Source organism: Malus sylvestris, chromosome 12 (genome assembly GCF_916048215.2).
Source record: "Malus sylvestris chromosome 12, drMalSylv7.2, whole genome shotgun sequence".
NCBI lineage: Eukaryota > Viridiplantae > Streptophyta > Magnoliopsida > Rosales > Rosaceae > Malus > Malus sylvestris.
This window is the reverse complement of record NC_062271.1, coordinates 10,834,839-10,906,927: the sequence shown is the minus strand read 5'-3', so window position 1 is coordinate 10,906,927 and position 72,089 is coordinate 10,834,839. Positions and strand designations below refer to the sequence as shown.

Below are 72,089 nucleotides of genomic sequence, written 5' to 3'. Positions count from 1 at the left end.
GTACACCATTTCTTTCAAGTTCCCCTCTTAAACAAACGAAGCATCTCCCGAGGATTAGCAGCCGTTTCGGGGTAATAACGAGATAAGTCAGTGAACCTTCGATGATACTCAGTGGCTGACATCTTACCCTGTCTTAGATCTATGAACTCATTTTTCTTACTATCCAAGTACTCCGGAGGAACAAATCTAGTCTGAAATATCCGCTTGAAAACATCCCAATTTATAGCATCCTCATCAGATAATGATTTCCTCTCATGATCCCACCAAGATTCTGCTCCCAATCGAAAGAACCAGGTCGCTGTCTCGACCCATCTCTCTAGGGGAAGATTACCCTGCCTATGTATAACTCAAAAAGTCTTCTCCATATGATCAAACCATATCTCTGACTTCTCTGGTCCTTCATTACCAAAGAAATCATTAATCTTGAGGCGAGATACAATATCCAGAGTATTCCTTGGGGCAGGACAAAGTGAAGACCGAATAGCATTGGCAATAGCCTCGCCAAACTGTCTAAAGTCCAGAAAATCATTCTCAGCTGAAGAACGTGGCTTTCTACGAGGTGTCATGGTTATGATATAAGAAAACAAGAGTTAAAACACACTAGGAAATGCAGGACTGTCTAAACCTATGCTTTGATACCAAATTGTCACATCCCGACCTGGGCCCCCACCACATCCTGGGCTCGACTCCACCATAGCACGATATTGTTTGCTTTGGGCCCTGACCATGCCCTTACGGTTTTGTTTCCGGGAACTCACACGAGAACTTCCCAGTGGGTCAACCATCATAGGATTGCTTTCGCGCGAACTCGCTTAACTTCATAGTTCTGATGGAACCTGAAACCAGTGAGCTCCCAAAAGGCCTCGTGCTAGGTAGAGATGGGAATATACATATAAGGCTTACATGATCCACACCCTTAGGCGATGTGGGATGTTACAAGTTGAGTTTGCAAAAATCTACAGTGTTCTTCGGAATAACACACCAGAGAGATTAAAGAGTGAATTGACTTAGTCTCTTGGAATGCCTTCAGTGGAGGATCCAGGCTACTACCTTGGTATTCCTGCCATTTGGGGGAGATCGAAGTGCATAACCCTGACATATGTAAAGGACAGTGTGTTAGCTAAGGTCCAAGGTTGGAAACATCGGTTTCTTTATCTTAAGTAGGATTGGAGGTCTTTATCAAATCTTTTGCCCACGCTGTCCACTCATATCCCATGAACGTTTTCCTTTTTCTGGATACTTTGTGCAGGGATATTGATGCCACAATTGCTAGATTCTGGTGGGGCCAAAAGTCGAGTGAACGTTAGATTCAATGGGTAAGTTAGGAAGCTATAGGGGTTGTGAAAGAGAATAGGGGGCTGGGCTTTTGAAACTGGAATTTAACCTGGCCATTCTTACCAAACAGTGTTGGAGACTTCTACATAAGCCCAACTCCCTCTGGGCTAGAGTGTTCAAGGACTGGTACTTCATTTCGGTGTACCTGGTGATGGGGGTATGGCCTTTTGGGCCTGGTAAAGTATCCTGGTAGGTAAGGATATGCTGTTTCAAGGTTCTTACTGGAAAATCATGAATAGGGCTCAAACTCGAGTGTAGGTGGATTGATGGGTTCCCTCCATCCCCTCGGGGCATCCTATCCCGGTTTTGGGCTCCTCGCTGGATGACTTAACCATTGTGTTTTTTATTTTGGACCATAACAATGTTTCCTGGAATCTGGATCTTATTAGGGAGATGTTATCGACAGAAGACCAAGGTGCTATTATGGATACCTCTACCTGCTTGTCTATCTGGAAAGCTCGTTGCAAACCTTTGTCTATCTATGAGGACCTTGCGATCGTCTTCACATTGGAGCCCTCATCCTCCCTACTTGGTTAAGTTAAATGTTGATGCCAACTGGAAGAGGAGCCCCACTAGTGGTTCGATTGGTGGCTTCCTTAGTATTGTGGTGAGGAATTCGGATGATAGGTCTATTGCGATTAGGTGAAGACAGATTTAGGCAACCAATGTGTAGTCAACAATCCTAGAAGGGTGCCTTATGGCTTTTCAACAGGGGTTTTCAAATATTACCGTTGAATCTGATTCCTTGGAGGTTATCTTGTGCCTTAAGGGAAAGATTGATAATAGCGGCTAGGAGGTGTTTCCCATCATTTCCTACATCTTTGCATTGAAGAACTCCTTTCAAGCTTGCAACTAGTTTTGAGTCCAAGATCAGCTAACTCCGCGGCAGACTATGTGGCGTCTCATCAGGGCATGGAGATGTGCGACGTCTATGTCGAAAGACCCCCTTCTTTGCTTGTTGGTATCTTGAACAAGGATGGCCCACCTTGTCCCCTGAATTAGTGTTTTTGTTATGGGTTTGGGTTGATGAAAGGGGCTTGGGCACCTTAGTTGTATTCCCTCTCTCACTTTGTATTGTTTTTCTCAACTTGTTTGCCCCCGTTGACTTTCCACCCTTCGTGGCTCAACCCTAGTTTAATATATTAATCAGTTTCCAAAAAAAATAAAAAATAATAAAAAAGAACAGGAATTCTTTTGTTTTTTTTTATTCACCCCCAATCCACTGAACACAATTCATATATTGATCGTCTAATTACATCACAAACAAATGTATTTATGCCATGTTACCTAATTGTAATTGGAATGAAAATGTAGAACTAGATTCTAATTAATTACTGTAAACTTCAGTTTTTACTAAATACTGGAAAACAAAAAATGTGATTTGCTCACACGAATTTTGAAATCAATACCCTTCTTACTTCGATTCCAAAAATTTTTAGTAAACGACTTCAATGGGAATCCAATTGTGATTTCCCCCAATTTCAACTCCTCAATTAAAATCTCTCATTACGATTATAGATTTAACCGAACCATTAAAGTAAGCGCTACCTAATATTCTCAGTTATATTTTAGTCACTCCATATAAAAATGATTAATGTAAAAGCTAGGGTTGTGATTTTCACACACCCTTAATTACCTTTCCCACACCCCTTCTTATTTTTTAATACTTAATTGATATCTTACTATTTACTCTTCCATATATACCCTTTTTACTTTTTGACCATTGGAATTTTAGAATACTTTTGCTTTTTTATTTTAAACTTGTTTTTTTTTCTAACACTCAACCATATATGCCCATTTGTAACTCAAGCTCTACTGCCTAATCTGAGAGATCCCAAAACAAGTATAAAACACCTATTATAGAAATAAAAATAAAACGATTACCTAATGATATAGCATATATGCATAAGTTACATGAATTGTACAAAATACTAGTAAGCAATCCACATACACTTTAATCCCCATAATAGCAGCCTCATGCCCCAAAAAATACATCAGATATCATTACAAGCTTTCACATTCTGCCTACACTATGTTTGGCCTTTAATCTTGTGTTCAAAAGGAGATGTCAATATTAACAAAAAGATATGAAACCCATGCACTCCAACCTACAAGAAAATAAAAACATGTCAACAAAAGGAAAGAAAATTACAAACTTAATTAGTATTTTTATGGGGAAAAATCAACAAAAATATATGTACCTTAATGTGTTCTTTACCCATCTAAGCTATTATTAACAAAAAGTTTCTTTGGCAAATCATTATGCTCATCACACCTATAAACAATGAACATTAAGTTATACATATATATAAATAATCATGACCATAGTAGACAATATTAAAAGATAAATAAAAAAAATGACATACCCGTCGAGCACGTTTCTGAGCCTTCTCCTCTATTTCAAACTTTGAAGGACCACGCTTTGTAGAGCTTGATTCTTTTCTATTTTTAGAACCCATTGGACGACCTTTGTGAGGTTTAACATTAGGCTCAAGAGTTAATGGAAGAGAAGTATCAATAAATTCACAAAGTTGCCTTTTGGTATCCTCTTTTTGAGTAAGAGGCAACTTTTCATACTTTTTAAACTCCAATAGAAGGCCACTTATTTGATCATGTTCATTGTCCAAGCTTACATGACGATCATTGACAAACAATCTTCTATCAATCCTCCATTGTGGATGTATGTCATTTAGTTGCAAGACTTCAATATTCATCTCTCTAATCATGTGAGCACAAGGAAGACCCATTGTCTTGAGAAAATGACCCTTACATTGAGATGGAAGATCAGAAGAACTTGAGGCTTCATATTGATTATATAACTCATTCAATGCAAATCTAGATACATGAGTAACAACCTCTTTGAAGAAGGGAAGTCGAAACTTGTGTGAAACTCTAACTTTTTCACTTGAAAGTTGAGGAGTTTTGATTTCTTGAAATTGATTTTCAATAGCAAGGCATATTTTTTATTTTACCTCACGAAGACCTCCAGTTGAAACTTGAAGATAGTTTTTTAGCGTTGCATGTGCACCTTCGGCTCTTGAAGTAACACGGTTACCAAAGTGGGTAACTTTCTCTGACCATGAACTTACAAACTTTTCTTTATATGGAAGCCAAGTACCAAGAATATATTTCAAAACAAATTTCTTCTCCTCGTACTTAACTTCAAAAAGACTCCAAGCTTCATTGAATGATGTTTCATTAGGAGATTGGATTAAAATTGTCCAAGTAGAAATGAAATCAATCCAATCAACTTCTTCCTCAAAATGAGCTTTACAATTTGCAAGTATATTTTTCTTAATATGCCACACGCACAAAAGATTGGAAGTACTCGGAAAGACAATGCGTATAGCATTCATTAATGCCAACTCCCTATCCGTTATAATCACCATAGGATGATTATCAACTCCCAAAATCTTACTAAACATTTTTAGAGCCCACACATAATCCTCTTCTTTCTCATTTTGCATGAAAACAAAACAAGAATAAAAGGATGTGTTGAAACTTGAAACTCCTATGATATTCAATAATGGCATCTTATACTTGTTGGTCTTATATGTGCAATCCATCACAAAAACATATGGGTAGCTCTTGGTCAACTCTATAGACAAGGGATGAGCAAAGATCAAATGAGTCAAGTGGCCTTCATGATCATACTCAATGTTATAAGTGAAACCACCTTCACCAAGTTCTTCTAATAATGCTTGAATAACTGGACGCCCAGCCGGACTCTCCTTCACAATCTTAGCTCTTAGATTATAGATGTTTCGAGAAACTACTTGAAGATGAGGATTGCCTTGCCGAATCGAAGATAGAATTTGGTGTGGTGGTATACCAGCCTTACTCATTTCTTTAATTCGTAAGATTTCCTCTTGTGAAAATTGACGACAAGAAGGATGTCCACACATGTCATTTGAAAGTTCATGGTTATGCAATAAACTTTTTATCTCTAGCTTCCAAAATTCTTCATATTTCTTTTTACGCCCCCTGACTTCAAATGGACAATTTATGAGGCGAGATCCTGAGTTTTTTTTTTTTTTCTTTCATCTAGTGAAGTTTTAGAGGCTTGATAATCCCCACCTCTATCACAACCAATAGCAACATATGTATTTGTCTTAGATCTTCTAATAACGGTTGCAAACCCTTGCATTAATGCTATCTTACGAACTTCCCCGATGAGGTCTTCTTGACTTTCAAAACATTTTGCCAACAAAGAGAGCATTTTATTGGGCTCATCAATCGTTGGTTGACTTCCTATATATCACAAACCAACACATTTATATATGTAGAATATATACTTTTTATCAATGGGCTAGACATTAAAGTATCAAATTTATACCAAAGCATTGTATGCATTATATCAAGTTTACACCAGAACATGGAGCCTAGGTAAAACTACAACAATTAAATCTAATACCAATTTACTGTTGGAAATGTGCCCTAAATCCAATCATGTGATGATACTTTACGGACATTTCACATGTTAAACTAATCTAGTTTTACATATAAAGGGCATACATTATTGTTTGAGCCGTCTCATATAAATGTTATATGCTTAAACAATAAAGTCCAAGGAATTTGTGATTGGGAGAATGTAATCTAATGAAGTTAGATTCTTGAGACCATTCTTTCGTAGACACATCCTAAACGTTCCTGATCATAGGATTGCCAATTGGGCATTGACAGTCCGTCAAGATCGGTACGTACTATGTCTTCTCTCAGGGAGAGTGATTAGTCTCGAATCATTGGTGTGTGTGACATCAAGACAAGTGCGGTAGGTGCTCAATAGAGAATGAGTTCACTGAACGCGATCAACGAAGAGTTCTCATATTCCATGTCACATGAGAACTCATGGTTGGGATAATGCAAAGTAGTCCTTTGACCTGAGGCATCATAGTTGTCTTGTGGTTAAGACCTTGATCTTTGATTATGTCAAAGTCATCCCACCAGGAGGGTGTCCACGGCATCGTTGGGGTCAAGCCGCTTAGCTATGGAGACAAGTGAATGCGCAACAAGGGATCTCTAACCTTCAAACTGTTTGAGGGAGAATACTCTCTGATATGATTTGAATCTCTGGCCAGAGTATGAATGAGATTTGGGAATGTGTTCCTAATCACATTCAAGGTAATCATATAAGCACAAGACACACATTGGATAGTAGACATGAGAAAATAAACTATCAAACCAAACAATGTGGTCAAGAGTATTAGATTAGAGAAAGACCGTATTGCATTTGTAATCCCAGACTGAATAGGTTCTCCACCTCTTCTGATTAGCTTGGGTAACCATGACATACGGCTAGGTGTCACTCATGGTTTGTGGAAGCCCTAAACGTGTGTAATCACTAAAGGGAGAATTGAAAATAGTTTCAATTCACAATCGATGTAAAATGGTTTTAATCGCCCACTACCTCGCTAAAAGGAACCTAATGGATCGTACACCGTGTAAGGTAGAGATGGACGAAATAAATGAAATGAGTAAGATTAATTGAATGGTTTAATTATTTATGGCAAGGATTAATTAATATGTTAATTAATCAAACGAATAAGTTCGTTAAAGACCACGGGATAGTTTTGGACCTTAAGGCCCAATGGGCTTCGAACGTCAAGCCCATTAACTTAAGTTGTATGACAATTTAATGAATAAAGATTCATTAAAGCCCAAAAGCCCAAAAATCCCTAAATGGCCGGCCATAAGGAATGAATTAGGGTTTTGGTTATTTAGGTCACTTAAAGAAGTGACTATATAAATGACTTTATAGCCAAATATTCATTAAGTGAAATAAGGGTTTATTTTTGGGGAAAATGGGTGAGAATTGTCTCTCCATTTTCTCTCTAAATAGGCCAACACCTTGGAGGTGATTAGCTAGTCATCTAATCCTCCAAGGTCACTCATTCATCATCCAATCTCTCCTTGGTGTAGAGACTTAGAGGTTCTCAATTTTGGGAACTTGGAGAACCTATTCTTCCATCCAAATCCATGGATCTAAGAAGCAAGGAATGAAGGCCCTATCTCTTTGGGTGATTAGCCTTTGCTTATGCAAAGAGGAATCTACAAAGGTATTAATTTCAACTCACTTTGTTTTGAGTTGATTATTGGTTCACCAATCTACTAGGCTTTGAATTTCATGGTCATGTTTTGTTTTTGAGTACATACAAGCATGATTCCGCCTTTTAATTGTTAATTGCATGCTATATGATGTTGCTCAAATGAACATGTTTTTCAAAATAATTCCTTCAAGTGGTATCAGAGCCTAGGTCTAGTAGTTGGTGAATCCTTTTGTGTTTTGTAGTTCATAAGTTTGTGATCTAAAAGTTGTAATTGTTACAAGCTTTATTCTTGCTTCTTTGAAAGTAAATTTTGTTGGAAAATTTGCTATCTCAAATGTTGTAGATGTTGTTCATATGAGCATGAATATTGGAGCTAAAATTTGGTGCCATGCTTTTGGGAAAATTCGGCCAAAATCAAAGGGGGGATTTTTGGGTTCTTGTTTGACTTGTTAAAAGTGTTTTAATGTGTTCTTTGGAACCCCTAAGTACCCTAGTTTGGTTAGATGTTATTTCCCTTAAGTAAGAATGGTTTTGGAATGTTTTTGGGTGGAAAAAGTTCATGGAAAAATTTGGGTTTTTCATGGATGTTCTTCATTGTTCTTGATGTTCTTGCCAAGAACAAAAAGGTTTGGTGTATTGATTCAAAGTTTTGAATTATTTCATAAAGTATATGTGATATGTTTTTTAAATGATTTATTATGTATTTAAAGTGTTAGATATTTGTATAAATGATGATTGAAATAATTGTGTTTGAATTATTTCAAAAACATATCTTATCTTACATACACTTGCATGTTTTTGACAAAACTCACAAATCAACACACACACCAACCTTATCCCTCCCTAAAACCAGCCACTCCCTCAAAGGGAGTACTTTTGGGGCTTTTATGCAATTACATAAAGTTTTGATACTTTTGTGTATTTGCACTTTGGCCCAAAAGTTTACGTTTTTACGTTTAGGTCCAAAAACGCTAAAGGACAAATTGTTTTGTTCCTTTAATGATGTTTTTGCATTATTAAAAGTTTGGGTTCTAGTTGTATTTACATGAAGTTGTGACTTTTGTGTATTATACAAAGTGACCCCAAAAGTTTTTGTATTTGCAATATGGCCCAAAAGTTGAGGTTAATTGCAAGATGGCCCAAATAGGATGAGAACAAAATTGTTTTGTCTCTTTAAATGAGAATTGGATTTTCATTTTGTTTAGCTCCATTTAAATCAATTTTATGGATACAAAAACCAAATGAAAATGTTGCATTCAATTAATTAGTTAAAGTGTTAATTAATTAAAGGGTGATTATGAACCTAAGCCTAATATAATTGAGCTATGTGAAAGGCGTTTCAAATTTGTTTGAACCATGGGAATGTGTAGATTAAATTTTGGTTGTAATTTGATTTGATCAAATGTTGTAAAAGGGCTTAAGCTCTTCTTTACTTTAAAGTAATTTGTTATATGCAAATGTTGTAATGAGCATAAGCTCACCTTTACTTTGAAGTACTTCTTTCTTGCTTTATACGATATGCATGAAAATGAAGTAGTTGGGTCCAACGCCCATAAGACAACACGCCTTAATGTGATTAAACGCGTAACTAAAATCAATCTTCATTCCTAGACTGAGGTTCAACACAAGGCTCGTGTTGAATCTAAACAAAGGTTCATAATCATCCTTAGGCCCTAAGGCAACTATGTAGTCCATCAAATGAATGCAAAGTTTATGTTAGTAGTATCATATACTCTTGCTTTAAAAATCGTTTTAAAAGCATAGTGGGAGTATTATGTACAACTAAAACAATGAGATGGACCAATAGTTGTTATAGGACCAAAATAGTTTTAATAGAGATTAAAATGTATGTTTATATGTGATGAGACATAAAACCCTCAACCAAACCAATATTAAGTTGATAAGCGAGAGATGTTTAGAATATCTCTTCGTGGCCTTCCACCGTGGTGGGATCCAATCGTTTATGACTTGTACACCGGCTTCACCCTATCATGGGGGAGTACACAGTGCATGCTTATACTCAGGAGGAATCCATATACATATGATGAGGTGAGTGTAGGCAACGAGGATAGCTATATATCGTATCATCGTGAGGCTATTCTTGAACCCCTTCACACACTAAGCATGGTGGGAAGAACTTAACTAAGTGCAATGGAACCAATATCATATCATTGTGAGGTTACATTCTCTAGAGGCCAAATAAGATGGGTACTTGCATGAGTTGCAAATGAGTAAGCGTACTCTCTCATTATTATTGTTGCTAGCCATATATCGTATCATCGTGAGGTGGGCTTGGTAATAGTGAGCCTCCCATAACCTACTAGGAGTTTCATCCAAAACTCTCGAATTCCTATGAGGGATATGGAATTTGCCAAAAATAGTGGGTGGTGCTATTTTGATTTAAAGACCCGAATCAAATGGCTTAAAATCAATCAATCTATATTCGTTATGTATTTGATTACCAATATATTTGCAAACGCTATCCAACACTTGACAAAACCGAACGTTTAGTTTACGGACTTGGTACTACAAAACCATAGATTGTCTTTAAATGGCTTGTAAAAGTACCAAAGTAGTCTCATCCTCACAATCTTCCTATTGATAATGTATCATTAGAAGAATATGTTAGAAAAGGTCTATCATAAAGAGGACAACACTTTTAATGTCATAATTCTTCAATTACAAATTGTTGTATGAAGAAATAGGAGTTGCTTTGAACAACTCTTAGTCAATGCAAACACTTAGTGCTTGTTTCTTTGTTAAATGAACAAAGAACTTGAGAAGAAAGCACAAAGGCATGAACACTTAAATGTGCCATGATTCTTCATTTACAAATTGTTGTATGAAGAAATGAGAGTTGCCTTGTACAACTCTTGAAGGTTTGTAATTATGTTTAGAACATAATGGTTGGTTGACAAAAATAGTCCATTAACATGGACTTATGATGATTTTGAATCATTGAATGTTGAAGTGATAAACCACTTAAACGAGACGGAAACTAGGCAAGGACTTCACCTTTGTTTCCCTATCCTAATCGTTCACTAAGTTTATTGTAAACTATATAGTGAACAATAACCACATGCTCTCCAAAATGTTTGATGTGTATAACACAATTGAAAAAGGTTTCAAGAGAGATAGTGGGAGTTTAGGGACCATGACTAATGTAGTCAAAGGTGAAAGTCAAATAAAGAAGATAAATAACTCCAAGGGAACAAACTTTCTTTATGAAAGGATGGATATTGGAAGGGGTATTTGCAAGAAATGTCTTGCAAGTGTCAAGGACACACCTTTCGAAGGTGTTGTAAATTGTTCTTGAATAGTTCAAAACAGTTGGTTCTTCTACTTGAATGCATGATTCTGTATTAGTGACTATGTTTTACAATCGTTGTAAAAGTGTGGCTAATAAGAAGTAGAAGATAAATGAGAGAAGAGAAAGTACTTCACATTCGAAACGTGAATCAAATGTAGATCTCTGCGAAAGCAGATGGTACTTACTTCCTCATATGAACTACCAAAGAAATTGGAAAAACATAGATTGTCTTTGTATTCCAATTTTAAGGAACTAAATTCAGTCACTATGTGAAATGGATAAATGTTTTGTTTGACAAAACAATGTTCTTTATTAATCAATGATTGGATTATGGTAATCTAATTAATTATCTCTATAGTAGAGATAATATGGTGGTGTTAACTGTTTAGAAAATAATGATGCTTAAAACCCAAAAGGTTGCAAGGTAGTGACTAATCCCAACTAAAGTTGTGATACCTCTAAAAACATAAGTTATGAGTTGGTGAAAGATGGATGCTTTGGATCGTTAGATCCGGATCCAATACCTTCTTGTTAAAATTGTATAGAGGCAAAATGTTTGAATCTTTATTCTTTTGGAAAGAAGAAAGAATCACAAAGTTGTTGAGATTAATTCACTTAAATGTTAGTGGCACTTGTCCACAAACATAATATTACTCATGTTGAATTACATTCACCGAAGATCACTCTCGGTTGGACTATAGTTTATTTTGAATAAACACAAGTCCGAATACTTTGCAAAATGTTTCAAAGAATTCAAGTAATGTAAGTTGATGAGTAAGACGTCTAAAGTATTTACCTCCTTAGATTTGATCCAAGGAAAGGTAACACTTTAGATGAGTTTCCTTGAAAGATATCAAGGAAAATAGCATCATAAGATAATGTATTTCTCCATTAGGAGAAGAACGAACTTGAATAAGATTTAGTTCGTTAGATGTTATCTATTACCCATATATAGGATATATACTTCTAAAAACAATATGATTGTCAATGAGAAGATCTTCCAATATTTTCATGACTCCATAAGATGTAGTTGGAAAAGAAAGACAAATCTTAAGCATGTTAAAGATTTGGGATTGTGTGCTAACAAGCAATATTTGTTTGATAATAATCTTGTAGGATATCCTTAAAATAACTTTTGGATATCGCTTCTATAAACCAACTAACAAATGTTGTTTTGTTGGATAGTTCATTGTAATTCTACAATGTGATTTGCCTAAAAGCAAATGAACGAGAGATAGAACTCAAAGAATGGGTTCTTTGAGAGACAAGAAAGTAATCAACAAATATAACAACCTAGTTCCTATACCACAAGCTCCAAGGTAGTCGATAAGGATTTAAAAACCGTCTCAGTTGAATGGTTTTGAACTTTATGACTATGTCATAGAGTTGCACCTCTTAATTCGAAAGAAATAAGAATGAAAATCCTTATGACTACATTGAGTGCATATACGATATATACTCAAGGAAATGGTAAAGTACCATTTGACTCGAAATAATGAAACCTTCATAGCTAATTGGTAGCTTAAGGTGACTACAATCAAAGAGAATGGTTAACTTTAAAGGAACCATTTTTGACGTAGTCTTAGTTTCAATTAATTCGAAGATTGTTAGCTACAACTAAATGGTGATTCAATGTTTTGACATAATATGGGTTTCCGAAACCATTATTAAGATAGTCTTGATAATATATGTCTAAAACTATGAATCACAAAACATGAAAGTTGTAGAGATCCATCCATCATGGATCTTAGCAAGTTAGTGGGAGCTATTTGCATTTTATGAGAAAATGATCAAATCGTTTGATTTCTCATAAAGATGTAAATGAATCTTTTGTTTACTAGTTTTACAAAAGATTAGTGGGAGTTAATCATGTTCCTAAAAATTTAAATATATATGATATATTAATTTTGGAAATGAAAAGAATACTTCTTCGTTAAAGTTATGACTTTAATACATTATATGAAGATAGAATGTATATGGGAGATATAGTCTATATACATGGGATGGAAATCTATAATGATATATTTCATGATATAATTGGATTATATCAATCCCTAATAATAGACAATGGATGCTAGGAAGTTTCTCATATGATGATAAACTTCAATAAGAAGGACGATTCTAGTGAGACTAGCAAGTTGCCATTCTCAAAGGGAAAGTGCCCCTTTGACTCCCAAAGAAATAATGCGTAAATAGAATCCTTTATGCATACGCAGAAAGGTGATTTATGTATTTCATATTGTATGAAAAACATTGATATGAGTTGTACCTAGAACGGTACAAGATGATATCAGTGCAAGCCCAGGATCAGAACCATGGCAACTGTCAAGTGAGTCCTTAAGTATTTAAGAAATACTAAAGGATAAATTCCTCAAAGATCGAGGAAGAATCAAAGTAACGTAATGGAAGCGTAAATGTATTAGATTATGAATCTAATCCATCATTGGATGTTTCTTCATTATGAATGAAGAGATAAACAGATATCTCTTTATTATGACTAAAGAGATATTTGGATGGAAACATTAAAGTAATGACTTTAGTGTGTTCCATTATGAATGCAAGATATATTGCCATATAGAAGTTTACAACAATGTTGTTTGGATGGGAAAGTTCATTTATGAACTCTCTATTCGGTTCCAACCAGAAAGTGTATGACACTAATGGGGCGATAGCTCAAGCCTGGGAATCAAGGTCTCATCAAGATCCGAACACAAATGAGAGACTGAACCACATGATTGAGAATCATGTATAATGGTGACGTTGTTATTCTCAAGGTTGCTTCTGTGGATAACACATATAGATATCCACTGCCTAGGCCTACTATTCAGCCATTTATGAAATGACTACAGAAGAGATATCATCATTGATGATCAAGCTGATTGGCTCTAGTGCAAGTGGGAGATTGTTGGAAATGTGCCCTAAATCCAATCATGTGATGATACTTTACGGACATTTCACATGTTAAACTAATCTAGTTTTACATATAAAGGGCATACATTATTGTTTGAGCCGTCTCATATAAATGTTATATGCTTAAACAATAAAGTCCAAGGAATTTGTGATTGGGAGAATGTAATCTAATGAAGTTAGATTCTTGAGACCATTCTTTCGTAGACACATCCTAAACGTTCCTGATCATAGGATTGCCAATTGGGCATTGACAGTCCGTCAAGATCGGTACGTACTATGTCTTCTCTCAGGGAGAGTGATTAGTCTCGAATCATTGGTGTGTGTGACATCAAGACAAGTGCGGTAGGTGCTCAATAGAGAATGAGTTCACTGAACGCGATCAACGAAGAGTTCTCATATTCCATGTCACATGAGAACTCATGGTTGGGATAATGCAAAGTAGTCCTTTGACCTGAGGCATCATAGTTGTCTTGTGGTTAAGACCTTGATATTTGATTATGTCAAAGTCATCCCACCAGGAGGGTGTCCACGGCATCGTTGGGGTCAAGCCGCTTAGCTATGGAGACAAGTGAATGCGCAACAAGGGATCTCTAACCTTCAAACTGTTTGAGGGAGAATACTCTCTGATATGATTTGAATCTCTGGCCAGAGTATGAATGAGATTTGGGAATGTGTTCCTAATCACATTCAAGGTAATCATATAAGCACAAGACACACATTGGATAGTAGACATGAGAAAATAAACTATCAAACCAAACAATGTGGTCAAGAGTATTAGATTAGAGAAAGACCGTATTGCATTTGTAATCCCAGACTGAATAGGTTCTCCACCTCTTCTGATTAGCTTGGGTAACCATGACATACGGCTAGGTGTCACTCATGGTTTGTGGAAGCCCTAAACGTGTGTAATCACTAAAGGGAGAATTGAAAATAGTTTCAATTCACAATCGATGTAAAATGGTTTTAATCGCCCACTACCTCGCTAAAAGGAACCTAATGGATCGTACACCGTGTAAGGTAGAGATGGACGAAATAAATGAAATGAGTAAGATTAATTGAATGGTTTAATTATTTATGGCAAGGATTAATTAATATGTTAATTAATCAAACGAATAAGTTCGTTAAAGACCACGGGATAGTTTTGGACCTTAAGGCCCAATGGGCTTCGAACGTCAAGCCCATTAACTTAAGTTGTATGACAATTTAATGAATAAAGATTCATTAAAGCCCAAAAGCCCAAAAATCCCTAAATGGCCGGCCATAAGGAATGAATTAGGGTTTTGGTTATTTAGGTCACTTAAAGAAGTGACTATATAAATGACTTTATAGCCAAATATTCATTAAGTGAAATAAGGGTTTATTTTTGGGGAAAATGGGTGAGAATTGTCTCTCCATTTTCTCTCTAAATAGGCCAACACCTTGGAGGTGATTAGCTAGTCATCTAATCCTCCAAGGTCACTCATTCATCATCCAATCTCTCCTTGGTGTAGAGACTTAGAGGTTCTCAATTTTGGGAACTTGGAGAACCTATTCTTCCATCCAAATCCATGGATCTAAGAAGCAAGGAATGAAGGCCCTATCTCTTTGGGTGATTAGCCTTTGCTTATGCAAAGAGGAATCTACAAAGGTATTAATTTCAACTCACTTTGTTTTGAGTTGATTATTGGTTCACCAATCTACTAGGCTTTGAATTTCATGGTCATGTTTTGTTTTTGAGTACATACAAGCATGATTCCGCCTTTTAATTGTTAATTGCATGCTATATGATGTTGCTCAAATGAACATGTTTTTCAAAATAATTCCTTCATTTACCATTAAGTTAAAGTGTATTGGGGACCAATAGATTCCAATAGAAAATTAATTTCCCCAAAACCAACACAAATCAATATTCTCTATTATTTCCGTTTTTATGAGTACAGAGTTGACACCAGTTTTTGTTTTGGGCAAAAGTACATTTTTGCTCCAGTTTTATAAACCCCAACACAAACCAATAGTTAAAGTACATTTTTGCTCAAGTTTTTATGAGGAATAGGTAATTTTTGGCTCCATTTGAAGTTCAAGTGTTTGGATTACAGAATTGACACCAAGATTTTGTTTTGGGCAAAAGACACCAAGAATTTAAGTTAGAGATTTCAAACAAAAAAAATATATCAATCATACTTTTTATCTCGTCTGTTCATTTTCAATCTAACGGTTCTTATCTAGATGTGTAAATAGCATGTGTACCGTGTACATGAGAGAAAAATCTGTTATAGAGCATTGCCCGGTACATTCACGTAAGCATGGTAGTTTTTAATCTTTTGCTCCTTAGTCTCTGAGCATTGCCTAATTTTTCGTTATTCTTGTAAAAAAAATTCTGATGTCAAAAACATTTACAAACTTAGTTTCGTGATTTTCTGTTTACTTGACGCATTTTTCTAAATTTCTTCCCCTGGATTCAGTTACTTCTTTGTTACATGATACATTAATCTTAAACCACCAGTATTCAATCATTCAATTGATATTTGAACCACAAATTAGGGAAAGAAAAAACTAAACCTAAAAAACAAATTGAGGCAAGAAGAGAACAAAAACCCTAAATTCCAAAATCAATCTTAATAATTTTAGAAACTTACCATCAAAAGTGTTAAGAGGACGAATGCATTCTGAAATTTCTTCTATACCATCCTCCTTGCATGCCATATCCAATATCTTCTGCAACTCAATGTCCATCTGGAGCTCTTCATCTGTTATTATCAGGTCATCCATTGTGGTTTTTCACAAGAATTAATAAAGAGGACAGGGGAACGGAAAGAGAAGAAGCAATGGAAATTTCAGAATAGGTCTCGTTGGGCTCGGCGGAGGGAGTGGGAGGCTCCGAAGAAGCAGTGGAAATATTTGCGGCGGCGAGGGAATCGGGCCGCGAGAGGTGTCTGGGTTTGGGGAAAAAGCGGGAGGTGTCTGGGTTTGGGGAAGAAGCGGGAGAAGAATGGGGGAGTAGGGGAGATTCATTCCAAGTAAATCAAAAATAAAAAACAACTTTTAAAAGTCAAAAAGTAAAAAGGGTATGTATGGAAGAGTAAATAGTAAGATATCAATTAAGTATTAAAAAATAAGAAAGGGTGTGTGTAAGGTAATTAAGGGTGTGTGAAAATCACAACCCAAAAGCTATAGGAACATGGATAGCAGATTAGATTACAGATTGAACAGTGGGAATGGGTTAGTAAATGTTGGGCTAAACATAGAGAATCTAAGCTGGGTGCTCAACACTTAATTAATATGGGATTTTCAATTTAAATTGTGATGGTTCTAAGTTCCAAGCAACCGCAGCAGCGGTCAGCCGCTGCACACAATCCCCTCTCTTTCTCTCCCTTAAAGTTTATGCTAGAAAGAAAGGATTTCAGTAGAAGCATGTCCAGATACTTGACATACGATTATAGGAAAACCAATTGTATTATATGAGCATAATACACATATGTATTGCATTATACTCTACATAATTAAAGGACCAGTACATGACTATACTAACCCACGGATGGCCTGCATGAGCTAAAACTCTTATGCAATCCGGTAGGACGAAATTTTCGAACTATATATTCAGTTTTGTTGATATTCTCCAACTATATTATCTCATTTTAGTCTGTATGAAAAGACTATTTGATTTGACAAGGAGGGAAAAAAACTCTTTGCACGTGCACTAATAAATGAAGGAGGATTCTCTCCCATCCTAATCTCTTCCCCCTTCCTTCTCCTTCTATTTGAATGGTTACGGTTTAACCACATCAACATCTGTTGTAAACTGAAATAGAAAGGAACGAAGTTACCAAAAAAATGTAGAACCCTTGAGTGCTGAATGATTCTTGGGATGAGTCGCGGACTAAGTCGCTCTCTTTAAGATGTTTCGCGGCTCTACCCAAAGTGTGCAAGCAGTTCACAAACACCACGTCGTCTCCAGGATAAAACAGCCTAGAACCTTCTTCTTCTGATAGGTTCTTCCTTGCACAATGAAAGAACCTTCGAACTCACACATTTTCTATATGTTGCTTTCAGAACTTAATTTTCTATATGTTTCTTTTTCTCCTCTCCCTTTTCTTCGAAAGGGAACATGTATATATGCAAGGCAATTAAATATACGTTTCAATTTTTTATATTCAAGGGCTTGAAAATCTTTAATAATAAAAACTGAAGAAACCAAAACTATCAAATAAAAAACGTACATATTCAAAGGTCAAAAAACCGTACATATTCAAACCTAACAAAAAGAACGTACAGGACCTAATCTTCTCTATTCAGAGAAGGAATCCCACCATTTAACTTTCTTACGTTTCAAAAGTAGTGGATGAGATTACTCCTCATCAAAAGGTAGGATTAAATACAATTTAGGTTATATATATATATATATATATATATATATATATATATATATATTTAATGATTGTAATAAGTCCAAATATAAATACCACAACGGACAAAAACATAGCAATTAAAATATTTAAATAAAAACATATTTACTCCAACAATCCCCCACTTGTTTTTGTTTAAAAATCGTAAATCAAGCAACATATTATAAAGTTATGCATAAGTAAAGGTGTTTCTCAACTTGAACCTGTACATAGTGTTAGTGATCCAGATTGTACCAGAGTAACTTATAGTTTTAAACTCTATCTTTGACAACACCACACACACACAACTTTATTAAGGTGAAGTTCAAAAAGCCAGCACATTACGGCCATGTGCTTGTATCCCAGTATAGTGAATGCTCTAGAAACTTGCCCAAAATTTCATAGGAAGCAGCCTCACTTCCACATTCATATAGGTAAGACTATCAAAGATATTCCTGCAGCTAGATATCCCACTCAACATAGAGTATAGACCTTATTAAGAGAAAAAATCTCAAACTAAAAACGCTTCAGGATGCCATGCTTCTTAGGGATGGACTTGGAATAATATTCCAAATTAAAATTAGTAAGACTTCACTCATATCACTTGTGACTTGTTATTACCCTTTGAACCAATTTTTTGGGATCTTCAGTCTATAGGTTAGGTTGCTATCACAAATGACTCAATTTTCTAAGGGCTTTAGTCTCATCCCTTTCGAGGTTTTCCAAACCCTTTCTCGCGCTAGTCCTTTCGTCAAAGGATCAGCTAAGTTTTCTTCAGACCGTATATGATCCACTCTTACAGCTCCTTTAGAGAGGTAATCTCTTACAGTGTTGTGCTTACGACGTATTTGTCGCCTTTTCCCGTTATAATAACGGTTTTGTACTTTAGCTATTGGCGATGTGCTATCACAATGGATCAAAACTGCTGGAATCGGTTTCTCCCATAAAGGGGTATCTGACAGTAGGTTTCTCAACCATCCTGCTTCTTCGCTTGCCGTAGCTAACGCTATTAATTCTGACTTCATAGTAGACTGAGCCAAGATAGTCTGTTTCTTCGACTTCCATGACACAGCCCCGCCACTAATACTAAAAATATATCCACTAGTGGCTTTAGAGTCATCTAAAAAGGTATTCCAATCAGCGTCGTTGTAACCTTCTAGGACAACAGGAAACTTCTCATAGTGTAATCTGAAATTCATCGTCTTTTTAAGGTATCTCATAAGCCTCTCTATAGCATGCCAATGCTTCAAACTGGGTCTGCTAGTAAACCTACATAAAACTCATACAACATAAGATATGTTAGGCCTAGTGCAATCAGTAGCATAACGAAGACTACCAATAATGCTCGCATACTCAGATTGTTTAACATTGTCACCAGTGTTCTTGAACAATTTTACACTAGGATCATAAGGAGTACATGCTGGTTTACAATCAAAATAATTATACTTTCTTAAAAAAATTTCTATGTAGTGAGATTGGTTTAAAGAGAACCCATGTTCGGACCTAGTTATTTTCAAACCAAGTATTACACTAGCTTCACCCAAGTCTTTCATATTAAAATTAGCACATAACAAAGTTTTGACATTATTTACAACATAAATATTCGAACCAAAAATAAGCATATCACCCACATATAGGCATATTATAGTGCACATATTATTTTCAGACTTATAATAGATGCATTTATCACTTTCATTTATTTTAAAACCATTTGAAGTAACCAAACTATCAAATTTCGCATGCCATTGTTTAGGAGCCTGTTTCAATCCATAAAGTGACTTATCTAACTTGCAAACTTTATTTTCTTGTACTGGAATAATAAAACCCTCTAATTCACCATTTAAGAAAGTTGTTTTAACATCCATTTGGTGCACAACAAGATCATGAATAGAAGCTAAAGCAAACAATACATGAATAGAAGTTATTCTAGTCACAAGTGAATAGGTATCAAAGAAATCAATATTTTCTCTTTGTCTATAGTCTTTGGCAACAAGTCGGGCTTTAAATTTTTCAACTGAACCGTCAAGTTTTAATTTTCTTTTAAGAATCCATTTGCAACCTATTGTTTTGCAACCAGGTGGAAGATCCACCAAATGCCAAGTTTGATTTGACTCCAAGGAGTCCATTTCATCATTTATAGCTTCTTGCCACAAATCTGTATCTAAAGAAGGTAAAGCTTCTTGAATTGTATTAGGATCTTCTTGTAAGTTATATACATGAAAATCAGGCCCAAAATCTTTAGCTATTCGAGCTCTTTTACTTTTCCTAGGTTCTAATACAGATTGACTATGTTCTACAATAGTAGGTTCATAAGTTTTAGAAGAATTAGAACCCCCACTATTTCGAAGATTAAAAGGAAATTTATTCTCATAAAAATCAGCATCAAGTGACTCAATTATGACATGGTTTTTCAAATCATAAAATCTATATGCTTTGCTATTACATGCATAACCAATAAAAACACATTCATATGCTCTACTAGCCAATTTCGATTTTTTTGGATTAGGTTTACGAACATAAGCTAAACAACCCCAAGTTCTGAAATACAACACATTTGGTTTCTTATTTTTCCAAATTTCGTAAGGAGAAATATTTGTTTTTGAGTTAGGGATTCTATTTAACACATAACATACAGTCAACACAATTTCACCCCACCAATAAGAAGTAGTTCCAAAACTAAGCAAAGTAGCAACAGTCAATTCACAAAGAGTTTGATTTTTTCTTTCCGCTTTACCATTCATTTTAGGAGAATAAGGAGAAGTAGTTTCATGAATAATTCCATGAGACTTAAACAAATTAACAAATTCAGTAGATTCATATTCTTGTCCTCTATCACTACGAAATCTTTTAATCTTACGATTAAATTGATTTTCAACTTCAGTCAAGAAAGTTTTGAACATGTCAATAGCTTCACTTTTATTTTTCATCAAATAGACAAAACAGTAATTCGAAGAATCATCAATAAAGGTAATAAAATAACGTTTTCCATTTCTAGTTAGCACTCTATCAAATTCGCATATATCAGAATGAATTAAATCAAGTGGTTCAGATTCTCTATTGATAGATTTATGTGAAGTTCTAGTGATTTTAGCTTGACTACAATATTCACAGTTTTCAAAATCATTAAATGATAAGTTAGGTAAAAAACCTAAGTTACTCATGTTCTTAACCAAGCATTTGTTAACATGACAAAGTCTAGCATGCCAAGTATTAAAAGAAGACAACATGTAAGAAGAAGTAGACATTTCATCAACATTTAATTTAAACATCCCATTAGTAGCATATCCCTTTCCCACAAAAATCCCATTTTTAGTAAGAGTATACGTATCTGCTCCAATGGTTTGAGTGAATCCAGCCTTGTTGAGAAGAAAGCCTGAGACCAGATTCTTCCTTATCGCTGGAGCGTGCATCACATCTTTTAGTATCATGGTTTTTCCAGAGGTGAACTTCAACTCCACCTCTCAAGTACCAGTGACATCAGTTGAATGCGAATCACCCAACAACACATTTCTTCCCTCAGCCATAGAATAGGTAGTGAAAAGGGAACGATCATAGCAAACATGGCGAGAAGCACCAGTGTCCACCCACCACCCCTCGGATCCATCAACAAAGTTGATTTCTGATATCATTGCAATCAGTTGCTCTTCAACAAGATTTGCCTGAGAAGCAGAGTTTGCCTTATAATGCATGGCAGATTCAATTCGTCTTAAAATTGTTGTAAACTGAAATAGAAAGGAGCAAAGTTACCAAAAAAATGTAGAACCCTTGAGTGGTGAATGATTCTTGGGATGAGTTGCAGATTAAGTCGCTCTCTTTAAGACGTTTCGCGGCTCTGCCCAAAGTGTGCAAGCAGTTCACAAACACCACGTCGTCCCCAGGATAAAACAGCCCAGAACCTTCTTCTTCTGATAGGTTCTTCCTTGCACAATGAAAGAACCTTTGAACTCACACCTTTTCTATATGTTGTTTTCAGAACTTAATTTAAAAAAATAATAAGATGTTGTTTCTTTTTCTCCTCCTTTTTCTTCAAAACATGGAACATATATATTTGCAAGACAATTAAATATACGTTTCAAATTTTTGATATTCAAGGGCTTGAAAATCTTTAATAATAAAAACTGAAGAAACCAAAACTGTCAAATAAAAAACGTACATATTCAAAGGTCAAAAAACCGTACATCTTCAAACCTAACAAAAGGAACGTACAGGACCTAATCTTCTTCTCTATTCAGAGAAGGAATCCCACCATCTAACTTTCTTACGTTTCAAAAGTAGTGGATGAGATTACTCCTCATCAAAAGGTAGGATTAAATACAATTTATAGATATATATATATATATATATATTTAATGATTGTAATAAGTCCAAATATAAATACCACAACGGACAAAAACATATCAATTAAAATATTTAAATAAACTCCAACAACATCTTATATTGATTTTTTTTATAGAGACAATAAGATAAAAAACAATATATGAGAGGATAGGAGGGAAGGGAATGAGAATAGAAGGGGAGAGAATCCTCCTCCCAAAATAAATAGGCATAGCTTTAACTATGCTCCTTGTACTCTACACAAAACTTCACTACGTAGACTCTATTTTGTCTCAAGGGATGAGCTCTTTGGTCTTTAAACAATATATATATATATATATATATATAGGTGTTTGGACCCGATTTTACACTATCGGCCCGAGCAATTGAGACCGTTAAATAAATGGTTTCTAGACCGTTGGATTTCATATTTTTCTAGATATTACTATTGGATTTTCGTAGTAATTATCTTATGAAATATATTTGTAGAAGCAAAGGAGGTCAATTCCAGTTCAAATATGACTGGTTTGAAAGCTAACGTGGTGGGTTAAGAGACTATTTTCCATGCGTTTCATGCGTAAAGATAATTAGCAGTTGGAAATGGAGATAAAGATGGCAAAGGTGGATAAGGGTCGAATTTGCTCGGAACCAAACCATGCATGCAGGTTATCTCGGTAATGATGGTATCTGATGAATACCGAAAGATAAGGAATGGCGATGTGGTGTGATCATATGGGTTTTGAAGATGAAAGAATATTCCTTTTGTTTTTCTATCTGATCAAAACTAATGTTTGTCAGATAAGATAATAAGGAAAATAAAGATGAGAATGAATAGTCAAAAGATGAAGTTGCATGTTGAAATGTAGATCTAGGTCTAAGGTGATGCAATTTCATTGGTGCATGAGTCTCCAAGAAAGCTTTGAAGCTTTAATCACTTGGAAGGCCATACAGTTTTGAAGTTTTCAACATTATCTTTAAGAAATTGAGAGATATGACGCAGAACTTGAGATAAAGTTTGAATACAGGATGATGTTCCCTATTGTTGGATTATTAATTGGACTCTACAAACACAATCAGGCCGTGCCAAGCAGATATCCATCCCTATAAGTACAAGACTCGGTGCAACGGAAGAAGAACATCTAACTCAAACCCTCGCTCTACGCGAAACCTCTCAAACATCTTGAGATTTTTTATTTTCTTTTTCTCCAACACATCTTCAATTTGGATAAACAGCATTGTGAAGGCAACCGGCGAACATCTTCAGTTTGGATAAATAGCACTGTTGCCGTAGAATCAGCTGACCACGGAGCACCTTCAGTTTGGATAAACAACACTGCGTTGAGGTCGACTGGTTATCTATCCAAGTCTCGGTCGAGAAGGATTTTCAAATCCTTATTGGCAAAGGTCATCTGGTTAGCCTTTTTGGCGAAGTGAGGTGTTACAAGTTATTACATGCACATTGAAAGCCGAATTTGATATTGAACTTCACAGAACTAGCAGCCTTGTCTTCAGGCTTTAGAACCCGAAGGCCAAGAATGTTCCTTCCTCGGCCACAGTCACGAGATTCTGAAGTCAGCAGCGCACCCAACGCAACATCAACAAATTTTACTCTTCGGCCGAGCTCGGCCGACGAGTTGGCACGCCCGCATACAACTGAAGGACGTAGTTAGCTTACTAATTACTCAGCATGCGCGCCACGTAGGCTCGATAGTTTTTAGGGTCAACAATAGGTTAAAGAAATTAAGAGTTTTCATACAATAATCTGGGAAAATTAACCAGGGTTGCTAAGGTGGGAGTTTTGGTAATTTTTGGAGTTTTGATTTTCGTGCCACGGTGATTTTTGTGGTTTCAGATGTTCCAAAGTTGAAATTTAAAAATGAGTTGAAAAGACCAAAGAATCACTACCATGTCAATGAAACTAACGCTCCTTCAACCCATTTAATGAAATGTGGTAAAGTAGGACACAAAAACAAATTACATGAGGTAAAGTAAGACATAATTAATAGAATCTAGAAGGGTAAAGTGAGGTTTCGTGTAATGTACATGGGACATAGCTAAAAATAAGCCCATAAATTTATGATAGTGTTATTTACACACCCGTTTTTAGTTTCTACATCCTTGTTAAGTTTTGGCTATTGATCTTCTTCAATTCATTTGATCCGACCAGAAATTGAGAGAGGTGTGTGAGAAGTAAAAATGAACGTGTGAATAACACTATTTTAAATTTAATGTCATGGTTTTTTTCTTTCTTCTCTTGTCTTTGCTAATTAGGTAACTATGTTTTGTGTGCTAGCTAGGTTAATTAACTGGTAGATGATTACATTTTCATGTTCTGGGTTCTTTTTTCCTTCATAAAAACTAAAGAAAAAGTTACAATGATACTGATCATCCCGGGAAATCTTTTCAATACTGATCACTTATGGATGATGGTAATCAGTTGTAGAGAAGTGAGACAAGGTTTGGGGATTGCCAACTGCCGATGGTGCAACGATTTCGAAATACAGTATCAGTTGAGAGATCCGTACCATTTTCTTGGACAGATCAAGGAAACTATTAATATGCGCCTTATGTCTGCATCATACAAAATGTACTTCATTTAGATCCACATCTTAAAGAACTGAAATAAGCAAAGCAATATATATACCAAAATATATGCGAGTTTTCTTCATATAATATTTGAAAAGTTTTTGCAATATTGACACCGTTTTGACCACCGTATCTACGTCCAAAAAAATTAGTAACATTATGACTTCAACAAGAAACAAAGGGTTCGTTTGGTACGGCGGATTATATTGAAAAGAATCTCTCTAGGATAGGAGTGAACGATTTTTTTTCTATTTGGTGGAGATATAAGTTCTCCAGAGGATTGGAACATATAAGTTTTCTTCATGAGTAATCCATCTTCTACTCTCTAATTAGACATAATTACTTTTTCATTTCTCTCCTAAAAATGCGTTGAAATTACAGAGTTATCCATTTCAATCCAATCTTACATACCAAATAAGGCCAACAATCAATTCTTCAATACTGTTTTATCATGTTATTTGACCAAAAGAAAAGTTTTATGTTACATAGAATACCTCTCAGTTTCTTAGTTATCGCTTTGAATCCTAGTTAGAGTGAGTAGAAAGGGTGACACTTATAACAACAATTTAAAGAGATAAATAGAAACAAACAATATATTCACATATGCCTCAAGGCTCGGAAAATATAATCATAAAAATGTATATATGCATCTTGATGCCCGAAATCTTCAGCTCAAAATGACAATTAGTATATCAGTGTATGCACTTACTAGGTCGTAGTTTGTTTGGCATCCTTCTCGGATCCAATGTTTTGTTTTTAAAAATGCTGAATGTAGCTAAATTACTTAACACTAATTAGTTTAAAGAAAAACTAAAAATTTGATCCAAGAAGGATACCAAACAAGACCTAATTGATTGATACCAAGTCTTGAAGAAATATATCTATCAACCAATAAATAAAGACGTCAAGAATGTTTTGATCCAAACACTGCTTGCGCTTGAACAACTTGCAACCTCAACCCAAAGATGAATAGGTAAACTAAAACTAGATTAATGCATGTGTTTTCTCTTCCTTGTTCTACTTACCATATATATAATTAGATTGTGTAGTGTAGGCCAGTGTTCCCAAATCAATCGGCATATATTACTGAGTGCAGGAAACAATGTTTGTTCTTTCTACATCGTTTGTTTCTTTTAGTTCGAAGTTGAAGAAATACAGAAAATTATCCCAAAAAAAATCCAAAAAGAATAAAACAAAGAATCCTGTGCATGCTGAGGGGACTGCAGATAAATAATTAAGGGTTCTACGTATACATCTACAAATAGATCAGTCACCGCCATTTATACACTTTAGGTCTGGACAAATAGTACATTAGAAAAAAAAAAAAAAAAACAACTAGGGTTTCAGCTGTAAACTTTGTGAAAGCTATGTAATAACTCTGCATATATAAGAAAACCAGTAAGGTATTGGGAGACAAAAAAAGAGGATTAGAAAATTTAGGTTTTACAAAAGAGGCAATCGGGACAGATTTTGATGAAATCCAATATATATTATATTAATTTTTTTATCTAATTAAGTAGTCTCTAGTAGGGGTGCTGTCACACTCAATTGTTGCATTCATGCAAGACAACCGCTCAACTTATACACAGCCATGAGTTCTCATACGTCCTTTTTAAAAATAATTTAATTAGCCAAAATCACAGAACAAACAATACTTTCTTTGAAATGGAATGAGATGAGACGGCTCATTTCCCTATAATTCCCTGTGTCAAGTGACTCTTTATAAAGTGAAGATGAGTGTTGCATTTACATCACAATGTTGATTCATATTCCTGCAGTTTTTTAATCTAATTCTAACATGTAATTTAATAAATTTATCATTTGACAAAAATAAAAAATAAAAAAAAGTCGAGTAACTCATGTCCAAACAAAGCCTTATAAATTAATAATTTTTTAGAACATAAAAACTTGCAAGATAGATACCCCTACCATATGATACCCAATTCATATTATAAACGTAATTAAGTTAAAAAATAATATCTCAATCATTTAATCAGATACGAAACATTTTATATTAAAATAGCAATTGAAATATTTATTTTTTAGCTTATAATATATAATAATCCTAATATAATATGTATAGAGGGATGATATGAGGTGGGTGGGGGACAAGAAAATATAAGGAGTATAATAAATACGCGATGAATTAGATATCAATAAATTCAAAGGAGATGACAGGCCAAACCAAAGAGGTTGAAAAGAAAGATTGACCTGCGTCTCCAATCTCCTTCCCACCTCATGCATTGCATTAGCAAAAATCTCAGATTCTCCAATTGTCTCATCAACAATCACCCCAATGCCTCCAATTCTTATGAAGATCAACAAAAACCCTACAAAAAAACTGATAAACAGGTACAAAACAGAGAAAAAAGAAAGAAACAAAGAGAAGAAATCAAAATATGTAATTAACCCACTATTGATTAATTAATCTCCTTAGACTAAGTGAGATCAAATTTCATAAATTTTGACGACTCTTTCTCCTTCGCTATCCAAGAGGGGATGCATATAATTAAAAAGATAAATAATAATAATATTATAAGTGATGATCACGAGTCTCAATTAGCTAATAATATAGCTCGTAGTTCTAGTAGTCGTGAGAGTGGTGGTACATTGTTGATGGGTCACAGCCACTTTGCACCCTATTATGATGATCGTGACCCTCCATATTTCTAGACCCCATTTGATGAGTTACTTCAAGATTCAAATACACCAATCTAGAATCCAAGTTAAGATTCCCAATGTTGCTTCCACTGCTATGGTGATCATCGCTAATCGGCGGATAAATCACGGTGGAATTCGAAGAATTGGGATTGTTTGCATTGTTGTTGCCTTCCTCGCGCGAAAGAACGAGAGCGTCAGACTGGACCAGCTCAAGGCAGAGTCTGAGCTTGTTAGGTTCGATGTGGGTTAGTCCCGGGACAGCCCCTTTGAATAGAAATTCTGACGTAAGGGTTCGGAGTACGTCCAGAGTGTAAACCAAACTGTAATAACAGGAGAATATGCAGTACTCGAGAGAGAGAGAGATTGAGAGAGAGAGATTGAGAGAGAGAGAGATTTAGAGAGAGAAGTTGATACTTTCATATGTCATATTTCAGTTACTTCAATCTTACAATATCAAGACTATATACTATATGAAACTGCCTAAGTCACAATATAACTAACTCTAATAGTCTTCCTAATCTTTTGACAAGTGTCTTCATATTCTACCATTGGATTACTATCCTTAACATCCCCCCTCAAGCTTAGGAGAGGTGGAATCTAAACTGAGATTGTGAGAATGAGTCTTAAAAAGAGGAGCAGATAACCCCTTGGTCAGTATGTCTGCATATTGCTCATTGGAGGACACAAACTGAACATGCAACTGCTTCTTTGCAACTCGTTCGCGAACAAAATGAATATCAACTTCAATGTGCTTTATGCGTTGATGTAGAACCGGATTTGATGTTAATGTGATTGTTGACATACTGTCACAATACAAAACTGGTGAAGTAGGAATATCAAGATGCACAAAGGTCAGTAATTGCTTAATCTAATCCAGTTCAGCTGCAGTAGCAGCAAGTGCACGATACTCGGCCTCAGTTGACGACCTGGAGACTGTTTGTTGCTTCTTAGAGGACCACGAAATCGGATTGGAACCCAAAAAGACCACAAAACCAGTAGTAGACCGTCTATCATTAGGGTCTTCGGCCCAATCAGCATCAGAAAATGCTCTGACAGTGTCTGAATTAACTTCCAATCCTCCTCGAACATACCTAATACCCAAAGAGATAGTACCTTTGAGATATCTTAGTATCCTCTTAACTGCACTAAAATGAGATTCCATAGGAGTTTGCATGAATTGGCATACTAAGGCTATATCTGGCCGAGTAAATGTTAGATACTGCGAAACACCAACCACACTGCGATAAAGAGTTGGATTGTTATAAGGCTTCCCATCATCAAGAACTAATCGATTATAAGGCAGACAAGGGGTTGAACACGGCTTGGAATCAAGCATTTCAATTTTTATGAGGAGATCCTTAACATACTTAGCCTGTGATAGAACCAAACCATCTTTCTGGGAAATAACCTGAATTCCCAAAAAGAAATGCAGGGGTCCTAAATCTTTTATATCAAACTCCTTTGTCAAAGCAACAATCACATCATTGATCAAACTTGGATCATTACCAATGATGATGATGTCATCCACATAAAGAAGCAATAGCACAACAGTAGAACCAAAGTGTTACACAAATAAGGATGGATCTGCAAGAGTTGTTGTAAAACCAAGTGAGGGGAGAAAGTTTGTAAACCTGTCATTCCAGGCTCTAGGGGCCTGTTTTAAACCATATAAAGACTTATGCAGTTTGCAAACATAGTCAGAATGTTGAGGATCACCAAAACCTGGAGGTTGGGACATGTACACCTCTTTCTGCAATACTCCATGCAGAAATGCATTCTTAACATCAAGTTGTCTTAAATACCACGCAAAATGAGCTGCCATAGCCAACACAAGCCTCACAGTTGTTGGCTTAACAACCGAACTGAATGTTTCCCCATAATCAATGCCTTCCTCTTGATTGAATCCTTTAGCCACCAATCGAGCCTTATATCTCCCTATAGACCCATCAACATTCCTTTTAATTTTAAACACCCATTTACAACCAACAAGGTTTTTCTGTGCAGGAAGAGGGACTAAACTCCATGTAGACTGAGTATGAAGTGCATCTAATTCTTCTTTCATGGCATCAACCCAAACCTTACACTTCAATGTCGACTTGTATGTTACAGGTTCAATAATAGAGAGATCCGCATTCCCATTGTCCTGAACTGTAGTAAGAAATGCCTTCTTTTTGGAAATACCATTCTTGGATCTAGTTTGCATTGGATGCAAATTGAATGGAGGAACAGATAACACTGCTTGAATACTTTTAGGTTGAAACACAGAAACCATAGAATTCTCAATTGGAACCTCAGGAGCCACAGAGACATGTGGAGAGAAAGATTGGTCACTTGCATTGATGGATTGATGGATGGATGGGTGTAGAGTAGAATCACTGGACAATGGTGATGGTGTAATAGGAGGTGAGACAAGCACATTATGAAGATTAGGTACTGATGGATGTGTACTTGGTTGTAACACTTGCGATGTATGGAGACATGGTGCATGTGTTGATGCAAAAACTGAATAGGGAAATTCAGATTCATCAAACAAAACATGCCTGGAAATATAAACTTTCTTTTTATTAACTTCATAACAAATATAGCCCTTGTACTTTGATGCATAACCCTGAAAAATGCACTTAATTGTTCTAGGTTGTAACTTTGTGGTGGTTAAAGGTCTTAAGAGTGGATAACAAGAGCAACCAAAGACTTTAAGCTGACTGACATCAGGAACAGAACCATATAACATTTCAAATGGTGATTTTTGATTCAGTGTTTGAGATGGCATTAGATTAATAAGATAGACTGATGTTTGACTGGCAAAAGACCAAAATGGTGCAGGTAGGTGAGATGTTTGAAGTAAGGTAATTGTAGTTTCAATAATGTGGCGATGTTTCCTCTCGGCCAACCCATTTTGTTCTGGTGTGTATGGACAAGATAAATGGTGACTAATGCCTTTGGCAGCAAGAAAAGTTTGTAACTGGTGCCCTATATACTCACCCCCTCCATCACTCTGAAGTGTTTTAATAGACACTGAGAAATGATTAAGTACAAACTGATAGAAGGTAATAAATGTAGGACAAACATCAGCTTTATTGACAAGGGGGAAAATCCAACAAAATCGAGTACATTGATATATGAAGGTAACATAGTACTTAAAACCTTCTATAGACAGACATGGAGCAGGACCCCATACATCACTGTGTACAATATTAAAAGGTTGGACAGATTTGTATGTGACTGAATCAAAAGGTAGCTTACTAATTTTGCCCTTAATACAACTGGAACACATCACAGGCATGGAATCAGAAATGCTAGATACATTTGATTTCTTAAGCATGAGAGAAACAACTTTGTTGGAAGGGTGGCCAAACCTATGGTGCCATAGACTAGAGGTTACTGGTTTGCCAATATAAGCAGCAGCAGCAGAGAAGGCTTTTGGTGTATGAGATGCAGAGGATGTGAAAGGAATGGGATACAATCCATTATTGCAGAGACCTTTGAACAATATTCTTCCTGTGGTTTTGTCCTAAATCCAAAAACACCAAGCATCAAATATCAGCCAACAGTTATTGTCAAGACAGATTTTATGCACAGAGAGTAAATTCTGAGATATTCTGGGCACATATAAAACTGAATTTAATTTGAGATTATGAAATGGAGTCTGCAATATTGAAGATCCCTTATGAGAGACTTGCAAACCACTAGCAGTTTGAATCATCTCAGTGGAAGGAAAAGGGGTTGCCAATGACAAGTTCTTCAAATCTACAGTCATGTGGTTTGTTGCACCTGAATCTGTAAGCCAAACTTGCTGAGAAAAATTGGAATCCATCGGAGGGGCAGATGCACTGACATGCATAGCATTCATTGATCCAGAAGGAGAGTTAGTATTGGCATTCCTGAAATGACAAAATTGTGCACTGTGGTTCTTTCGGCCACATATTTGACACCCTTCAGTTATTGCACAGTCAGTGTTCCGAAATCGACATGTATCAGCAAGATGACCATACTTGCCACATATCTGACAAGAATGTCCAGAAGCAACTTGATTTGGTGAATTGCCAAGAATCCCATGAGCCGGATTTGGATAAAAAAGCTTGTTGTTCCCAAATTTGGAACCATACTGAAACTTCCCTTTCCCTTTATTCTTGTGTAGAATGGTTTATACTGGGAACAGGGGCGGATCCACAGTGGGGTCGTCGGGGTCGAACGACCCCTTGGAAACCATGGAAACAACCTTGAAGCTCCCATATGCGACCTCTTGGAGCTGGGATCGTCGGGGTCGTCAGGAAGAGGAAGAAGAAGACTCGGCAGGAAGAGGAAGAAGAAGCATCTCGCGCGACGTGCAGGTTCTGTGTAGAGTTTCTGACCTTTAATTCCCACTTCACAGAGACGAGAGAGAGAGAGAGAGGGAAGGAAAGTCCTCGGGGTGGTGGTGATGTAGACCTTCGTCGGGGTAGTGGTGTGGGTGTGCGTGGGTGTGGATTCGATCGGAGAGAGTGAGAGAGTTAAAGAGTGAAAAAGAGAGAGAGAGAGAGAGAGAGAGGAGAGTTCGGGGAGATGAGAAGGAGGACAATGGGGACTTGCCCCGTGGCAAGTTGTGATAGGTAGGAAATCCCAAAAAGGGATCCGGATAGGGTAAGTAAGTGGGGACCAAATTGTAAACTTCACTTAACTGTAGGGAAATTGTGAAATTACAAGGAAATCTTTGGGGAGGGGTTTTACAGAAACCCTTCTCAACACTTAAAAGCAAACTACGTGCTTTTAATCAGGTTTGGCTCTATAATTGAAGTTGTAACCATGCCTTTCCCTATGACGGAATTGTGATATGCTTTGCCAGATATTCACAAGGAATTCATTTTTCTTTTTCCAATTGCAAAATATTAGTGAACAAGTTGTTTCTTCTATGAGAGATCCAAGCATAATGGTTGGGTAGATGCAGATGAGGAAATCAGCAGTTGCTGTATTTGGCACAGTAAGATATTAACTCTTACATCTAAATTGAAAAACATGAAAATTTCCTAGTTCTCAAGGTCTCACGTGCATGCTCAGATACATTTGTGCTTCATATTTGTGTGTTTGATTTCGAGAAGGCCGACAAGTTGAAGCAATCTCTTCCTCCATGTTTGAACGTTCAGGACCTTTGAACAAGGATTTTGGAGTAGCTGGTTGCGCTATCCTACCAAGACCCGATGAAATGATGATATGCATGCCGTTTCTGTTAAAAAAAAATTCGCGCTGCGCGCGCTATCCTTATTGACCCCCCAAACATTATTTCCTGGATCCGCCACTGACTGGGAACCATATTGATTTCCATAGGATCCTTCAGCACTTTGATTATTGGAAGAAGAATGTTGCCCAAATTTCCCATTGAACCGTGTCTGAGAACTACTATTTTCAGCAGCCATTGCAGTAAGAAAAGGAGTTGCAAAAACACTCTCAATCATTGCTTCTTTAGCAAGCAATTGAGATCTCAAATCTTTAATAGAAATCACGTGTTCCCTTCCTCTAATGATTGATCGAATGGTATTATACTCCGCTGATAAGCCATTAAGCGTAAGAATTACTATATCATCATCATCAAATTTAACCCCAGTTGCAGAAAGATAGTCCCTAGCCTCCTTGATTCTTTGCAGATACAAAGAAATAGAATCATTACCCTTTTTGACATTCTACAATTCTGACTTCATTTGGAAGATACTTGTTCTTGTAACAATTGAGAATTGTTCCTTGAGTCTTGTCCAGATATCCTGAGCGCTAGTGCTACCGATCACACAAGAAATAGCAGATGGCGAAAGAGTGGCAGTGATCAACTGCATTAAGGCACGATCATGCATCTTCCAAATCTTATAGTCATCAGATTCTGTTTGAGAAATAGTTCCTTGAGAATCTTCCTCAGACCCATTAGAGATAGACCTTGTAAATCGAATAGGATAGGGGGTAGATCTATCCACAAAACCCAAAATACCATGCCCTTCGAGAAGAAGCTGCATCTGAAAATGCCAAACCAAGTAGTTTGTCTCATCAAGCTTTACTGTCACGGACGTTGAAACAGTGGAGATGAGAGAAGTAATTGGAGACTGGAGAATCTGTAATTGGGAAGCAGTAACCATTGGTGCAAGAACTCAGAAAACTTGTTCAAGAACGATGATTGAGGACTTGTATCGAACACTTGGTGTGCACAGAAGACAAACGCCAAGAACAGTGATATGTAGAAGATGATGAGCTCCAGAAAATTAAACAGAGCACACAAAGATCAGAAACATCAAAGAAATCAGAAATGGTGAGCGGAAGCAGTCCAAGATCGAAGAACTTCAACCGAGCGATTAGCTATTCCGGCAAAGATACCATGTAAACCAAATTGTAATAACAGGAGAATATGCAGTACTCAAGAGAGAGAGAGAGAAAGAGATTTAGAGAGAGAAGTTGATACTTTCATATGTCATATTTTAGTTACTTCAATCTTACAATATCAAGACTATATACTATATGAAACTGCCTAAGTCACAATATAACTAACTCTAACAGCCTTCCTAATCTTTTGACAAGTGTCTTCATATTCTACCATTGGATTACTATCCTTAACACCAGAGGAGTAACCCCATCGACTGTTCGGACATTTGGGTCGGCGTGGTGGTCGAGTAAGACTGCCACCATGTCTGGAGACACCATTTCGGAAGCAATGTGAAGCAGGATATTTTCTGGCTGGCCCTGCCAGGTAGTTCATATCACCTGCTCCAAGTTCTAGTAATGCTTTCACAACTTCCCTGCCCAATTTTCGACTGCATATATTGTGTAATGCCAATTCCATGTCGAGATTTAGGCCTTCCCCCATTACCATGAGCTTGACGAGTTCGACATCTGACGAGTCCAATGCCAGCTTCATTCGACGGATTTTCTGGTCCTCGAGATCCGCGGCTGCCCTGAGGTCATGGTTGTGATGGTGGTGGTGGTGATGGGGCATCATTGAACGGCAAGCGACGAAGGATTGGAGGCGAAGCTCTTCGATTTTGGCCACGACGTCAATGGAGAGGTGCTCGTTAATGGTACTACTAGTTGCTTTTGGGATTTTTTTTTTTTAACATTAACAAGTTTTGTTTCGATAAAGTGATGGGATGTTTCAGTCATTTTCTTGAATTTTGTAATCGTTTTTTCCAGTTAAACCAAATGAGGAAAGTGAATGTCCGGGATAGATTTGTAGTGTTTACTGTGGAAAGACGACTGGATATGAAGATTTAAATTTAGAAAGTCATGATGTACATTTAAAAGAAAGGAAAAAAAAACAATTCAAGAAAATTAGGTTAAATTTCAATTAAGAGAGAGAGAGAGACCGCCAACAATCATCTCCGCCGACCAACCCCGTTTCCTCCTCTGTCAAATCCCCGGCATGTTATCCACCATTGATCGAACCCCGTGTCTTCTCCAACTTCTCTCCTCCGTCGACCCACCGTCGTCTCCTTCTCCAACCCCTCTATTAACTACATTGTAAAAGATGAAGGATTGGTACAAAGGAAGAGGAAGATGATAGAGAGAACCAGAAAGATTGTATTGATTAAAATGGATAAAATGTATACAAAAGAACTTAATGAAATAATAGCTATACAATCCCTTATATAGCCATATATCCTAATTACAATAATACCCTTCTAACCATACTAACCAATCTTATCCTTATGACAACCTACCAACACATTTCAACTAACTATATTCTTCATTACTAAGTAACCATGTCATCACTAATGACTATGGTTAATACTCCCCCCTCAAACTGAACTTGGTGTAGCCAAGTGAAGGTTGAACGAGCTAGAACGCTGAAACTGATCTGGAACAGCAAGACCAAGATATCTGCAATGCTTCAAGAACACTACAGAAAACCCCAAACAAATGAATACTATCGGGTGCCAATTACCGGCTTTCCCTTTGAAAATTGCGCCGCAAGAAAACTCTTCTTCTCTCCACACCCAACTTCTTCTTTTTTGTCAATCACTTCTGCAACGGCTCTTGTATAATGCAAGAAACTATACTTCGATCCACCGATCTTCGAAGTCGAGTGATATAACAACTGTTGGGAATAACAATCTTATCATGGGATCTTGTCATATTGCCCACGATTGCAAGATCGGAAACAACATCATATAATACATTGTTGGCAGGCCATGTTGTGGTGGAAGATTATGCTCACACTGCAGGGGCTGTTGTCGTTCATCAATTCTGCCATGTTGGCTATTTCTCATATATTGGTGGTGGTTCTGTGATGGCACATGATGTTCTAAAGTACATGATGGTTGCAGGAGAAAGAGCTGTGCTTCGTGGTCTTGGTCTGAACATACCCAACAAATTTTCGACTGTGAACTGAGAAGCCATAGTTGACACTGCCAAGAAACTAAATCTACTAAGGAGAATGACACTCCCAAGAAACTAAACTACCACAGAGAATGACACTCCAAGAAACTAAATCTACCAAGGAGAATGACACTCCAAGAAGCCAAATCAGCCAAGGAGAATGACACTCCAAAGCACAACACAAATCTCACACTTCTACTAAAAATACCAAATAAGGAGACTGACACTCCATGAACACAAATCATACTGCAACTTAGGAGAATGAAACTCCAAATCATACGGCAACTTAGGAGAATGAAACTCCAAGATTCATAGAAAGAATGACACTTTCTTCTTTAAATTGATAAGAAAACAAATACTTGCAGAGATCAACACATCAAGATTCTACCAAAAAAGCTCCAAGTCTTCACTTCAATAAAATCTCAAAAGTACATCAAAGGCCACAGCTTCAAGAAATAAGCAACAAACAAAACCAGTAAACGAATTCACCTGATTTACCAAAATCGCACCACCAAATCTCCAAACAACCATACAGCGCCGTTTCAGATCACCAAACACCCAATCTTCAAGCAGCACCCAAACCAGCGGAAGTCTTCACCAGATCATCAGAATCGTAGAAACTCCCACACGTTGTTGATGCAGAAAGAATAACACTTTCTTGTACCCACACGTTCTTGATACAAAAAGAATGACATTTGCTGGAAAGATTGACACTTTCTTACCTACAAACTTCGTATTTCAACACATCAACATATCCAATACAATATATGCACATGAACACAAACACCCAAATCAACACATATATCCCAGATCAATCAGAAATATCCCACTTCAACATCTTGAGAATTTAGCAACCCAGAAATCAAAAATTAACTATAATAACAACACCTGAAACAATCACGGAGACACCAAGCAACCCAGAAGAATCCAACACTCTGATTTCGGAGACATCCAAAAGCAATTCACGAAGACTGCCACTCCGTCATTCCAACTGTGCACCTCTGCAACAACCCTTGAAGACGATAACAGCGGAAGAATCAAGATCGAAGAGGTAGTAAACCTAACAGAGTCTAAGATCCCACTTTCCAATCAGCAACGCAGAAGAGAAATTCCCAGACGAAAAGCAGAAATAATCACCACCGAATCGAGATTTGCATAGCAGAAAGAAGATGAATCTCGGCACCATAATCTTTTGACGATCCAGATTTTGACCGACACTCTGTTCATAGCCCAAATCTCTCACAAATCCCTAATTTCTTTTGAATTTCATATCCCCAATTTCTGAAACTATGTAGATCTTCATGAAAACCCAGGCGAATTAGTCACCATATACTGACAACCATAGCTTCTTTCTGGTAGAGATTACGCAGAATCATGGGTGAACTTCGATTTTGCTCCCCGCCAAAATTTCAGCTCTAAAGAACGGCGTGTTGAAGGGAGAAGACCAACGTCTTCCATGTGAAGGTCAAGTAGTGGTGCCGTGATGGTCTCGCCGGCTTCAACTTGAAACCCCGAGGAAAAACCCCAAAACTAAACACAACCCTCGGCGGAAAAAAAAAATCCAGATCCAAAGCTAAACACTCAACACTAATCAAATAAGCGAAAACAAAAGAAAATAATGAAGAAAGATAGAAAGTAATGAGAGAAGAGGAATCGACCACCAAGATCCATGGCGTGAGCCTTGGTGGCTCTGATACCATATTAACTACATTGTAAAAGATGAAGAATTGGTACAAAGGAAGAGGAAGATGATAGAGAGAACCAGAAAGATTGTATTGATTAAAATGGATAAAATGTATACAAAAGAACTTAATGAAATAATAGCTATACAATCCCTTATATAGCCATATATCATAATTACAATAATACCCTTCTAACCATACTAACCAATCTTATCCTTATGACAACCTACCAACACATTTCAACTAACTATATTCTTCATTACTAAGTAACCATGTCATCACTAATGACTATGGTTAATACTCTCCTCCGTCAGCACCACTTCTGTCTCCTCGTCCGACCCAGATTTCACATGGATCTGCCGTGCTCCCCACCGGTATTTGGTGGGTGGAAGGTTTGAGGGAGGTGTTTGGTTAGTGAGAACAAACAAAGGATATTGGTTCTTTGTTTTATTTAGGGTGTGGTGATGAAGAGCCATAGCAGATGGGAGGGAGAAGATGGTTTTGCCGGAGAAGATTGGGGTTGCGGTCACAGCGAAGAGTGGTTGGGATGAGGAAGAGGATGAGTGTTTGGTAACAAAGGTAGCAAGTGTTTTGGGAGATTTTAGATATGACAGGTGGACTACTTTTATTTGGCCACTTCACAGTTTAGTATAATGGGTACTTACTAGAGAGCAAGGTTTAAAATATCGATATTATCCCGATATTTTCATCAAAATTTCTGTGTTTTTGTACTACCGATATTTCCGATATCATCGATATTTTAGAACTTGATAGGAACTCTATGTGGTACTAAGTCACTCATGTATTTTACCATGCAATGTATAAAGTGTAAAATATTGTACTAATTCATTATATATAAATGATTATGGTGTGTTTAAATTTTTTTCATTAATTACTACATATTTTCTACACTCATAATGTTTGCCAGCTCGCTATATAATCAACTTAAATCCGTTAAATCCATCATGCAATGCATTTCCTTCCAATTGTTTGAGATAAACTAATAGATAATTGACTAAATAAACATCCTGCAAAGTTTCAATAAAAATTTCCAAGTTTTTCTTATAATTTCCGTGGTTTTTATTCAATTTTTATCGATATCAATAATATCCCGATATTTTCATCGAAATTTCCTTGTTTTTAGACTACCGATATTTCCAATATCATCGATATTTTAGACCTTGCTAGAGAGTACCCAAGTATTATCCGTTCTAGGCGGCTGGGGTATTTTAAAAAGAAATCTTTAATAGAATAAATTGTTGATTAGTTAAAAAAGTTGTTTTATTAACCCGTATTGTCCAATGCACCTCACATACTTAATACATTTCACTTTTGCAATTTTCAATTGAAATTTAACCTAATAGACTCCACATTATTTCTTATAATACTCTCACACCTACACTGTCAACATACACCTAACATATTCTATATACAGTATACATCCCATATTTGAATTTATTTTTTACATATGTGTACTCCCAACATAAACTCATGAATACGGTTTCATGAAAACATATTCTCGTGCTCCAATTTCCAAACATGGCGTAGTTTTAGAGAATATTCAAGGGGAGAAACTAGACTTGTTATTCGTGTTGTGTTTTTCGTGTTCGTGTCATTTTCGTATCATATCCGATATCTTAATGGGTCGTGTCGTGTAACACTCGTTAAAATAAACGGGTAAAATGACCCGACCCAAAATCGACTCGATAATATTAACAGGTAATATGACCCGACTCGTCCCGTTAAGGAAAATATATTTTAAACCAATAAATAATCAAATGAAAAACACAATACTAAATAAGTATATACATACTATATTGTCACATCTAAAACATAAAAACTTATTTTTCTTTTAAGTATATTTTCACTTACCTAAAGTCTTTAATAATTTTTTAATTAATGTAGAAGTATAAAAAAAATATAGAAAAAATATATAAACGCTCGTAATGACAAACTTTACAACTTTCATAAAGAGCTTAACTTCGAAATTCGCCACTATAATCATATAAATCATAGATCAAAATTTAACCGTTGATTGTTGTTTACTTTTACGCTTCATTGTTCTCGTCAAATTTTATTTTTTTTCAAATTTTCTTTTTTGAAAACTTGATCTATTAGATGATGCAGGAAGATGAACGGTTTGGATCGTTGATATTATAATTAGAGTTTTATGGTTAGTGAAAATATTGCTTGATGTTTATAAAGTTTCTACAAACTATATGACATCAACTCATATTTCAGTTAATCGTAACTCATATTTCAGTTAATCATAAATATCGAAACGTGATATCAAAGATTTGAACGTTCATCTTCTTACATCCGCCAAATGATCATGTTTTCAAAAAAGAAAATTTAAAAAAATGAAATTTAGTAAGAAGAATAAAGCGTAAATGGCTATCGACGGTTAAATATAAATTTAAGGTTTATGAATTATAGTGTTTGATTTCGAAGCTGACCCCTTCATGAAAGTTGTAAAGTTTGTCACTATGAGTGATTGCATTTTTTTTTTTTTTACATTTTTTACACTTCTACAATAATTATTATTAATTTTATTAATTTTGCCCTCAAATAAAAAACATTATTCATGAAGGTTTGGAGGATTTTAAAAATTTAAAGGATAATGTAAGTGTAACCATTATCTACTCGTGGAGGAATGATGACGAATCATGAGTGTTTATATATTCTTTCACATTTTTCATACTTGTATGTATGTATTCTTAGTTCTTACTTATACAAATACTATATTAGTTTATTTTAATTTTGAACAACAACATGTTAAGTAAAATTATTCTAGTAATGATAATAAGGAACTCTCATAATAAAAATAAATAATGACTAAAACTTTTTTTTTAACTTATATAGAATAATAATACAAAACTATATATTTAATATAGAATATATTGTATATATTAATATGGCTATTGTATTTTATAATAAATCTTTTAGTAATTAAACTTTAAAATTATCAAAATAATTTTTTTCATAACAGGTCGAAACGGGTTACCCACGTGTTACTCGCATGTATACCTGTTAAGAACCCGTTATTAACAGGTTCTTAACAGGTCACCCGATAATGACCCGATAAGTTATCATGTTGACCCGAAACCCGTTATTTTCGTGTCGTGTCAGAAACTGTCGGGTCTAGGAGAAACAAGGAGCGGATACATAGTTAAAAATATCATTAGAAGTGTCTTTCGAATATCGGAATTCGAGAAGGATGAGATTAATTAAGGAATATTATGATTTTACAAGGAGTTGTATGCATTGTGATAAGATTAAAAGCACACCACAAAGTAGCAAACAAATGTCCTATTGATTTTCCTTATTAAATCTAAGATTTGTCAATTGTGCATATGAAAATAAGAGACTTTCCTGCAGAAGATTGTTTTATCTAACTAGTTAAAATGTCACAAAAACTGGGTTGTTGTCCCTACTGACTAATCATCGAAAAATAATTATTAAACTGACTTACGCTTATCTAAAGTCTACGAAATGGGGTGTGATATCCACATACCCCATTTTACTTCTCACACACCTTTTTAATTTTCGATTGTCGGATCGGATGAATTGAAGAAGATCAACGGACATAAATTATCAAAGGGTGTGTGAGAAGTAAAATGGGGTGTGTGGATAGCACACCCCCTACGAAATTTTATATGAAAACACTAGACACAGAGCTACACTCACACAAATTTTTGGGATTTTTGGAGTTGATTTGCTATTTAAATTAAATTGAACAAAAACAGGACAGAAACATATTTTAAGGAGTTCACAACTTAAGAAAAACGAGTTAGGGGAATTGGTATCCACCACCAAATAATCATACAAACATGTTATGTTTCATTCAAATTCCTTTTATTTCTAGATGAAGATGCTCAAGTTGGCTCAATGTTAGAACTCAACCTATTACTCTTTCTTATGTAGTATGTTAAGAGAATGACGTTTTCAACTTAACTTAGTTCCTAGCATGCAATCTAGAATGGCGTGTTCATAGATTTAACAAGTAGAAATCATTAAGAACAAAAAGAGTTTGAGTCATCACAAGACATCGTAAGTACTAGCATTGTCTTACTTATCCTAGAAATTGATTCACATGTTAATCGCAATTAACAAGTACTACTCTAGAACATATGTAGGTCCTCATTCAACAAGGGCAAGCACACACATATTCATAGCGTTATAATCCTAGATATGCTTACTACGTATGCATCCGTAGAAAACACATAAAAAATTCATCAATGAGACAAGTAGTGAATCAATTTTCATCCATTCATAAAAGTAATTCAAACAAAATGTTATAACAAACTTGCAATCATATTCGGGGCTTCAAAACAGCCCCTAACTACTAAAAATTTAGTTACACATTATTATCAAATAAAACCAAAGGAAAGACATGAGTTTGAGAAGATAAAACCGAGAGAAGAGAATGCCAAGATTTCCTCCTTCCTTTCCTTCCTACCCCAACGCTGCTGCCTTGCTTTTTCTTTCTATTCTATTTTTTTCTCCCCTCCCCCTTGCAGCTGCAACCTGCACCTTTTTGTTCTTGCTTGATACCTTTTTTCTCCATAACTCACCCCACTAACAGTCATTTAGTGATGACCATAAGTGAGAGGAAATGGTAAAACAATTGTAACTCTTTGGATAGCCTTTATGCCAATTACTCCCACTTAATCCTCATCTTTATTTCCATTTCCTCTAATATTTGAATGGGTGTCAGCTGGCTTGTTCTTGGCTACATCAGTTTTGGCTGCTAGATTTATTGGGTTTATTGCTTTCATTGCAGTTACAAACTGTTCAGTCTCTTGTGAACCTTGCAGTGTTGAAATGGCCATAACTTCTTCTACAAAAATGATATTAACAATCCGAGAAATGCTCCAGCAAATAGACATCCGTAGCTTTCCATGCATATAAGGCTCATTCTCTAATGCATTTTGAGCTGTTCACAACTTGCTTCCAAAGTCAGCTGATCTGCACAGGCCGTTTTGATGAATTTGTTACTAAAAATCATACTTGTGCTATTTTTCTTTTCTTTGGTTGACAAATCCCATAAAACACAAAAACAACGTAAATAGCTCAAAAATATAAGGAACTAACGAAGAAAAGACAAGTGAATTTGATGTAAAATATATATAAATATGAGCTTATCAAATACCCACACACTTAGCTTTTACTAGTCCTTAAGCAAAACGAAGAAAATATGAAAAAGTAGCAACATGAAAAACAATAGCTTCCCCCTATGTGACCCTCATAGAATTTCATTCAAGAAAACAAATTATCAAGAACCTTAGCTAGCACCAAACAAGCTAATCCAAGCTCATCTTCCTTATTCAAATGTTAGTAGGAAACTTTTAATCATCCTTGAAGTGTAGTGTGTGTAATAGCCATGCTAATGCAATTTCAAGTTTTTTTTAAAACACCACACGCAAACTAGTGACCTTCTCATGGGACATACACTCAATCACACATATGTTTAGTTTAACATGTTTTGCTCAAAGAATCAAATGTGAAAGATCTACCATAAGCTTCCATCCACAATCATAATTGCAAAACTTAAATCAAGAGGACTTTTATTGGTTGTAATGAGGCTTAGGAAAAGGGTTATAGAAATGAAAGGATAGGTAAACACAAGTTCCAAGCTACATTGCAAGCAATTCTCTTGTTGAGATTTATAAGAACTCAAGCTCTCCAACCACTCTGCTAATACCTCCAACCACACACCCCTAAACTGAAACTTAAAAAAACTTTTTATTTGCTTTGTATACAATTTTTCTTTTCCTTTTCTTCTTCTTCTTTTTTTGGTTTTTTTTTTTTTTGAACGATTTTGCACATAACTAAATACAAACTTGAAATACCCCCACACTTATTCGTTTTCAAAACTCCTTCGAAGTACATCACAAATATTTCTCATAAAACAATCTCACATTGCTCACTAGCTAGCTTGGAAAGGGTAAGGAAAAATGTTTAAGGTATAAGGGTAGACATATCTGGTGATAAGAAATAAAAGGCTTAATATATACGGCTCAAATTGAAAATCTAATGATATCATTTTTCTTTAGGAAACATGCTCATTTGGACCATGGTGATAAACCTAATGCCTCTATACTTTTCAAGTTCATGCAATCAAATGACAAACATTTCGAAAGATCGTTATGCAAGTTCTAGAGATGTAAGCCACATAAGTTCATGATGCGAAAATTATCTTAACACACAAATTTAACCCTCTTTTGACAATTGTAGTACAAGTAAAAGTAGGGATCGTTCTAGACCGGGGATTAGGAGGGCTTGCTAATAACCTCTAAACTGACTCAAAAACATAAAACTAAATTTAAAAACACTTAACAAGATTCACAAGACTCAAAGCAAACTTAAAATACTCAAAACAGCTTAAAACAACTAAATAAACTTAAACTAGACACTAGAAATGACTTTGGACGAAAATTGACTTTTACTTGAATCAAAACATTTAAAAACACAAATTAAAACAGATTCTAACTAATTAGACAAGTAAAGGGGATTGAGTTTTGGACGAAGTTGAAACAAACAAACAAGTATAAAAAACTAGACAGATTGTAAAACAAATTTGAAAAATAAGATGATGGATGGGATAGCTAGAGGCTTTTTCTCCACCCATGATATGTATGCAAACAACTCGATTTCCAGTTACTACTTCATTGAATTATGAATGACAATGTTCCAAATTAACCATGACATCACTAGTTAACTCTCAGATTTTCCTTGTTTTATTAAATTGGATGACATCATTTGACAACCCAAAACATTCTTCTAATGTTCCCTACATGACATCATAATAGAGATAAAATCAAAGATCATTACATTTAATGAAAATCATAAGCATTGACAAAGCACTTGCAACTATGACATCATGTCACTCATGCTAGGAATTGAACTTAATGCGATCGTTTATAAGCGACCTTCACTACATGTGAATATAAGTTTGTAATGATTATGTGAAACTTCTATATATTCTAGCAACGGATTTATGCATGACAATTAAGTGTCAACCCTTAATTAACAAATACAAATAAGTTATCAATCAAATAGTTAAGCCAATTGCATTCACGATTCAAGAGTTCATAACTGGAATTTATCAAATTATATTGCACACATAATCATGGCTTTGAAATCACCCCTAGCCAAGAGGGGTTTAGCCACTCATATTTACAACAAAACGAAAGGAAATGAATTTAAACATTAGAAACAAAAGAAAGAAAACACCTAAACGTGCCAACGATCCAAGTTGGACAGCAAGCACGTCCAAGCACTTTCCTTCCCTTCTTTTGCTACGGCACAAGATGTTCGTGAGTGTTTGAAGGTTTGTTTGTATGGAGGAATGGATGTGTTTGGATGAAGGTTGTGTTGAAAATGGGAGTGAATGATCTAACAAAGTACGATTCAATTTATGTTACACACACTTCCTTTTATAAAGGAAGTGCATGACAATGGAGGGGAACATGGAGTGGTGTAGCAATTGAGTACAATGATGCATGAAATCTAAAATGATGGAGGGAACAAGGAATGGTGTAGCAATTGAGTGCAATGATTCAATGTAATGATGCATGAATCTGAAATGATGGAGGGAACAAGGAATGGTGTAGCAATTGAGTGCAATGATTCAATGTAATGATGCATGAAATCTGAAATAATGAAGGGGACAAGGGTGATTATGCATGACATGGGTGGAAAGGTGAGTAAGTGGTGAATCAATGAGTGCAAGAAGGTGGAAGGATATTGTGCACATGGTAGACAAAGGAAAGGAAGTGGAATGATGCAACAAATGAGTCAATGGAGGGAACATGGATGATGATGCACGACATAGGAATCCAAAGGGAGTGCAATGGTGGTGCACGACAATGATGGAAAGGTGAATGGTGGAGTGACACCCCTTTGTGGCTGAGCTCTTTGTCCTTTTTACATTAATTCTTCTTTCTCTTTAACACATTCCTAGCCGCTTTAGTCTTCAATATCATCTATCCACCTTGCTCCATGCATGTGCTATTCATTCCAAGCCCAAAACTGCTCCAAAATGCACCAAAATGCATCTTATTGATTTATAAGGCCTATGGACCTACAAACACACGAAAATACTTAAAATACATAATTAACTAAGAAATAACAACATAAATGCATGAGAACAAGCTAACTCAGTCGCATAAATATGCTCCTATCAGTTCATCACACATGAAAGAATATGAGTGTATGAAAAATGCACACACTTTCAATAGGCTCAAAAACTCACATAGGCTGTATATGGTCACTATGTTCACATATGAAGCTTTAAGTCATGCTTTAGTCACATCAATAAGGTTATGTGCATTTGGTTTTTCAAAGATGATTAAACATATACAAGGCTAACAAGAGAATAAGGAATTTTACACAACACATGCTTACTAAGTTCTTGATCACCATGGTTCAAATTCAATCCAATTATATCATTGGGTCAGGAAACTAACAAAATCTAATTCAAAACAATAAATAAAACACGACAATATTTTTTGAATTTTCAAATCTTCCGAATTTTCTCTTTTTTGGGTTTTTTTGGTTTTTTTAGAGTAAACAAAACTAATTAAGAAAACAAAAAGAAACAACATGGAAACAAATCAAACCAGTTCTTAGTCGAAGGGAAGAAAAATTTCAATTTGATGCTTTTTTCAATCCTTACCCCCAAACCTAAATTGGACATTGTCCCCAATGTTAGAAAACATAATAATGCATAAAATAAAAATAAATAAAATAGTAAGAAACAAAATAAAGCATTTGGATTGAAAACTTCCCCAATTTGCAGTAAAATCAAGCGATGACCCCCAAACTCCACTTTTACAATCAACTTCAAGGGTGGACATAACCAAATTTTCCTACAAAGAAAAGAAATAATTCAGTTTAGCATGCAAGAAAATTCAGAAAACAAAAGCAAACAGAAAATTGAAAATGACATAAAAAGACAATGAATATAAATATTGGGTTGCCTCCCAATAAACGCTTACTTTTACGTCTGCAGCCGGACGGTACCAAGAGTAATCATCCAAGGGGAGATGGTTCTTGGAGGGGTACAACCTCCACATTATGATCCACAAAAGACTCGTAATATGGCTTAAGTCTATGTCCATTCACTTTGAACATGTTTCCGATCTTTGCACTTTGGATTTCCACTACACCATGAGGAAAAATATTAGTTATAACAAATGGACTAACCCATCGAGAACGAAGCTTACCTGGAAATAACCGAAGGCGAGAATTAAATAGAAGAACTTTTTGTCCAATGACAAAGCTCTTCCTTGATATCATCTTGTCATGAAATGCCTTTGATTTCTCGTTGTATATTCGACTAGACTCGTATGCATCATTCCAGATTTCATCTAACTCATTCAATTGAAGCTTTCTCTGTTATCCGGCAAGACTCATGTCCATGTTGCAGGCTTTGATCGCCCAATAAGCTTTGTGCTCCAACTCTACTGGAAGGCGGCATGTTTTCCCTTAAACTAACTGAAATGGGGACATTCCAATAGGAGTCTTATAAGCAGTCCTATATGCCCACAATGCATCGTTCAAGCGCATGCGCCAATCCTTCCTACTAGGATTCACAGTTTTCTCCAAAATTTGCTTCACCTCATGGTTTGATACTTCTGCTTGACCACTATTTTGCTGGTGATAGGGTATAGACACCTTATGTGTGACATTGTACTTCTTAAGCAACGCTTCAAATGTTCTATTGCAAAAGTGACTCCCTCCATCGCTGATGATTGCTCTAGGTATTCCAAATCTTGCAAAGATGTTACTCTTAATAAAATCTGAAACAACTTTTGAATCATTAGTTTTGGTGGCTTTTGCTTCCACCCATTTAGAAACATAATCCACAGTCAATAAAATGTAAAGAAAACCTTTAGAAGATGGAAAAGGTCCCATGAAATCAGTGCCCCACACATCAAAGATCTTAACAATCAAAATAGGGGTTTGTGGCATTTGATTTCTTGGGCCCAAGTTACCTGTTCGTTGACAATGATCACATGTTGTACAAACGTCGTATGCATCCTTAAACAAACTAGGCCAATAAAAATCACTCTCTAACACCTTAAGAGATGTCCTCTTTGCTCCAAAATGGCCGTCACATGCATAAGAATGACAAAAAGTTAGAATAGATTTAAACTCAGATTCAGGGACACACCTTCTAATCAATTGATCAAGGCAATATTTCCACAAATAAGGATCATCCCAATTGTAGTATTTGGCGATTTTGACAAGCTTATCTTTTTGAGCACGTGTAAAATCATCCGAAATCTTTTTGGTGGCCGTGTAATTGATAATATCTGCATACCAAGGGTCAGTAGCCTTTAATGAAAACAATTGCTCATCCGAAAAACTCTCACGTAAAGGGATGAGATCTTCCTCTGTGTTTGAATGCACAAGTCTGCTAAGATGATCTGCTACAACATTCTCACTCCCTTTCTTATCCTTGATCTACAAGTCAAACTCTTGAAGTAAAAGTATCCATCAAATGAGTCGCGGTTTTGCATCTTTTTTTTTATGAGTAGATACTTCAAAGCTGCATGGTCAGAAAACACAATAACTTTAGTCCCAATCAGATAATATCTAAATTTTTCTAAAGCAAATACAACAGCTAAAAGCTCATTCTCTGTTGTTGAATAATTTAACTGTGCATCATTGAGTGTTCAAGACGCATAATAGATGACATGTGGCACTTTATTTACACACTGCCTTAGAACTGCACCGACGACATAGTTTGAAGCATCGCACATCAACTCAAAAGGTAAACTTCAATCTGGTGGCATAATCACATGAGCCGTGGATAACAACTCTTTAAGCTTGTTGAATGCTAAAACACACTCTTCATTCATATCAAATGTTACATCTTTTTGAAGCAAACGGCACAAGGGTCTAGAAATCATTAAGAAGTCCTTCATAAACCTACGGTAGAAACCTGCATGTCCAAGAAAAGAACGAACCTCCCTGACAGTAGTAGGGAGGGGTAAAGAACTAACAAGTTCTACTTTAGATTTATCAACTTCAATTCCATTTTCAAATATGATATGCCATAGAACTAATCCATCTGAAACCATGAAATGACATTTTTCCCAATTTAAGACCAGATTAGTTTCTTGACAACGTTTTAAAACTAGGGACAAATTATGTAAACATGTATCAAAAGAATCACCATAAACTAAAAAATCATCCATGAACACTTTTCTCAATCATATCAGAAAAGATACTTATCATACACCTTTGAAATGTGGCGGGGGCGTTGCAAAGTCCAAACGGCATCCTCCGGTATGCAAATGTGCCAAATGGACATGTGAAAGTCGTCTTTTCTTGATCCTCTGGAGCAACTGCCATCTGATTATATCTAGAATAGCCATCAAGAAAGCAATAATGAGAATGACCAGTTAACCTTTCTAACATTTGATCAATGAATGGGACTGGAAAATGATCCTTGCGTGTGGTGTTATTTATCTTCCGATAGTCTGCACAGACTCTCCAACTATTTTTCACACATGTAGGCACTAGCTCATTAGCTTCATTCTTAACAATTGTGACTTCGGATCACTTCGGAACTACTTGAACAGGGCTCACCCACTTGCTGTCTGAGATAGGATATATGATGCCAACATCAAGAAGTTTGATAACCTCTTTCTTGACGACCTTCATCATGAGTGGGTTCAAACGGAGTTAAGCTTCCCTTGTTGTTTTGCACCTTTCTCCAACAGAATCCTATGCACACATGTAGCTGGATTTATACATTTGATATCTGCAATACTCCAAGCTATGGCAGTTTTATAATCCTTCAGTACCCGGATCGGTTTCTCCCTCTCTTTTGCTGTGAGTTATGATGATACGATAACCGGTAATGTTTCATCCTCTCCTAAAAATGCATACTTCAAATGTTCATGAATCGGTTTAAGCTTCAATTTGGGTGCCTAAATCATAGAAGGAAGAGTTTTTTTCGTTAGAAGTAAGAAGAGAAATAAAATAGGAAGAAGACTTACCATGAATTTGTGAAAAAGACTCAAGAGCAGCCATTGTTTGGATTAATTTTTCTTCAATGTGCTTAGAATAATTAAGCTTTCCATGTGTAATGCTATACACTAATGCCTTCTCTAAATTATCTTGTCCCACACCTTCATTAAAACAATCCTGCACAAAATAATCAAACACATCAATAGACAAACAAGATTCAAAATCCCTAGGGTACCTCATAGCATTGAAGATTCTGAACTTGACGCTTTCCCCATCAATTTCCATGGTTAAGGTACCATCATAGACATTAATCTTCGTACGTGTTGTTCTAAGAGGAATGGTCTTCCTAATATAAGAGGAAGTTCAATAGGCATAAGGTCATGTTCCATCTCAAGAACAAAAAAATCAGCGGGAAAAATGAGCTCATTCACTTGCACAAGTACATCCTCCAATAGGCCTTTGGGATATCTATTTGAACGATCTACCAACTGGATTACTATATTTGTTTCCTTCAAGTCTCCAAGGTTCAATGATTCATAAACTGAATAAGGTATCAGATTGATGGATGCCCCTAAATAACACAATGCTCTCCTAAACTCTTACCCTCCGATTACGCATGGAATGGTAAAGCTACCGACATCTTTCAACTTCGATGGCAACTTCCTCTACAAAACAGCTGATACTTCCTCGCTTAATGCCACAATTTCATGATCATTGAATCTCCTCTTGTTCGTACAAAGCTCTTTAAGGAACTTTGCATACTTGGGCACTTGTTTTATGGCATCTAAAAGAGGTAAGTTCACTTGGACTTTCCCATAAGTATCCAAGATTTCCTTATCAGTTTGCTCTTTCTTAGACTTCATAAACCTATGAGGAAAAGGAACAGGGACACATGAGTAAAATGAATTTTGAACTTCTTTACTTACCTTATCAGAATCTTTTGTGTTCAATTCTGTAGCTTCAAAACAGACCCTAACTACTAAAAATTTAGTTACACATTATTATCAAATAAAACCAAAAGAAAGACATGAGTTTGAGAAGATAAAACCGAGAGAAGAGAATGCCAAGATTTCCTCCTTCCTTTCCTTCCTTCCCCAACGCTGCTGCCTTGCCTTTTCTTTCTATTCTATTTTTTTCTCCCCTCCCCTTTGCAGCTACAACTGCACCTTTTTGTTCTTGCTTGATACCCCAGTTTTTTCTCCATAACTCACCCCACTAATAGTCATTTAGTGATGACCATAAGTGAGAGGAAATGATGACCATAAGTGAGAGGAAATGGTAAAACAATTGTAACTCTTTGGGTAGCCTTTATGTCAATTACTCCCAATTAATACTCATCTTTATTTCCATTTCCTCTGATATTCGAATAGGTGTCAGCTGGCTTGTTCTTGGCTCCATCAGTTTTGGCTGCTAGATTTATTGGGTTTATTGCTTTCATTGCAGTTACAAACTGCTCAGTCTCTTGTGAACTTTTCAGTATTAAAACAGCCATAACTTCTTCTACAAAAATGATATTAACAATCCGTGAAATGCTCCAGAAAATAGACATCCGTAGCTTTCCAAGCATATAAGGTTCATTCTCTAATTCATTTTGAGCTATTCACAACTTGCTTCCAAAGTCAGTTGATCTGCACAGGCAGTTTTGACGAATTTGTTACTAAAAATCCTACTTGTGCTATTTTTCTTTTCTTTGGTTGACAAATCCCACAAAACACAAAAACAACGTGAATAGCTCAAAAATATAAGGAACTAATTAAGAAAAGACAAGTGAATTTGATGTAAAATATATATAAATATGAGCTTATCACATTGCCTAAGTTTAGCTTGAAAATTCTCCACATGTAAGAGGGTGTGAGGATGTGAAGATAAAAAGTGTCTCACATCAGTGAAATGAGAAGCCTAGCAAGGGCTTATAAGGAGTTGAGATACTCTCCATATTGTCAATTGATTTTATGATGGAACCCCAACATTCTTTATAGTATCAAAGCAGTCGCCATACATGAGACGGCATGTGAGAATGTAAAAGTAAAAAGAGTCACATATCAGTGAAAAGAGAAATTAATCGAGCAATGACTTATAAAGAGTTTAACTACTCTCTCTATTGTCAATTGATTTTCTAGTGGAATCCCAATTTTTTTCAGTTCTTCATCTAATGAGGAGAAATAGAGTGTGTCTCGATAGGCTTATGAAGAGGAGGACGGTGTTGGTAGGGAGTAATGGAAATAAGGCCCTTGGATGAAGATGATTTGGTTCCAGTTATTCTACACCTCTCGTACCATTCTTTCTCTACTCTTCTACTTTCCAAATTTTTCTTATGTATATTTATTCAATTTTAACAAAAAAATAAAAATTAAAAACTAAAATCGCAACAGTTATCAATTACAACCCTTTGTGAGGTGAATAAACTCCAAAATAGACTTATGGAGGATTTTGCATAGAAAAATGCTAGCAACCTTCTCACTTACCTTCTTATTTGAATTTTCTCATTTTTCCTCATGTCACATGTATTTTATTCGCACGTAAAATTATAATTATAATTGTAAACACGAAAATTCTGTAACAAATGAAACGAGAACACGTGTACAAAGTAGATTTGTATTTATTTGAATTTGTAGGCTACAATTTCTGTTTACAACTTTTCCTCTAATTTAGTCTTCAAATTTGATGTAGATGGTTGATTGTTGATCCAAGGGTCGTGATGAATTGATCTTGGATGAACCGTTGAATGATTACTTCAAGTTTTGAGCTTGAAACAACGCGGGGATGGTCTTCACCTCAGGGTTATAGCAAAGAGATGTTGATGTAGAGATTTTGTTGATTCAAGGGTCTTGGCGACTTGATCTTGAATCCAACGTTGCTACAAGTTTATATTCTTGCAACAAAGTCTTGAAGGAATTGGCACGGGGGCTTGTTGATTCTTTAAGGGAACGCTTTAGCTTTGGTTGAATGTTCTTCGAAGAGAGTGTTGGTAGCGTACTAGTCTTCAAAGGTTTGACAAAGGTTCTTCTGTGTAGAGATTTTGCTACCCCTATGCTTATGGGAGGATCTTGTATTTATAGGCTCCTCAAGGCTTGCCTTTGGGTGGATTTGACCTAGATTTGTGTCTTAATTCGTCCATAGGAGAATTTAGGGATGTTTTTTTGTCTTAACTTCAGCCACTTTACTCCTTTGGCCGAAATTAAGAGGCCTTGTGGCCTATTTTGTGAACAATCTTCAATTTTTGCTTGTTTTATGAAGTTACCTTAACTTTCTTTCCAGTTTTAGGACCAATCTAGACCCTTTTGTTGTATTTAAGGGAGATTTCTCCCCTTTGCCGAATTTTGGGAATGTTTTATACTTCCCTTGCTTGATTTATGCCAGATGTCATTAATGACTTGTCCATTTGTGATGAGTCATATGCCACGTGAAGCTTTGTGATGCATTGTTTGTATGCAACGAAATTTACATGTCTACAAATGCCCCCACTTCAAGGCACGTTGTAGGCATATGCTTGTCACATGTAGGAAGCGTGTTTTGAAGTGCTGCAATGTGAATTTTCTAACTCAAGGGTCATCGAGACTTGATCATGAATTAGTTTGCTTCTTTAAGGGCTGTAGAGGCGTATTTCTTGAATTGACATGATGAATTTCACTAAGCGTCATTGAGGCGTATTTCTTGAATGAAACATTTCTTCAAGGGCTATTGAGGCTTGGTCTTGAATTGAAGTGATGAATTTCATCAAGGGCCATAGAGGTAGAGGTTTGATCTTGAATGAAAAGATGAAAGTTTTCTTCAAGGGTCGTAGAGGCTTGATCTTGAAAGAATTGAAATTTGTTTCTTCAAGGGCCGTAGAGGCTTTATCTTGAAAGAAATTTTGAAAATGGATAAATCGGCACATATTTCTTGTGCGTGTTGATTTTCCATACTTGTGACAAAATACATTTGGCGTATTTTGAATTTTTCCCTGTGGTTGTAGGAAAAAATGTTTCCCTTCCTTTGATATGAATCCCCTTCAATTTTGGTAACGAAGGTGACTTCCTTCAAAGTGTTGGAAAGCTTTTGTGATTTCCTTCAAGGTTTTGGAAATATGTAATGCTTATCCTTGGGTGAGTAGGATGTGCATTTTTCACTTTCCCCTTTTTCTTTTCTTCCCTTGGCAAGGAGGACAATTTTTTTCTTCCTTTCCCTTTTGATTCCCACGGCAAGGGAAGGAATTTTTTTTTTTTTCTTATTTTGATTTCCATGGCAAGTAAGGCTTTTTTTCCTTTCCCTTTTTGATTTCTTACATCAAAGAGGAGTATTTTTCTTACCCTTTTTGATTCCACACATCAAAGAGGTATTCTTCCTTTCCTGTTTTTTTTTTTTTTTTTTTTTTTTTTTTTGGGAAACATATCATTTGACTTGCACGCCAAGTTTGAGGTTGATTTCTCTTCTGGAAAATTCTATAAAATTTTGAAAACGTAGCTTTATCCCTTATCTTTCCAGGCATATATCGCATGGCACTAGGAAAAATTGGGAAGGCCTTCAACTTTGCATTTTCCTACAACTGTGCAATCTGGACGGGAAAGCAACTTCTGCAGGAATGATTTTGAAAACTGCAACATTTGGCTTTAGGGAAAATTATGAAATTTGGACACAATGATCCTCAGCCACTTATTTTCCTTCTCCAATTAGCCTTACATCAAAATCTTCGGGAAAGTTAAATTACTACCAAAGAACGTCATGCCTGCGCAGATTGGCTAAAACTTGCCATTTTTTGCTTAGAATTTGCATCCTTCTTTTGGTGGGAATGTTCTTCATTGTTTTGACTTTCCTTTTTCTATTTGGGTATGTATTTCCCTCATAGCATTAGGAAGCAATTGACCCCTATTTATAGGACAATTGGGTGTGCATTTTTTTCACACACACAATTGCTTGTCGTGGACTACTTTAAAGCTTTAGCCGTGGGTTTGCTACTGGCTACCATGCCCTATAGTTGCTGCTGCTTCCGTGCCCTTCTTGCCGCTTGGAGCTTGTTACAGTGATTCACGTTTACCGTGTGGGGTTGTGCAAAAGACTACAGCGAGTTTATGTTGTGTAATGCCTCTTGCCACTACTTAGAGCTTGTTGCAGTGCGTCACTTTTACCGTGTGGGGTTGTGCAAAAGACTGAAGTGTTTTTAACACTGTGTAGTGCCTTTTGGTCATAGTTTTCCTCAGTGGTGACATTGTCGTGCAGTGCAAGAAACTGCTTGTGTACTCGCTGCGGGATTGCGTAGTGCGATTATGTAGCATTTTAGTTTTCTTTGCTACTGTGGTGCACTTCGAAGGACCATCCTATCACTGCCCTCTTCGTCGTGCAGTACAAGGAACTACTTACGTCATAGTGCGATTGCGTAGCATTTTGGTTTTCTTTGCTACAGTAGCCCGCTTCGAAAGACCATCATGTAGCTGCCCTCTTTACGGTGCAGTGCAAAAAACTACTTGCGTAATCGTTGTGGGCTTGCATAGTGCGATTACGTGGCATTTTAGTTTTCTTTGCTACTGTAGCATGCCGTGAAGGAATGTCTTGCAGCTGCCGTCTTTGCCGTGCTTGATCAAGCTTGTGGATGATTTTATTTTGTCATCGTGACTTCGTCATCTTCATCCTTCAATGTTCATGAGGTTTGTCTTGCATGTCTTTTGTTTTAGCGAAGCAAAAAAACTTTTTCTTGTCATGCCCTTATGCTTATGTTGCCTTGTTTGTTTTTGTTGCAGCCATGATATTTTTCAAGTGCTTTAAGAACAATACCATCACCATTCTTGCAAAGGAAGGCGATCCGCAGGATAGGGGAGTGACGTTGAAGCTTTGCGTGCTATTGACTGGCTTGTTGGAAATGTGCCCTAAAACCAATCATATGATGATACTTTATGAACATTTCACATGTTAAACTAATCTAGTTTAATATAAAGGCTAAAGATTATTGTTTAAAGCCGTCTCATGTAAATGTTATATGCTTAAACGATGAGTCCAAGGAATATGTAATTGGGAGAATGTGATCTAAAGAAGTTAGAGTCATGAGACCATTCTCTTTCGTATACATATCCTAAACGTTCCTGATCATAGGATTGCCAATTGGGCATTGACAATCCGTTAAGATCAGTACCTGCTATATCTTCTCTTAGAGAGAGTGACTGGTCTCGAGTCATTGGTGTGACTAACACCAAGACAAGCATGTAAGTGCTCAATAGAGAATGAGCCCACTGAACGCGATCACCAAGGAGTTCTCATACTCATGTCACATGAAAACTCATGGTTAGGATAATAAAAAGTAGTCATTTGACCTGAGGCATCATAGTTGTCTTATGGTTAGATCCTTCATCTTTGACTATGTCAAAGTCACTTCGTCAAATGGTGTCCACGACATAGTTGGGGTTAAGCCACTTAGCCATAGGGGCAAGTGAATGCACAACAAGGGATCTTTAACCTTCAAACCGTTTGAGGGATGTTGATGCACAAAACCGGAGGGGTCTTGGAACAACGTAAATCCGACCGTGAATCTGCAAGAAAGTAAATAACACAATATGTATCGTGGTTCACCCCCAATGTTTGGGCTACATCCACACTGATATTGCATTTCTCTTAGAGGATGAGAGGGTGAGAGCTTCTGAGGGTGAGAGAGTTATTCCCATGGCCTAAGAATTGGCCTCCCTTAATAAGGAGAGTGATGGGTCCTTTTATAGAGTAAGGGCTCTTCACTTATTACATATTTGCCCCTTAATTTATTACATAATTACATTTGAGTCTCCCGAGTATTTATACGAGATCTAAATACGGAGACCCTAAGTATGGTATAAACAGTAGTCCCCCAAGTCTTCAGTCAAGAGAGTCTTTTGGCTAGAAACTTGAAAATTCAGTCCATGTGTGGGCCGAAGTAACTAGACGTCCTCTAGAACTGATATTTGATATGAGACGGTGCCCAATCTAAAATGATGCTCAACCAGAAGTAGCACATGTTACGAGGCTGCTCTACTTGTGGCTTATGTTGCCTTGGTTGGCTTGGCTTGTGGTGTTGAAGGTGAGGGAGTCCCTTTTATAGAATAAGGGCTCGCTCCTCAATACATAAATGGTGGGCTAGAGTTGATGCTCGTGGCGAGACGGTTGCTCAGTAGGCGGCGATGCTCTCTAATGATGGTGAAGGAGTCCCTTTTATAGAATAAGGGTTCGTTCCTCAATACATAAATGATGGGCTAGAGTTGATGCTCGCGGTGAGGCGGTTGCCCAGCAGGCGGTGATGCTTTTTAATGATGGTGAGGGAGTCCCTTTTATAGAATAAGGGCTCGCTTCTCAATACATAAATGATGGGCTATAGTTGATACTCGCGGCGAAGCGGTTGCTTAGCAGACAGCGATGCTCTCTAATGAAAGTGAGGGAGTCCCTTTTATAGAATAAAGGTTTGCTCCTCAATAGATAAATAATAGGCTAAAGTCCCCCAAGTATTTTTCATGAGGCCTAGTTGAGGCTCAATATATGGTACATAATGTAGTCCCCTAAGTCTTCAGTCAATAGGGTATATTGGCTGGAGACTTCAAATTGAATCCATGTATGGGCCAAAGTGGCGGTTGTTCGGATGCGGTATTTGTATACCCTACACTAAAACTTTGTAGGTGAAGCTTTGCAAGTTCAAGCTTTGAAGCTAGAGCTCTGTAAATGAAGCTTTCGAAGCTGGAGCTTTTGTAAATGAAGTTTTTGAAGCTAGAGCTCTGTAAATGAAGCTTTCGAAGCTGATTGACATGAGTGATGCTCATGAATGTTTATGTTGATTGCATGAGTGATGCTCATGGATGTTGACATGAGTGATGCTCATGAATGTTGACATGAATGATGGTCATGAATGTTTATGTATGATTGACATGAGTGATACTCATGAAATGTTTAAGTATGAATGACATGAGTGATGCTCATGTATAATTTTGGAGTACTGGACGTACTTTTGATCACTTGGTTGGTGGTAATAGTGGCAGGCTACTGAATAATTTTTTGTAGTACTGGATGTACTTTTGATCACCTAGCTCTTTTGGGCATATGGGCATTTACCCTCCACATAACATTCCAGCCCATTATTTTGGGCTTGTCCTTTTCTTTTTTTTATTACCCTCTGATGGGGTTTATATAGATGTCTCCGAAAGATAAGAAAAATAAATCACATCAGTCAAAAATAAATCCGACCTTCTGCTCAATGGGTCACGCCTATAATTCCCTTTTCTGCATGCCATCACCACCACAATTATGTCTGCTTCTTTTTATTTTCTTTTGCTTTCTACTTTTACTTTCTCTTTTCCCTTTTGCAGATGGCAGACAAAGAATGATAATATAATTAATAAGAAGAAAAGAATCTTATCTCCGCTTTTGCTTTTCCCGTGGTATTCGCAGGAGATGGGATCTGGGTCGGCGACTGCCCCGACTGTGAGGACCTTCGTATCATCAAGTATCTCTGCTTTCTTATTCTCTCTCATCTTCTTTCTTTCTCTCTCATCGTTTTTTGAGCTCCCAGCATCACTCACTTCTTTGAGCTCCCAACCTTCTGCACTTTAGACCTGAAAAACTTGTCGCTCATAGAACGAGATGGCCGTTAAAATTCAAGCTTGAGCTCGTCTTTTTCCCTAGAGAGGAGGTGAAGAACATATAGGGTGGCTCGGATCGCAACGACCCAAGCCCCAAACATGGCGACATGGCTCCGCAACTGCTTCAGAGCCTCAGCCTTGTCTAGCTTCTGCATAAACATGGGAAACATTTTTCTTTATCTGATCTGGCTTTTCTTTCCTGCAAAGTGATATGACAAACGCAGCCTAACGCTTAAAGCCCTAAAACCCCAGTTGGTGCTCTGCGAGATCAGTCATTTTCGAAAGTAGCGTCGGGGATTGGAGAACCGGCAGCGACGATCGATCCTAGGCTATACAAGTAGATATGCGAGGAGTAGGGGAGGATGCGCCTGGACCCAGGGTTTCTGAGAGCGACCGCAGCCATTGGAATGAAGGAAGAAATAGAAAGACAGAGACCGCAGCCATCGTTTTTACAGTGGCTGGACCCTTACCCATTTTTACCTGATCCAAGCTTTTGCTTTCTGTTGCTGCTGCTGCTCAGTCGAATAAGCCACCTTCTTGGACGTAGCGGGCGTCCCAGCAGAGCCATGTCGTCATAATTGTAAGTGTTGCAGCTCGACTCGTCCCTTAACATCTCCTTTTGCTGTTGCTGCTGCTGCTGCTTTGATGATTTCAATGGATTTGACTAGACTTCAATTGGTGAACAGTCGACGAAAGGAAATGAAAGTACGAGACAGAGAGAGAGAGAGGTTATTGGGTTTTTGAGTTTTTGTGATTTTGCAGATTCACGGTGGAGGTGAAAAAATGAAAGAGAACCGACATAACTTTTCGTGTCAATTCCCACAGACGGTGCCAAATGTTGATGCACAAAATCGGAGGTCTTGGAACAACGTAAATCCGATCGTGAATCTACAAGAAAGTAAATAACACAAGATGTATCATGGTTCACCCCAATGTTTGGGCTACGTCCATACTGATATTGTATTTCTCTGAGAGGATTGAGGATGAGAAGGTGAGAGAGCTCTTCCCATGGCCTAAGAATTGGCCTCCCTTAATGAGGAGAGTGATGGGTCCTTTTATAGAGTAAGGGCTCCTCACTTATTACATGTTTGCCCCTTCATTTATTACATAATTACATTTGAGTCCCCCGAGTATTTATACAAGATCTAAATATGAAGGCCCTAAGTATGGTATAAACAAGGGAGAATACTTTATGATATGATTAAGAATCTTTGGCCAGAGTATGAATGAGATTTAGGAATTCGTTCCAAATCACATTCAAGGTAATCATATAAATAAGAGAATCACATTGGATAGTAGACATGAATAAACTATCAAACCAAACAATGTGGTCAAGAGTATTGTATTAGAGAAAGACCGTATTGCATTGTAATCCCAAACTGAATAGGTTCTCCACATCTTCTGATTAACTTGGGTAGCCATGACATACTGCTAGGTGTCACTCATGGTTTGTGGAAGCCCTAAAGGTATATAATCACTAAAGGGAGAATTGAAAAGTAAGTTTTAATTCACAATCGATTTCAAGAGTTCTAATCACTCACTGCCTCACTAAAAGGAACCTAATGGCATGAAAGCCCAATGAACCTAATGGCATGAAAACACAAAGGGCATGAAAGCCCAATGAACCCACATGGCCGGCCATAGAGAGTGTAAGGGAAAATTGGTTTTAATTTCAATTATGCCACTCAATGTAAATGACTATAGAAAGGAAATTATAACTTATTCCCTCAAAAGGGTTTTCTAGAGAGAAAAGAGAAAACCTCAAAAAGCTCTATCTTTTCTTAAGAAGCCAGCCACCTAGGAAGAATGGAATAGCATCCATCTCTTCCTAGGTCACTCATCTCTTCCTCAATGCTCTCCTTGGTGTGGAAACTTAGAGGTTCCCTTTCTTAGGAACTTGGAGAATCCATTCCTTCATCCATATCCAAGAAGTCATGGAATCAAGAAGCAATACTCCTCCATCCACATCCATGGAGCCAAATAGCAAGGAGACTAAGGAAAGAATGCCCTCACATGGGTGAATATCCTTTGCTAAGCAAAGAGGTGCTTCAAAGGTATAAAAGTTTCTCAACTCTTTTCTTTAAGATTTGAGTAGAGTCTTATGTGTTGTCCTATAAGCCCAAAGTGCTTTGCTTATTCTTGCGTGCTAATCTCTGTTTGTTCGGCCGATCACCTTCTTCAGGAGGTTGCACAACGTTTTGTTAAATGTTTCTGCAAGATCGTTGGTCGAAGCATGATACATAGAATACCTGTGCTACTTGAACTTGTACTTCTCGCAGAGTTCGTCCACGAGTGGGTTAGAGAACTATTTTCCATTATCGGTGATGATGTAGCGAGGCACACCATATCGATAGATGATATGCTCCTTGATAAAGCGGACGACAGTTTCCTTCTTAACTTCCCTTAGGGGTACAACTTCAAACCACTTGGAGAAGTAATCTGTTGCAGCTAGTTGGTTGATTAATTTGCTAGAATTTAACGGCAAAAAAAGCAAGGGGAATAATTGTGGGATATGATCGGATAATTGTGGGTTGTGTGCCATGTGGATTTTGGTATGCTATCGTACATTCGTAGTTTTTCCTTGATTTGAAAGTGTTGAAAATAGCAATATGCTTAGAGCATCTCCAAAGGAGATGTCAAATATAATATGTCAAAATTTTATTTGATGACTGATGTGGCAAATTGAATACAAGTGCTAAATTCTCTTCTTTTCCAATGAATGTGTGAACTATTAAAAAATAATCAAAATTAATTGTAGTTTTTATTCTATAGGTTGTTAATGGAACCCATGTGTTAAAAAATTCAATTAATTATATTTGACTCCTCCTTTGTTTGTTGTCAATAAAGGCAGCTAGAAAGCAACGAGTCAAATGACTCACATCAAACTCTACTCTTCCTTGCTTAACTGGTCAGGCAGGAAGTTATTTTTTCTTGTCAAAAAAAATAATTTAGTAACAAAGTATCTCCAACTGACATGGCAAATACCCGGAGACTTGGGACCTTGAACTCTCCATACCCAGAGACTCCCCACTCAACTCCGCAAATATTTTTTTTGTAATAATAACGTGTCTTGTCTTTTTTCCACCATCTCCTTCATTTAGTAATGTTAAAATCTGTAGAGTCTGTTAGAGTGCAAAATTGTGATGAAGTTTGACAATTACTTTGTTCACCCTTTCCTATCTCATTGAGCCACCTAAATCAATCCAAGTAGCCGTCGACCGTTCTGTTCTATCATTTCATGCATGAAATGTTCCTCCCTAGTCCCTATATGTTGAGGAAGGAGAGTCGCACCTCTCTGAAATGCTATTTATTCCTTAGCGTTTCACACTTTTAATTTTTGTCCACGTAGGTTAACAAACTTGTATTGTATTTGTGGAGGGTGTTGGAGTCTCCAACTTGGAGATGTCAGATAAAAAAGAGTAATGCTAAAGAGACTAAATTTGTAAATTAAATTAGCAAATCAAATAAGATATCACTAATAGAAAATGAGCACGTTTATTAAAAATCAAGTAATAATCCAATTACCAATTTCATGTCATGTAGTTTACAAAATTTAATTTCTCTATAAAAAAAAAAAATGTCAAATTGGTACTTCATAGTTTACTTGGTTATTTGACATTAGAAAAAGGACTTGTCTTTTTGTCCTGAATTTCCAAGTGTTTTTTTTTCTTTTCTGGAGAAACAACTTATCTCTTGGGTCTGCCTTGAAGTTTGAACTGAAACTACATTGACCTAAACAAAAGACTAACTCAGACTCAAGTGTTGCCGAGAACAAGGAAGCACTGGGTTTGGGCAAAGAAGAAATCAAATGGCAGGAGGTGGGGAAGTGGAAGTCAAACCAATTGACAAGGAAGCCTTCAATTTGGGGTTCATTGGAGCTGGTAACTTGGCAGCAAGTGTGGCCATCGGATTGGTCAACCAGGGGATTCTACCACCTTCTAGAATTTTCACGGCTCACCGGAATCCAGAAAGCCGGCTGGATTTTACATCTGTTGGAATTCAGGTTTATCAGAACAATCATCAGGTACATCCATGTTTCTTAGTTGGTATGCTTTGGTGTCTCTTGATGATGGATTTAGGCTAAATTATATAGAAATGCTTCGCACTAGAAAGCGGGATTTGTAAATGACTACTTGAACGGAATTATTTGAAAATCCTTTAATTAGTTAATTTGTAATGCTCATGTAGTATAAATTAGTAATTTAGTAGCAATGTAATTCAATTTTTATACACTTTGTAAAAAAGCATGTATGTAGCTCTAAGCCTCTAACCCAAAAGGAAAATGATTTCATGTGGAAGTGCCCTTCTTTTTAAACCTGCAACTTTGCTGTTTGAGATACAATCATGGTGGTTTTGCTGCAGTTCTTGCTATACGAACATGTTTTACGGGTTATGCATCCTAATATTTGCAGATGTTACCTCTCTGTTAGTATTTTTCGTTAATGCTGTATTGCTGCATTGCTCCAAGTATAAATTAGTCTTCAGTTGCTGAACAAAACAAATTCTTTGCTCATTTGTTAGGAAACTTGGATTCCTTAATTAGCTTTTGTATTGCTTCCATCTCATTATACTGCTCTAATAGTTCCCTTTCTCTTTTTATTTTTCGTTAATATCATGGGCAGGTAGCTGAAGAGTGTGATGTAATCATTTTCTCAGTGAAACCTCAAATACGTACGCCTTCCTTTGCTCCGTTTCCTTTTCCAGTACATATATGAATATAAGATATCCACCATGTTTTACTCTGTAATAGTTTTTCCTTGCACTCATCTCTTCCAAGCAATGCCATTACTCTCCTGAAATAATTTTGACTGCATTCTTAGTAACGCTCTGTTGAACACTGTTGAACATTGATAATCTTTATTAACTTTTGAAATTGCTAGGTAGATCCGTTCCACACATTGTGGAATTTAGAAGGAGAGGAGGGAGAGGGTGGGTAGGGGGTGGTGAGAGGATTTGAAACGACCTTGGAAAAGTACCCTATGCTCTATTGAACTATAATCAAAATCAAATGATGAGAAACCTCTTGACCAAAAATATCATATTTACCCTAAATAATTGAATATCATAGAAGTGTATGAAATTGGTTTGTTTTGTCCTTTTGATCATATATTGGATTGTTGGATATGCAGTTAAGGAAGTAATCCTGGACTTACGGCCGCTACTTTCACAAAATAAACTTCTTGTGTCGCTTGCTGTGGGACACAAATTGAAAGCTCTACAGGTTTGTATACTGTTAAATGAAATTGGCAGCTTGTTACATCAATGCGTTGGTATTAAAATCTCAGTAGCATTAAATTGTGAATCATGATGTCCCAACTTCTAAATCAATTCATTAAAAAAGTGATATTTTTTAAGCTTATATCCTCCCACTCTAGCTTCACACTTTTTGCCCGTCATTGAGTCTCAACTGCAGGATAGCCTCAAAGCACTTGCGATATTTAGAAACTTCGATATGCTTAGTATACAGTTTGTAATGGAATATCCCCTAGCAACTTAGTAAAGCATAAGTATTTTATTTAAAGTTTATGAAGGTTAAGAGTTAGTTTTTGTTGGATACGTAAAGAAGCATTGACCAGAAAAATAACATACATTCAAGTGGTTCAAAAACTCTCTTGGGTACCCTTCCCATACAAGCTGGTTTTTAAGGACAAGTTTATGCATCGGCTCTTAACTGGATCTGCTAAATTGCTCCTCTTTACTCAGTAGTAATCAATTGTGCTTGTTATCTAATTGTGATTCAGCCTGGATCATTAGGTAGTTCATGAGCACTGGAAATTTTTTAGCTAAAATATACCAGTTATACTGTTACAATTTTATTTTTTGAACTGATGCTGTTAAAAATTGAGAGAACTGCAACTGATATACAAATCGGAAGGCCTTTTTCGTTGACCAATCTTCCAAAATCAATCTTTATGACTTAATAAACTTAATAAACAAATCTTTTTTGTTTGCGTATAAGTCATTTTTGTTTCTTTCTTACTAAGGTAATGATGAATCAAGTATCTAGTAAGTAAAAGTGGAAGTTACCATAGAGGAAAAAAAAATCAAATTACACAAAAACATAGTTTTGTTTAACAAATTTCCTCATTCCCTAGCATTATTGTGATATGCTTTGTAAAGTTTTCTGGGGTGATTCTTTTACATTGAAGTTGCTGAGCTTTCATATTTTCATTACTTTGTTCAAATCTTCTACTCAGGAATGGGCCGGTCATTGTCGATTTGTTAGAGTAATCCCTAGTACCGCTTCTGTCATCGGTGAAGCAGCCACAGGTATCAACTAGTTCCTGGTTCTCACATTTGTTATGCTGTCCTCTTTTAGGCCATAAAGTTGTGCTGTACTGAAATAAATTCTTTCCAATTCTTGAAATTATCGACTTCGTAGCCCTTAATTCCTTCAATTAAAGGATTTAATCAATATATTAAGCCCATGTAGAAGGTATTACAGTGTTAGGACTTTCCCAATCTGAATCAACTACATAACCAGTTTTCAGCCTTAGTTTTGTCAACATTAAAACCAATTCCATAGATTTTAAATTTGTACGAGGATAACAAAGATCTAAAAGATGCCATTAAGAACTCTCATCTGTCAGACAGATTGCATTTCCTTCAACCTTGAAATGCTGCTATATTACCGAAGACATAATTTATGTGGATCAATTGCATAGCATTGTTCTAGCTTTATCTGCAGTCTCCTCCGTGTGACAATGTGTGATTACATGCAAACAGTTATGCACTTGGGTGAAGCTGCAACAGTAAACGACAGTGAGTTAATAGCAGACCTATTTGGAGCTGTTGGCAAGGTGTGGAAAATGGACGAGAAATTGTCTGATGCTGCTGCTGCTATTGGGTATGTGCATGTCTTGTTATAATTAAAAGGTCAGACATGTAAACTGGGCACTATTATACCATTAGAGTTATATATTTTTTTTAAAAAGAAATAACTGAATGGATAGAGACGCATCTTGACAGAAGTCCATCAAATTTAGTGGTTTTTTCCTTGGACAATTTTGCAGTGGTGCTGGTACAGCATTTGCGTATATAGCAATAGAAGCTATGGCTGATGGAGGTGTAGCTGCAGGCTTACCACGAAAAATTTCTCTGAGTCTTGCTTCTCAAGCTGTAAGTGGAATCTGTGCTGATTATTTTTTTCGAGATTGTCTATGCTGGGTACTCGATGTATGTTTTTGGAAACAATTCAATATTTCTGTAAGTGAAGATAGCTAGAAAGCTCCAGACTTGTACTTTCGGATTCACAGAGCACTTTATGGTGAGGGGTTATACAATCATATGGATTTTCTCATGCCTCTGTTTTAGCAGCAAATAACCCCTAGAAGCACGTATTTATCTTTTGTTTAAGATTCTTATTGCTCTATAGATGCGTGAAAAATTAAAAGTTTAAACAAGGGAAACATGCACAAATAGATCCAGTTACAAATTTAATTCAAAAATAGAATTGGGAGCTACATTAAACAAACAATAAGTGGTATATAAACCACATGATCATAGTAGTTGCCATTATCCACCAAGGGCAAAAACCTCAGGCAGGCTCATGATATGCCATGCGCTTTGCCTATGGAAATTATATTGTTTATGACCTGAGGCGATGTCCCAGGATTATGAACTATTGTTGGCCTCTGATGTATAATCTCTCATTTCTGTTTCTCTTGTGTTGTGCCAAAGTTCTATGGAGCAGCAGCCATGGTGATGAAAACAGGAAAACATCCAGGTCAGCTGAAAGACCAAGTTGCTTCACCTGGAGGAACCACCATTGCCGGGATTCATGAGCTTGAGAAGGGCGCATTTCGCGCAAGCATGATGAATGCGGTTGTTGCTACAACAAAGCGTAGCCATGAGATGGGTCAATGACTTCGCTTTCCGCATGTTAATTTTGCCAAGGTAGGGTTGCATACATCGCGTCGTGACAAGTTGTAAAATTGATCTGCATGCTGGGGAACCATTCACATAAAATTTGTACCAGGTTGCTCATTGTATGACTCCTACTTTTCTGCATTGGGTTGAGTGAAGTGGATTTTTCCTCTCCCAGTGCATGAATGTATATTTGAATGCTATGTGAACAAAGTTGATTCTCTCGAAGTATATCTTGTAAAAATAATTGTGGATCTTCTGCTGTAATAACGTGTCAAGTTAGAGTAATCACTGCAAAAACAATTGACAACGAGTTCAAATTCTAAGTTTTAGTATTCAGTTGATAACTACGTCGTTTTTTGTATGTGTTTTAGATATGAAGCATACTGAGGAAACAGAGGGATGAAATGGTGATCGAGATGGCAAGAAATAAAGAGGAAAATAATGAACACAAATTCTTAGAATCCTATGTATCAAGTACGGGCGGGCGCAAGTTGGTACGGATCGGGTTTGGGCCAAAATTGCAAACCGAAACCGATCAAGCTGGGTCTAAAATCGATCAAGTTGGCTAACTGAATGTTGCGGGTTGGTTTGGATTGGTTTTCGGTTTGTGCGAAGATGAAAATACATAATAAACTTCTCTTTCAAAAGCTACAGAACATAACACCAATATAAGTGATTGCTTAAATGAAAGCACAAATGAAGTAGCCCAAGGAGAGCATTATAGCAACAACTGCTGTGTTCTCCAAATGGTGCCCCTGTTCTTCTCCAAAGGGATTCTTAAACTAATCTGATTTTGTTTTCATGTAGTGGAAACACGGTAACTTGTAAATAACTAATCATTTATATTATTACACGAATTATTTATAATTAAAAAATAAAATTAAATATATGCGGGTCGGTTCATTTAACCAACCTTAAGGATTTTGGGAACCGATTGCCAAACCAACTAAGGTCGGTGCGGTTCGGTTTAACCATTGAAAAAAAAATAAACAAACCAAACCAAATTGTCGGTGCAGTTCGAGCGGTTCAATCGGTTTTTTTTTTTCAATGCCCACCCCTAGTATCAAACATGTCCAAAGTGATTTTTGATTTTTAATTTTTAGTTCTTTTTGTGTGTCAATCTTTGTTCCAGTTATTCTACGGACAAGGATTGTCTGCCCTCCCTTTTTCCTTGCCCTTCCATGCCCTCCTGTTTGTGTGGTCACGGTTAAGCCACGTCAACATTTTATATTACTATTTATTTTTGTCTTATTATTTTTATAAAAAAATAATATAAAATGTTAATGTGGCTTAACCGTGACCACATAAAACAAAAGGGCATGGAAGGGCATGGAAAATGGAAGGGCAGACAATTCTTGTCCTTATTCTACACCTCTCGTATTCTTTTTCTATTCTTCTACTTTCCTAAATTTTCTTATGTATATTTATTCAATTTTAACACAAAAAATAAAAATTAAAAACTAAAATCGCAACAGTTATCAATCACAACACTTTTTGAGATGCATAAACTCCAGAATAGACTTGTGAAGGATTTTGCATAGAAAAATGCTAGCAATTTTCTTATTTACCTTCTTATTTGAACTATTTCACTTTTCCTCATGTCACATGTATTTCTTTTTTTTTTTGTTTTTTTTTTTTTGGAAGCAGTCACATGTATTTCATTAGCACGCAAAATTATAATTATAATTGCTTAAAATTTAAATTTTAGTTAAAATTTTAGTTAAAATTTTAGTTTTGAGTGTTAGTGGAGTCCTTGGATAAAGGAGGGGAGGGCATCAAGTAATTGACAGCAGACACTTCTATCTTACGTCAAATCTTTGGAATGCAATCATATCAACTCATATGCAATCATATCAACTCATATCAACTCATATGCACTAGATCTCATCCCATTTTCCCTGCTTTTACACGCCTCTGTATCTAATTGAATGACTGAAGTTGCATCGTCATTTTCTCTGTCAAACCTCAAGTTGGTATTTCCACTTTCCATTATCTCGGATTTGTTTGAAATAATGTGCATTGATTGTAAAGATATATATGGGGCATGAATGATTAGGTGGTGATTTTGTGGTTGTTTACTAGATAATGGTATCGTTGTGGTTTTGATTTCGTGCAGTTAAAGATGTAGTTTTGCGGTTGAGGCCGCTTCTTTCCAGAAAGAAGCTGCTTGTTTCAATTGCTGCTGGAGTCAAATTGAAAGATCTGCAGGTCTCTCACTTGCAACTCGTCTTACTTTTATCCACATTGACTGTATGGATTGCCAAAAACCCTGTATTTCATTTTTGAACCTCTTGTTTCCAATTTAATTTGTTGATTTTGATTGTTTGGTGTTCGGGTTTCTGAGGAAAATCATGTTCTGAATCTGTTACATGTGTTAACTGATTTAATTGTTGTACGCGGTGTAGTCAAAAGCTTATATCAGGGTATTGCTAGGCCAAGTTTTTTTAAATAAGCTCTATTCTTAAGTGCGACGTAAGAATAGATTCACATGGCCGTGGGGCACAAACAGGAAGGAATAAAAAAGAAAAAGGAAATATGCAATGCAAGAAGTAGCTAAGAGTGGAGTGAATGAGTTACAAATGTTTCATGCATATGTAATCTTTTTGAAGGCCGAGCCAATTCTTAGTTCTTTGTCTGCCCTCTGGATCTTATTAGAAGTGGACAGTGAAAGAGGACATTTTTTCCCCAAGTGCATTAAGGCCACCCTTTTCTCTGTCTAAATCCATGGGCGAATAAATACATTGTTCTGTTCAGCATTTGGTTTCCTTGCAGTGTCAAATGAATGGATTATATGATGCTACTGTTTACCAAATTTTAGTCATAGCAAAGAAAGCAGGACTGTCTTTTCTATCATGGAGAAATGTGAAGTTCTCAATGTTTGGTTAGCCATACGGAGGCTGAAAGACCGATAAATAACACAAAACATGCGCACTATAATCTGATGAGCTGAAGGAGCAATGTATCATGTGCACATAAAATGTCATCACCTTAGCATCCGTTCTTGAATTTTAAATTCAGGGGACTTGTAGTTTTCCCCTTTGGTTTCCTTTCTATAGGGAAATAGTGCAATTTGTAATTTTTCAAAGGTATTTAAGATATCATGACTGAAAATATAGGGCCATGGGTATTACAGGTCAGTATCTAATCTATAAACAACTGTATAATAATTTATCCCAACTTATGAATGTGCCAAGAACCAGAAAGAATATAGGGTCGTGTTTGACAATAATGTTGCTGGCATTTCTCTTTGCACATAGTGAATCAATTGCCCAGACTTACAACAGTTAGCCACTCCCAAGTTTAGCCCCTTTTACACCCTTCAAATTGTACAACAACAAAGCCTTTTCCCACTAAGTAGGGTCGGCTATATGAATCCTAGAACGCCATTGCACTCGGTTTTGTGTCATGTCCTCCGTTAGATCCAAGTACTCTAAGTCTTTTCTGAGGGTCTCTTCCAAAGTTTTCCTAGGTCTTCCTTTACCCCTTCGGCCCTGAACCTCTATCCCGTAGTCACATCTTCAAACCGGAGTGTCAGTAGGCCTTCTTTGCACATGTCCAGACCCATTTTGTGTACGTGTTGATGCTTCACCGCCCAACATTTTGTGCCATACAGCATCGCCGGCCTTATTGCCGTCCTATAAAATTTTCCCTTGAGCTTTAGTGGCCTACGACGGTCACACAACACGCCGGATGCACTCTTCCTATTCATCCATCCAGTTTGTATTCTATGGTTGAGATCTCCATTTAATTCTCCGTTCTTTTGCAAGATAGATCCTAGGTAGCGAAAACGGTCGCTCTTTGGTATTTTCTGATCTCCGAGGTAGTGAAAACCCATTTGGAGCTAGAAATGTAGGGAATCGACCATACGTACTAGAAGTCCAAACGTGGTCGGTGTTGATCGGAAATTTGGTCTGAATGTGGCCAAATGGTCACGAGCTCTTGTTGAAAAATGTGCAAAATTTCTTCCAAACTTTCAGGGCTAATTTCTAATTTGATAGTTAACCAAAATGAGTGATTCAAAAGCTATTCTGAAGTTAGGAATATAGAGAAGAGACTCATACCCTTGGAAGGATTGATGGAGCATGAGGTTGGCCCGAATAATGGCTAGAGCACGAGGTTGGCCCGAATAATGGCTAGAAAGTGGCCAAATGACCACAGTTTTTGAAGTTTCCAGAAGTTTGGAAAATGTCCCTCGAGTTGTTTTTCTTGCTAACACCTTAACCAAAGTCATTTTTAATCACTAGCCAGGTAATGTAGACTATGTGGAAAGAAATTCAAAGGAGTCTCGGAGCTTACCTTCACCAAAGATGGCGATATGTCGTCAGAAATAGATGCACAGTTATTGCGCTATGCAAGAGAGGGAGAGGTGAAGGAAATTGGGCATGCATGTGTGTTGGTCCTTGGCCTTCCAGCCTCACTGTCTTTTGCAGAAGAAAATGGAAGAACGAAGAGATAGGTGAGGGATGAGAAGGAAATAAGGTGAGCGTTGAAATAATATAAGAGAGAGAGAGAATGAAGTCAATTTCTGATTGGTTGCCAACATTGAAGGAAAGGATGTGAGTGGTGGAGAGTGAAACCGGGAAAAGGAAAAGTTGAAATTGATTGGTGGATGAGATGGGGGAACACGGATCCCTTTTTGAGGAATGGGATTGGATGGATGGATTTTGTACAATTTAAAATGTACAAAATTTGCCTCTTTGAAAGTGTTTTGATACTATAAATTTGTATGCACGTGTACAAAACACCCGTATTTAACGTACTTTAACATAGCGTAATTTTTTCGTTACAGATTTGATTCAAGTCTAACACGCTCTCACACATTCATAGCGAAGAGTATTAATTTAGTACGAAACCAAGAAAATGAAACTGAAAACTGAAAACCACGTCCACATCAGATTCTACTTTTGACCAAGTAAAATCGTCAACTCATACCAACGTAAAAGAAATCACAGTGAAAAATAGGGATTGTTCGTCACATGGTTCATTTACTAAAAATTCATGATCATTGGTCCCTTAACTCATAAAACGTGCATATATAGTCATTTTCCTCAACTCTGTTAAAACTTTCGTCAAAATGAGTCATGTACCACGCAAGTGAGGCTAAATCAAGGGGCAAGTATGGAAAACCAAGTGAAAAAAATTGTAATAATTGTCCCTTAACTTTAACTCAATTGATGAAATGATCCCTCAATGTTAATCCATTTAGAGCAATAGTTCCTCAACTCTAATCTAATTATAGCAATGATCCTTTAATTTTAATCCAATTGTAGTAATGGTCATTCCAACATAAATAATTTTGACAGAATTCTGACAGAATTGACGAAAATAATCATAACTGTACGTTATCATAAGTTAAAAAATCAAGGATCGTGAATTTTTAGATAAAAAACCATTGTTTCAATAGAGGGTTTTTTTTTTTTTTTTTTTTTTTTAGGTAAACTTTCAATGGAATGGAGTTAAAATTGATAAATTATTGCTACAATGACGTCCCCCCCATGTTGTGTGAAAAAACGAAAATAAAACTCTCAGACGCTCCGTCCAGTCCCTCCACCACCACAACCAGCTGAGAGCCATCGCTTCCACTACCGTCCCGCAAAACCCACTGACCCAAGTAAGCTCCACACGCGCATTATCCACTCTTTCATCGCCGGCACCATCTTCCACAGCCTCCGAGCTCCGTAAGTACTTGGGCTACACCGCCCTCGTCCTGTTCAGCGCCGCCGCCACCTACTACTCCTTCCCTTTTCCGGAAAACGCCAAGCACAAAAAAGCCCAGATTTGGTGGATGGGATTCAGGAACATGGGATTACTCTACAGAACTTTCCCTCCTATCATTAGGGAGCAGCAGATTGGTGGCATTTTGCAGGTGGGATTTGCTTTCACATTGGGATTTATCTATACTTTGATTGAAATATATATATGTGAATGTAGTTCAGTTCATTTTTAAGGTACTGCTCTATTGGGAAAACTGTAAAAGGATACTGATGTGTGGATACTTTCGGATGTTTTTGTATTTATGAAAGTGTAGGGAAAAAAGGAGAGGATCAGTTATCTAGTTAAGATACAGAGAGGCATTAGGTGATTTTGATTCTTTCTAAATAGTTATGAGTCAACCATGGCAGAGATCAAGAAAAATCATA

General features: G+C 36.6%; 4 protein-coding genes, 2 long non-coding RNA genes and 1 pseudogene across 7 annotated transcripts; 2 read left to right on the top strand and 5 right to left on the bottom strand.

Moving 5' to 3' along the window:
• Positions 1-3,604: 3,604 nt before the first annotated feature.
• Positions 3,605-5,180, bottom strand: LOC126592149 (putative protein FAR1-RELATED SEQUENCE 10). The gene is made up of 3 exons (XM_050257897.1): positions 4,364-5,180; positions 3,702-4,135; positions 3,605-3,610 (listed from the first exon to the last, which is right to left on the bottom strand). Exons 1-3 carry the CDS (start codon positions 5,178-5,180, stop codon positions 3,605-3,607), a joined length of 1,257 nt encoding a protein of 418 aa, XP_050113854.1.
• Positions 5,181-27,100: 21,920 nt separating this feature from the next.
• LOC126592148 (BTB/POZ domain and ankyrin repeat-containing protein NOOT2-like) lies at positions 27,101-35,870 on the bottom strand (annotated as a pseudogene).
• Positions 35,871-46,567: 10,697 nt separating this feature from the next.
• Positions 46,568-49,804, bottom strand: LOC126592147 (uncharacterized). The gene is made up of 6 exons (XM_050257895.1): positions 49,549-49,804; positions 48,511-48,614; positions 47,533-48,004; positions 47,034-47,376; positions 46,762-46,874; positions 46,568-46,698 (listed from the first exon to the last, which is right to left on the bottom strand). The coding sequence occupies exons 1-6, from the start codon at positions 49,802-49,804 to the stop codon at positions 46,568-46,570; spliced, it is 1,419 nt and encodes a 472-aa protein (XP_050113852.1).
• An 8,270-nt stretch (positions 49,805-58,074) lies between these two features.
• LOC126592491 (mitochondrial import receptor subunit TOM6 homolog) lies at positions 58,075-58,250 on the bottom strand. The gene has a single exon (XM_050258178.1). The coding sequence runs from the start codon at positions 58,248-58,250 to the stop codon at positions 58,089-58,091; it is 162 nt and encodes a 53-aa protein (XP_050114135.1). The 3' UTR covers positions 58,075-58,088.
• Positions 58,251-61,727: 3,477 nt separating this feature from the next.
• Positions 61,728-66,719, top strand: LOC126592488 (pyrroline-5-carboxylate reductase-like). 2 transcript variants are annotated; one of them, XM_050258172.1, is made up of 8 exons: positions 61,728-62,104; positions 62,703-62,751; positions 63,210-63,301; positions 64,278-64,350; positions 64,807-64,927; positions 65,094-65,199; positions 65,761-65,976; positions 66,321-66,719. In XM_050258172.1, the coding sequence occupies exons 1-7, from the start codon at positions 61,889-61,891 to the stop codon at positions 65,944-65,946; spliced, it is 843 nt and encodes a 280-aa protein (XP_050114129.1). In that variant the 5' UTR covers positions 61,728-61,888; the 3' UTR covers positions 65,947-65,976; positions 66,321-66,719. The 2 variants fall into 2 exon arrangements, with proteins under 2 accessions (XP_050114129.1, XP_050114128.1); XM_050258171.1 differs by lacking the exon at positions 66,321-66,719 and having other exon boundaries at positions 65,761-66,174.
• A 480-nt stretch (positions 66,720-67,199) lies between these two features.
• LOC126592494 (uncharacterized) lies at positions 67,200-68,312 on the top strand. The gene is made up of 2 exons (XR_007612657.1): positions 67,200-67,922; positions 68,066-68,312. It is a non-coding gene; the product is annotated as an uncharacterized LOC126592494 (long non-coding RNA).
• A 779-nt stretch (positions 68,313-69,091) lies between these two features.
• Positions 69,092-70,465, bottom strand: LOC126592493 (uncharacterized). The gene is made up of 2 exons (XR_007612656.1): positions 70,246-70,465; positions 69,092-70,165 (listed from the first exon to the last, which is right to left on the bottom strand). It is a non-coding gene; the product is annotated as an uncharacterized LOC126592493 (long non-coding RNA).
• Positions 70,466-72,089: the final 1,624 nt, after the last annotated feature.

What these genes read in the sequence shown, in the direction of transcription:
- LOC126592149 (XM_050257897.1), bottom strand. Translation starts at nt 5,180, where the DNA reads ATGAGTAAGGCTGGTATACCACCACACCAAATTCTATCTTCGATTCGG. An exon ending in TGTTACTTCAAGAGCCGAAG is followed by an intron (nt 4,136 to 4,363) that starts GTGCACATGCAA and finishes ATCAATATGAAG; the next exon opens with CCTCAAGTTCTTCTGATCTT.
- LOC126592147 (XM_050257895.1), bottom strand. Translation starts at nt 49,804, where the DNA reads ATGGAAATTGATGGGGAAAGCGTCAAGTTCAGAATCTTCAATGCTATG. An exon ending in GTCTTTTTCACAAATTCATG is followed by an intron (nt 48,615 to 49,548) that starts GTAAGTCTTCTT and finishes TCATGGTTTCAG; the next exon opens with ATGGATTAGTTCTATGGCAT. An exon ending in TCGCCTTCGGTTATTTCCAG is followed by an intron (nt 46,699 to 46,761) that starts GTAAGCTTCGTT and finishes CTCATGGTGTAG; the next exon opens with TGGAAATCCAAAGTGCAAAG.
- LOC126592491 (XM_050258178.1), bottom strand. Translation starts at nt 58,250, where the DNA reads ATGTTTCCCATGTTTATGCAGAAGCTAGACAAGGCTGAGGCTCTGAAG.
- LOC126592488 (XM_050258172.1), top strand. Translation starts at nt 61,889, where the DNA reads ATGGCAGGAGGTGGGGAAGTGGAAGTCAAACCAATTGACAAGGAAGCC. An exon ending in TTTATCAGAACAATCATCAG is followed by an intron (nt 62,105 to 62,702) that starts GTACATCCATGT and finishes TATCATGGGCAG; the next exon opens with GTAGCTGAAGAGTGTGATGT. An exon ending in CTCAGTGAAACCTCAAATAC is followed by an intron (nt 62,752 to 63,209) that starts GTACGCCTTCCT and finishes TTGGATATGCAG; the next exon opens with TTAAGGAAGTAATCCTGGAC.